The following is a 72089-nucleotide window of genomic DNA, read 5'->3' as shown; positions in this document are numbered from 1 at the left end:
CAAAGGGTTCTTCAGGTGTAAACTGATGCTTTCTATTAATGAGTTGCTGGGTTTCTCAGGAAGTTTATAGAATGAACAATAAAGTGGAAATTTTTATCTTCTTAAGCTAGAGTTTCCTGGATTAGTAAAGCTATGTCAATTAAGAGTTGGAAAGTAAAGTCACATTAATGTAGACAGCAAGCTGTGGGTGTCTAGATGGTTTCCATTCTCACAGATTATGTAGAGCTTTGCAGGTCATGGTAAAGGTTCCGGATTGTGTTTGAGGTATGATGGTATATTCATTAGCTTTTGTTATATAACACATCACCCCAAAACTTAGTAATAAAACCAACAACTGATTTAGCTGACTCTGCAAGTTGGTGACTTAGACTGGGCTCAGCTAGTTGATTCTTCTGTAAGTTTGACTGGGCTAATTGATGCATCTGAAGTGAGCTAGACAGTTTGCTTCTGGGGGTTTGTTGGATGTCAGTTGTGCAACAGAGGTAACTAGGCCCTACATTCCTCATCAACTAATTTGCTGGATCTTGCTCACACAGAGGCTTGGACTTCCAAGAGCAACAAGCTAGGGCAGGTCCTTATGTACAAGCACTTTTCAAGTCATTCATGCATCACATTTTTTATGATTGCATTGGCCAAAGCAAGTCAACTGGCAGAGCAGAGAGTCAGTCTACCCAAGGGTAGGCCCCTACCCAATGACATAGATAGAGAGCAGGTTGAACACATTGGGAGCCATTACTGCAACAATCTACCACAGGAGACTTGTGAGCAGGGGAGTGGCACACGCTGATTTATGGGGCAACTCTAGCTCCGACATGAAGAGACAGTAGTGCCAAGACATGAGGCAGGAAGGCTATCTTCACTGTAGGATTTGATAGGTAAGAGACCAGGGAAGTTTTTCTGAAGAAATAAGAGTTTGACATAGACCTTGAAGACTGGGTAAAGTTGGAATAGGCAGAGGTGTTTGTGGAATACATGAACATCATGAAGCCAAATTCTTCTTTCTCTGGACCTCAGTTTCCTCTTCTACATAATGGGAAACAGGAAACAGTGGAACTAGATGGCCCCTTCCCAACTTTAGGATTTTATGATTATGATACCTGGGACCCTTGTTACAAGAAGTAACTATAAGTAACAAAAATGTTCTTGAAAAACAAAATTATATTAAGACAAAAAGAGAAGCTTAAAAAATCACACAAATAGGCCGGGTGCAGTTGCTCATGCATGTAATCCCAGCACTTTGGGAGGCGGGGGCTGTTAGATCAGGAGGTCAGGAGATGGAGACCATCTTGGCTGACACGGTGAAACCCCGTCTCCACTAAAAATACAAAACAATTAACTGGGTGTGGTGGCATGTGCCTGTAGTCCCAGCTACTTGGGAGGCTGAGGCAGGAGAATTGCTTGAACCAGAGAGGCAGAGGTTGCAGTGAGCCAGGATCGCGCCACTGCACTCCACCCTGGGCAACAGGGTGAGGCTCCATCTCAAAACAAAAAACAAAACAAAACAAAACAAAAAAACCCAAAAATACACAAGTAGATTTTCCTGTGATCCTCAAAGACCCTCCATTGCTCGTGAAATAAAGACCAAAATCTTTCAAAAGACCCGCAAGGTCCTTCTCAACAAAGCCTTTTGCAGATGCCTCTTTTTGAACTACCCTATCCTCTAACCACAGGAGCTGTTTGCTGTCTCTGCAATGTGCCATGCCCTCCATGCCTCTGCGCCACCACCCAGGCTGTTCTCCCTATCTGGAATGCCCTTCCATGGTTTCCTCTTTGGTGCTCTCTCCCATTTATTCTGCAAGGCCTGGTGCATGTACCACCTGCACTGAGACTCTCCCCACACGAGGGGAGAGCCTTCGCTATGCAAAGGGTTCCTCCTCTACGTTCTTTGCATGCCCCACTCGTCAATCTCACCCCAAACTAACTGTGAGCATGCCATAGGCAAGAACAACACTCTTTTAAAACAAAACAAAACAAAAAACATTTATCATCTCAGTTTCTGAGGGCCAAGAACACAAGAGCAACTTAGCCAGGGGGAGCCGGCTCGTGAGTTTGCAGGGAAGCTGCCGGCCAGAGCTGCAGTCTTCTGAAAGTTTCACTGTGCTGGAGAATCCACTCCCAGCCTCACTCAAGTGGCTGCTGACAGGAGGCTTCCTGTCCTCACCACATGGGCCACTCACAACGTGACAGCTTGCTTCCCAGGGCGAGTGATACGTCTGGCACCTGGGCAGGAGTAGCTGGATGCCTGGGCTCAGCTGGGCTTCTGTCTTTCTCTGTATCATCTCAGGGCCTCTCCCTCTCTGTCTGATGCCTCCATGTGGCTTATCCATGTGGTCTCTCAAGCAGCGTAGCTACTTGCTGGTGCAAGGCTGCAGATTGCTGAGCAATTTCTAGTGCCTCCCATCTGGAGGACTTGCCTCTCAGCAGTGCCAGTCACCATTCCATGTAGTTAGCCACTTGTCTGGACTGGCAGAACGGGGCTATTTTATCGTTGCAAGCTCAACATATAGCTCCAGTACTGGCACACACAAAACATCCCTACCCTCCCTGCCCTGAGTGGCAGCTGACTCACAGAAGTGCCCGTCATGTACCACAGCAGTCTCTAACCTTTTTGGCACTAGGGACCAGCTTCGTGGAAGACAATTTTTCCATGCACCTGAGGGAGAAAGATGGTTTTGAGATGATTCAAGTGCATTGCATTTATCATTAGATTCTCATGAGCAGCGCACAACCTAGACCTCTTTCCTGCGCAGTTCACAATAGGGTTCTACTCCCATAAGAATCTAATGTCACCACTGATCTGACAGGAGGCGGAGCTCAGCTTCACTGCTCACCACCACTCACCTCCAGCTGTGCGGCTCACTTGGGGACCCCAATGTACCACACTGTAATAAAGTTTTTATCAATGTCATCTTGATCCAGTTTTGAGGACCTGGCTGGAAGCCAATCAGTTTCCCCTCTTAAACAACTCGTTATGTCCATACCCCAACCACCTCCTTTAACAGGCTTTAGGACAATGTGCACCTGCCCCAATCACCCCTGGTCCAGGTACCGGACAACCAGGCACAGCCGCTATGTCCCAAAGCCCATTGAAAATTACTCACACTAGCCAATTCTGAGCCTAATTACCATGCCTCACGGGTTCCTTTCTGAGGGTAAAGGTACTTGCCCACAGATCCCCTCTCTTTGCCTGCTTCGTGACCGACTCTGGTGCTTTCCCCAGCAGCCCTGCATGGTGAGATGTGTTCCTCCTCGGGAACTGTGAGTAACAAACCCATAAAACTCTCTCTGGTTTTTCTCCTTTGATCTTTGGCCTCTTCACACCTCACCCAAAGTAATATGGTTAAAACACACACGTTGTCTATGTTCTTTGAATGTGTGCATTAGATAGGATAATGATAACTGCTGTCACCAATCAACTGCAATCTCAGTGGCTTGATACAATAGAAAGTTACGTCTTGCTCATGTGCCTAATTGGCAGGAAGCTTTCCTCCACAAGATGTTTCAGGGACCAAAGCTTTCATCTTGTCACTCTGCCACCCCTCAGGACTTTGGAATTCTATTCTGGGTCCTCTGGGGCAGGCTGGGAAGTGTCATGCGTCATTTTTAGTCACATTCTATTGGCCTGAACTCAGTCACATGGCCACACCTAAGTGTCAGGGGGTAAGAAATGTAGTCTAGCTGAGTGTCCAGGAAAAAATGGGAAGAGGTATTATAAGGTTATTAATAAACTCATTAATATGCTATATAATTTAATCTTTATCAATATGTCTTTGAAATATATACTATTATTTATCCATATTTTATAACAAAGAAAACAGGCTCAGAGAAGTTAAGTAATTTTCCCAAAGACACACAGCTTGTAAAGGAAGCTTGGGTTTGACATCAAGTAGTCTGGTCCTCAATTTTACTCACTGAAAAACATTGCTGAAAATCATTGCACCAAAATTTTATTCTCTGTGGTGAGAATCAAACTGAAGCACCAAGCTCAGAGATATGAATTCTATTTACCTTCTAAGCAGGGTCACAACCTCTCACCACTCCAAGAGAAGCAACTCACATATCATCTATATAAATGTTGCTCCCTGGAATTGTGCAGTACACAACCTGTGAGACCTTACACAGCAGCCCTGGTCCTAAGTGCCAGGTAAATTTAACAAACATTTCTTATACATCTGCTATTTGTCAAGCTCCAGGCTAGGTACATTCACCCAAATTATTTCATAGCAGGGCCTCTCTAAATATGTTTGATCAACTGGCTGTGTATCTGCAGAGCTTGTTGTCATGGAATTTTCTGGTCAGCCACATTCTGCCCCAATGGAAAAGGGCCTTGCTCTTTTGAAAACTTGCCATCTCTTTGGAACCAGTCAAATTCCCTTCCGTGCCTGCATCTGTATTCTTGCTTCCACTGCAGGCTGGAACAAAGGCAAATTCACTCCACGTCCCAGTCTCACTGAGCATGCTATGCACAAAAGAAGTTGACAATGCCACTTTGCCACTTTTCCCTCTTCTGTTTGGATAATTGCATTGTCAAGAATTACTTATCATACATTTAACACTTAATACCTATTTATTATGAGTTCATGTAACTGCTATTTAAAGAATAATCTGCGCTAACTCCCTTCTACCCCATTTGATGCCACTCTGATTCTGTAATTGCTGGTTTCTGCGATATTATGCCACAAAACCTGAAAGCATAATTGGTTGTTTCATTCCAGACAATACGTTTTCAAGATACTTAAAGTTTAACTGGCAGCTCTGAAGCCCCAGCAAAGGCAGTCAGGCAAGCTCACTTATGGCAGGATGGTCTTGCAGAGTAATTTATGCAGAAACCATACAGGACTACAGAGGGTGAAACTGTTCCAAAAAAAATGAAAGGGAGGGAGTACATGACTCCTTTGTGCGGATCCTTTGTTTTAAGTTTTCAGCTTCTGGCAGTGCTTTTTGCTGGAGAAAATCAACTCCCAATACAAGAAGAGGATAAAGCAGCCATGTGAAGAATGTGCGTGTCTCTCAGCAAAGAGTGAGTTCTGGAGCACAAGAAAAATTGAGGTTCATGGTGCTTCCCTCGGAGAATAGTGGGGTCCACAAGTTGGCCTCTGCAGCTCTGCCTTCCCCTAGCCTGCCTTTAACTCTCTCAAGTCTCCTTTCTGGAAAGTTCCTTATGCTCATTTGCTCCAAGATTCTTGCTCCTTATTCCCATCAAGTAATGACGATGCTTTTTAAAACTAAGGTCTTGGAGCATCATACATGTGCTACCTTAAAACTTATTCAATGAACTGCCTATCTCCTCCCTCCCCCTCCCTCCCTTTTTCCTTCCCTATTGACTTCTATTCTGTGATTATCCACCAAAGCACTCACAGTCGCCTCGAGGGAGCAGATAGAGTAAAAGAAGACCACAAGAGTGTGATAAGACCTATGGGAGAGGAAGCTGGGTCCCAGCATGAACCTGGCCCCTGGGCCCTGGGCCCACAGAGCTGTGCAGACCAGCTCAGAGACAAGGTTATACCTTGGCTGGCCTCAGTCTAAGGACCTCTCTGACCAGTGCCACATAAGAACACGTGTCCTGCAGGCTGGGGTGGCGTTAGCTGAATCGAACTCTGCCAGGGTTTCGCTCCACTGGACAGGGTTTTGATTTTCTTTGGTGGGGGCAGGGGTGAGAGTTTCATTCTGCTTATCAATTAATCAATAAATCAGAAATTACGTATTAAATGTCTGTGCCAGACCCTGTGACAGATGCTGAGAGGGGCACGAAGGATCTTTACTTACTCTCCTAGAATTCATGTCCTGGATACAGATAAAAAATATGTACACCGTAGTTTTCTCATCTGTAAAATGGTAAATAAAATGGCTTCTTCTTTACAGACGGGTTAAATAAGGGAATGAGTACAAAATGCAAAGCATAATTTGCCTTCTAAATAGAGAAGACACAATCAGTTGTCAGCTCTTCTGTTACTCAGTGGAAAACACAGCTAACCCAAGTGAGGAAAACCACAGGAATTGCCACAGGGCCACAGAGGAGGAGAGAGCCCTGCCTGGGTGTTTGTCAATGCTCCATGCAGGAGATCGAACAGGCCAGCCAGGGGCTGCCCCCAGGGCGAGGCTCAGGGTGAGAGTTTCCAGGCTAGAAGGGCCTCAGGAGGCAGCGAGCTGAGGAAGGGAGAGGAGACTAGGGACCAGGGCCTGGAGCCAGTTTCAGGGCTAGAGAGACTGGGAAAAGGCTGCAACTGGCCTTTCAGGCTACAAAGGATTTGGGAGTATGGGAGAACGAGGTTCAAATGGGGGGCTGGGGCAATTTGGGGGCCACATCTGTAAATATTTAAGCTTAGACTGAGAGTTCCTTTTCCCTGGAGAAGTTGTATGCGATGAGAACAGAATTTTAGGGCCGGGAGCGGTGGCTCACGCCTGTAATCCCAGCACTTTGGGAGGTGGAGGGGGCAGATAACAAGGTCAGGAGATCGAGAACAGAATTTTAAAGGACCTCAACCAAACTGGAGAATTCCCCTGCCCTTTTTTCCAGATCTTTTCAGCTTAGAATAAATGAAGCAGATACACAAAAACAGAAGTTTTCAGTTAAATAATAAAAACTAAGAAATAAAGGGAATGGAAAAGATTTCATCCAGAAGCTTGAAGTGAATAAAGCTGTTGAACATAAACCATAGCTCCGAGTTCCCTGGCAGCCAAGGAGAAGAGGGAAACATACGGGGCCACACAGTTCTCATTGTTTAGTTGTGGGAAGGGCCTAGCTGAGTACTTGAAGATAATAAAGCAAAGAAACAGAGTCCGGGACACTACCAGCCTGGGACTTTCTGGAGTTTTTTGATGAGAGCAAATCATGTGCATTAGGGGTAGAAGAATGAATAAGATCATAAAAAGAGAGAGGCCAGTCTAAGGAACGACATTCCAGAGAAGCAGAGTGAGTGATAAACCAGCCAGCAAAGCAGGCAGAGGGCAGAAAGCTCAAATGGACAAGTGTAGGCACCACTGCAGGGCTGGCCTGCCCTGGATCCCAGCATAAGGGCAGTTGTTGAACCCAGGCGGCATCAGCAGCGGGGAAGAGAGGGGGCGAGCATGGCGACTGGGTCTGGTGAGTGCCCTGCTCTGCATGGTTATCTTCTGGGCCCTGCCATTGGTGATGGGCTGGTTCTTAAGGAGGCAAGACACCTGTGAAAAGAAAGATTCTAGTACAGCAGCAGAAACAGGCTTTTATTGGCCCTGAGCTTTGAGAATTGTTAGGATGGCCTTAAATAAGGAGTACCAAGTGACAAGAGATATGCTCTCTCCCTCATTCATTCATTCACTCATTCATTTATTGAAAGATCATTTGTTATGCACCTATCCACTGGGGCTTAGTCTCGCCATGCAGACAGTTTTCCCAGGAAACATTGATGGCGTTCCCAGAAAGCTGCTGTTTTGCCGTTGTGCTGTGGGGCGATGGAGGAGGTTCAACACACTGCCCCCCACTCACTAAATTCCAGTCGTGTGACAACCCCGAAGAGCCCTGTGATGGGGTAGGTGGTGTCAGGGAGGCATTGCTGCGCCTGCTAAGAACCCCTGGAAGGGGAGGGATGCATAAAGTGTAGCAGAAGCCCAGGCAAGGGGAAGATAACTCCTTTCCAGCCCAAACAGGAAAAGCAGCAGGCAGCCTATAAGCTGGTCCCTGTCAATGAACACTTGGTCCCAAGCAGGGAACACAGGAAGGGGCCTGAGGACAGCAGGAGCAGAGTCAGGCAGGCGTGTCTGGGGAAGAAGGCAAGGGAAGAGCTGCTGGACCCTAATGCTGTGTCTCACACTGGGCAAACTGCTTAGAGTGTGGGAGGCACTTTTGGTTCTTAGACCAGAGAGAGGTGAGATTTGAGGTCTTCTGGAAACCCTAGGAACAAAGTGTCCAAGTTTCTCTTTACAGGCCCACTGCCCCCCACTCTGCTTTCCCAGGCTCGGGGCAATGTCCGGCTCGGAGCTGGCTCCAAATATCTCACCAACTGGGGCAGCCTAAAACAGGGCAAGATGAGGAAGGGGCTTTAACAGAAAGACACAGACTTTCAACCGCATCAGAGTGTAGAACCTAAAGGATTTAGAGATTTATTTCCCCAAATGAAAATAATATATTCAAGAGATAGGAAATCACTATGTCAAAGAGATGCCTGCACTCCCATGTTTGTAACAGCCAAGCTAAGGAATCAACATCAGTGTCCGTTGGTGGATAAGAAAATGTGTACACACACAATGGAATACGATTCAGCTTTGAAAAGGAAGGAAATCCTGTCATTTGTGACAATGTGGATGAACCTGGAGGACATTATGTTAAGAGAAATTAGCCAGGCACAGAAAGACAAATACTTCATGATCTCATTTATATGTGGAATCGAAATGAAAGCCAATCTCACAGAAGCATAGGGAGGATGGTGGTTATACCAGGGGCTGGGGTGGGGTTGGGGACTGGGGAGATATTGGTCAAAGGACAAAAATGTCAGTTAGGCAGGAGGAATAAGTACAAGAGATCTATCGTGCAATATGGTGATGTTGTTAATAACAATATATTGAATGCCTGAAAATAGCTAAGAAAGTAGATTTTTAAGTGTTCTCACCACAAAAAAGTACATGAGGTAATGCATATGTTAAACAGACTGATTTAGCCATTTCACAATGTATGCATCTATCAAATGCTGCTGTACATGGTAAATACATACAATTCTTATTTGTCTATTAAAAATAAATCTAAAAAGCCACGGAGGATTCAGAAAAACGAGAGAAAACCTTCAAACCAGACCATGTTACACATTAATTAGCAGCTCTGAATCTGTGGTTTACATAATAGAAATGATGAGACTTTTGGACTGCCTGATTTGAGACATAAAAAGTATCAGAGGGAAGTTAATCATCTCTCCAGCTCACAAAGGTGTCAACCTTGAAGTACATCAAAAGAAAGAGAAATTGTGATGGAGTGTTTGAGTTTTAGCCTCCTCCTAAAAATGCTTCCCAGCCCTCAGCTGGTGAGCAGGTGAATTTATTACAGCCAGAGCTGTCATTTGCCAAGTACATCTTAATTTGGAGAGATGAGCACAAAATGAACTTTTTGGCAGCCCCCAAAAGTTCAAGTGGCCGTTTTCTCTGGATCTTTCATTTGTGGGTGCGTACCACAGGTAGATGTGTGACTTTCCAGTGCTTTTATGATACGGAGGCAGAGATGTCTTGATAGAGAAGCTGTTTCCAATGCACTTTCCACCCCAGCTGTGCCCTTTCAGGAAGCTGCAACCCCCAATGGACCTTCATCCCCAAAGGAATGGTTACCCTTGAAAACCCTCTTGTCAGCTCCACAATCCACAAAGTTCCAGTCCATCAGTAATGGGTCACTCTGATAGATACTCTTCTATTTAAAACAACTGTTATGTATCTACTACATGCCAGGCCCTGTACTAAAGCCCAGAAAGTGCATTAATTTTATTTACTCCTCAAACAACACTGTAAGTTAAGTATGAATATTGTCTCAGAGATTACAGAGCTATGAATTTACTTGTTACAGCTAGTCAGTAGCGAATCTAAGATGCAAACCCAACTCCCTGACCAGCAAGTCAGAACTCTTGATGGCAGTACGGGGTTGCTCTGAACATATATTTTGAAAATATGTTTCATTTGTATAGATTGGAAAAATTGTCTTAGAAACGCCATTGGCACTAATCGATTAAAATCTATTACACGTTATAAATACACCCTGGACACTGCTTTTCTGTTCTTTGGAAAATGATATATTGCTAAAAGATCTCCCACCTACCTTCTTGCCTCCCCTTTTCCCTTTTCCCTCCATCCCTCCCTCCCTTTCTGCCTCCTTCCTTCTTCCCTTCTTCTTTTCTTCCTTCCTTCATTCTCCTCCTCTTTCTCATTCTCATGATGAAATGACTAAATGTAAACAATGAAAAGTGATGGTTCATTTCATTGAGTGGAGGTGGGTTGATGTCCCTCAGAAAGGTGTGCAAATCCAGGCCTGGCTCACTCCCCTGCAAATGCCCCTGTGACGAAGGTGTTGTGTTTGCCCTGCATCAAACAGCCTTGGCAGCTGGGGCTCCCTGGCCCAGAAACGGGTGATTACATTAAGAGTGTCTTCATTTGTTAATGTGAAAATGCTGCCTTGGGTTCATCTGGAAGCCTGTGATTAGCAGCTGCGCATCCGTATACCATAGGCCCCATAAGTGATAATTAGGGAGAGAATAACTGGTCATGTTATTCATGTTCCACCCGGTCCTGATGTCTCCACAGGTTGTGTTTCTAGTCCAGTTGTTTTGTTCTAGAGCGAGAAGCTGACAGGGGTGGGGTTCAGCTGGTTCTTACGCTGTCTCCCCATTCTGTGCACTTTGACTGATTTGCAGGTTGAAATGGAAAAGGAGGTAGGCCGTCCACAAAGCAATCAGCAGCAGGCACGCCTGAGACTATTACAACGCCAGTGGCACTGTTATTTGGAATTTTCACTTATAAAGGCTAACAGTTTCCCATCTCTGCTCCCTTTATCCCTGCGGAACTGAAGGCTGATCTGTTTGGTGGCAAGCAGTGACCAGCTGGTAGATGATAAGAAAATTATTGTTTATTAATATAGCTGTCAAAATATTGCTAAAAATAGTGAAATTTCTTCTCCTCAGTGTTGTTTCAGAGCTTTTGGTGGCTAGAAGTTGGTAATTAACAGCTGAGATGGGATGAAATGGCATTCCTGCACCATATGTGTCTCTGGGCTGAAGCCGAGAGAGCTGCCTCTGAATGTGGCTAGCTTCCATTTGCTGATGAGGCATTTGTTATTCACTGAGAGGAAAATCTCCTAAATTCAGCCCCACTATGAGATTGTATCATCACACATTATGTGCCTATCTACTACGTGCAGAGCACTAAGCTGTCCCTGGAAGACAGTTGTCTCAGCCTGGCAAGTCTGATGGGGGAAAACAGCAGTGTGGAGTCCTAGAGGTACTCTTCTAAGGGCTTTTCATATATTAACTTGTTAACATATGAAATACCGAATAACTAAAAGCCAAAAGGCTAGGCACTTTGGTCACCCAGCTAGTCAGTTGCAAAGCTGGAATACCGCCTCAGTCTATCTATACAGGCTCCAGAGTCCACGTTCTTCGTCGTGATGGTATACAGGTAATCATAAGACATTCTGCATTCTTTAACAGGGAAACACACACAGGTCTGTGGCTCTGGGGTGACCAGTTTCCTGGAATCTGCAAGTATTCTCCCAGTGCTAGTGGCATATTTTTGATCACACAGCACTATTTTTTTTTTTAAAAAGCATTTCCTTGATTGTATGTTTTTTACTTTACACATTGTATGCTTGTACCACTGTACTAATGTATTTTATAGTTTAAAACACATGCAAAGTAGAAATGAAAAAAGAGAAGATAAAAATTAACTAGAAATGAAATTTTTAAAATGTTTCCCCGGACACCCCCGGGGAAAGTACACTCCCTTCGTTTTTTTTAGTCTACTGCACTAGAAGGCAGGGCATGTGTTCAGGTTAATGCCTCCTGTGTTTCTAGAGTTTCTTGAAGTTCCTAGGACATACCAAGTCTTCAATGAATGTTTGTGAGTGATTGGATGGATGGGTGGATGGGTGGATACATAGATGAATAGACAGATGGATGAATAGATGGATAGATGGGTGGATGGATGGGTCAGTGGATGGATGACTGGATGGATTGATGGATGAATGAATGAATGAATGAATGGGTGGATATATAGATGAATGGATGGATGGGTAGCTGGGTGGATATATAGATGAATCAATGAATAGATAGATGGATAAGTGGGTGGGCGAGTGGATACATGAATAAGTGGGTGGACGGAGTTGAGAAAGACATTCTAGAAGAGATAGCGTTTGCAGTATAGATCAATATTTGGGAAGTAGGAACAGTGGAGAAAGGTGTGTCAGACAGACTAAACAGCTGTGCAGAGGCCTAGGAGCATGTTTCTGAAAGAGCAGAAAGACCCCTGCCTAGGGTGCTATTGCTGTAGGGGTCTGGATTATGGGAGAACTTTGAGTATTACATTCAGCATTTGGCCCTTATGGTGCAGGAGTGGAGGCTGTCTTGGCCTGTGAGCAGGACATAATGGTCGCTCTGTCTACTGGGAGGAACAGATTGGAAAGGGAAGATGGCAGAGCAGGGAGACCAGTAAAAAAGGCATTGCAATGTTTGGATGACACATTTCTCTAAGGGAGAAGGTTTAGAACTTGCTGATTAATTGCAAGATTTGGAGTAGTAAGCAAGAGGCAGGTGTTTACCAGGCCTCTGGCCTGGGTAGATGGGTGGTCTTGTCATTAACTGAGACGGGGAACTTAGAATGTTCTTTTAAGGCCAATAACCATGGTGAACAAATATTGAGTGGTGATTACATGCTGGGCACTTTCCACTTATCATCTCATGTAATCATCTTGAAGATGTACTATTTAATTGTCATTTTATAAAGGAGAAAGCTCAGGATCAGAGCAGATAAGTAACTTGGGCAGATGGCCAGCTCTCATTCTCCATTGAAATAAGCTTATTTTTTAATGGGAGAATATTTTTCAAAGTATTACTTTTTAATAATGCAGGTAATGCATAAATACTTATTCTCCTTATAAAACATAATTCTACATTATAGACAGCATACATTAATATGATCATGACCTTCATCCTACTCTTTTTCTCCACCCTTCAGAGAAATGGACTTTGACAGTTTGGAGCGTATCCTTCCAGGTCTTTTTCTATGAAGTCGCCATGTGCATATACATGGAAGAAGAATAAATTTTTGTGCATTTTCATATAGTACATATTTGTTTACTTACTCAATATTTACCGAGTACCTAAAATATAAATATGCCAGGCATATTTCTAGGACAGGGCTTGGTGAACTTTTGATAAAGGGCAAATAGTAAATATTTTAGAATTTACTGGCTATACATGTTTTCCAGGTGATATACTTTCTTATTTTTAATACAACTCTGTACACACATAAAAACTCAGAGGGCTGGGGCCAGATTTGGCCTATGGGTCTTATCTTGCTGATCCCTGTTCTGGGAGATGGGAATGTACCAGTGAGCAAAATAGATAAAAATCCCTTTTACACAACACTACACCCTCAAAATATCTTCCCCTTATGTCATGTAATTCTGTCTCATTATTCTAAATTGCTGCACAGCCTTTCTTAGCATGGATTGTAATTATTTCTCAAATCTGGCTTTCCTACTCACCATAATACTAGCTCCTTGAGGACAGGGACTATGACAAAGTCATCTTGGTTTTTCAAAAGCTCAGCAGAAGGTTTGGCCCAAAGAAGACTGCATGAATTACTAAGCAAATGAATGCAAATGTTCATAAAATGAAGAAAGATAAACTATGTAGTCAGTGGACTCCTGACTTTTTAGAGCAATTGCATGAAAACCGTTTTCTGGACTACATGAACCACAGGTCCAACTTATGTCTAACCTTCTGAATTTCTTAGGTCAGTTTGTATGTCACCCAGAGTGTGCACAGGGATGTTGGAAGGTCACCTGAGTGGTCAGGAGTGGAGTTATGACCACTAGTTCAGAAGGTGAGGGGCGTTCCACCAATGTTTCTGAAGTTATGTTTCACTGAGTTCTGCTAGATATTATGAATTTGTGTAGCATGAGATACAGAGCACTTTTATAGACATGGGATGCAGGGTGCACATGGAAAGAGAGTGTTTACCAGGAAAGAGTTTATCATCACCGGTTTTTATACATCCCACCTACTTCTTGTGAGAATGTGAGCAAAATGACTTCACGTCTCTGAGCCTCTGTTTCAGTACCTGCAAAATGAAGATTAAAGTTGGTGGCATTTTGAAAACACTGATTAGTTGAGCCTAGAGGCAGGCTGGGCTCCAGGCAGGCACCCACCCACTTCTGGCTCTGTCTCTGTCCAGGACATCCACCTGCCCTGCTGCTAAATCAGGCTTAATTCTTGCCACCATGTTACATCCTTATACTCAGAGAAGAGCATTCCAATCACTTTCCTAGAATTTAGGTTTTTCTGTCTCCCACTGAACCCTGAGAGAAGTTATTATTTTTAAACTGAGAAATTAAAAACAACATGGAAAGCAGTTAGGGCCCTTACACATAATTTGAAGTCAAATCTCATTTTGACTGAGGCCCCACCAATTACCAACTGGATGGACAATTTTCTCATCTTTAAGATGAGGATAAAAATATCCACCTTAAAGGTCTGATTGTTGTGGGGAGGGGTGCAAATTGGATAAGGTCTAGCCTATTATTAAGACTCTATTCAATTGACAAAAATTCCATTCAGACTGCTTAAGTTGGTGAGCTCATGGATTGGGTAATGGGGGAACGGAAGCACACCTTGCTTCAGGCACCATTGCATCCAGAGGTCAAAGACAGGACAGTTGCCATTTGGCTCCTCCATTTGCTGCAATCCAACTTCGTCCTTAGCCAGGATCCTTCACACTGTGTAAGGTGGCCCCAGAGGCCCATGCACCTCCTCGACGGCACTCTCAGGTAAAGAATCATCTCTTTGCTGATAGATCCAGGGTACATCCCACCGGAGACTTTGGTTTTCCTTAGAGACGGACCAACAGACATGGCAGAGGTTCCCAGTTTGCCTTTGCATTAAATCCTTTCCTGTTTCCCTCCCCGACGTTTTGCCACTTTCCCTGTCCCTGAACCTTGCCTAGATGACAAACACCTTGTACAAATAGTTCTAGGAAACATAATTCTGACAGTTAGCGGGATGAGAGTGCACCCACGGACCTAAGCAAGAGGTATCAGAACAGGAACAACCTCCAAACACAACATTTTACAGATTAAAGATGAAAACTGCTACCTGAGCCAGGCTACAAGGATATGTACCCCTCATTTTTTTTTTTTTTTTTTTTTTTACTCTATCAAATTCCAACCACACTTCAACTTGGGTGATCTAATCTTCAGGTATTCCCTGGTATGTTTCAACTGAATGAACCCTTAAACTTTCCTTTCTATTTTTTTTTTTTTTTTTTTTGAGATGGAGCTTTACTCTGTCACCCAGGCTGGAGTGCAATGGTGCGATCTCAGTTCACTGCAACCTCCGCCTCCCGAGTTCAAGAGATTCTCCTGTCTCAGCCTCCCAAGTAGCTGGGATTACAGGTGCCCACCACCACACCCAGCTAATTTTTTGTATTTTTAGTAGAGATGGGGTTTCACCATGTTGGGCAGGCTGGTCTCAAACTCCTGACCTTAGGTGATCTGCCCACCTCAGCCTCCCAAAGTGCTGAGATTACAGGCGTGAGCCACCACGCCCGGCCATAGCCTTAAACTTTCATGTGTATTGCTTAACTTATCGGAAGCCTTACATGGATGCATGTGTTTGTCTGCAAATCAGTTACTGTGACTGGTGTAGACATGCAGGGTGGGGCAGAGGATGGGTCCACCTTGTAGTGGCTGGCTAGGCTGGGCATGCTGAGTCTCAAGAAGGGGACTGGGTTCCCAAAGGAAGGAATGCAGGACAAGGAAATCTATCTCCTACCCTCAGCATTTAGTGAGAGCTTACTAGATGTCATATAGATGTCATTTCCAAACCTGGGTCTGTGCTCTTTCCCAGTGTTTTATCAAAAAGCAGACACCAGAATTTGGGAAGATTGAAGATATTCACTCCCAAAATAACTGCGATAGATAGAGATTTGAACCAGATAAAACTCCAGATGACAACAAAACTGCCCCAATTTGCCAACCTAGGAAGCAAACTCAAATCTAGTTTTTTGCTGATCTGCAAATGAAGATAATATATTGGGAAGTGACCATTATAAAATTGAGAAATTTCATAATTTCAGAGACTTTTGAACTGGAATAAAGTGGACATTTCAAATTACCCTAATTAGCATTAATTATGTTTCTGTTGATTCCAATGGAAGAGTCTTAATAACAGGTTATGGTTTTTCATATTTGGTCCCAACAATCAGAACTTTAAGGTGGATATTTTCATCTCCATTTGAAAGATGAAATAAACTGAATGGTGGGGATGGGGCAAAGTGTGTGACTAAAGTTCTCAGGAATGTTCCTTTATTTAGTTCAGAAAAAAAAAACAAAAAAAGAGTCAAGAGAAATATTAGCAAACTTGATTTGGTGGATCTAAAACCCTGGCTGGGAGCTAAAGTTGAAACTACATTAAATAGTGCTAATAAATCATTTTTAAGTTACTCATTTTAAATAAGCACTCTTCCAACATCTTAAAGAGCAACCAATTTTTTTTAACTTTAAAATCTCATCACATTGCAAATTAGAACAAAAAGTGAAGCAGGCAGAGGCAGCCCTTTCTTGAACTTAAATTAGAAACCAGACAAACATGGATTTAAGTCTCAATTGCATCATTTTGTCAATTGCATAACTTACAGCTGGGGGATCTGGGCAGTCATGCTGGTAGAAGTTCCTCAAGGCATCACGGATGCCTGTTATGCAATGTGGACATTGGGAATTCCTTTGCTATCTCTTTTGCCTACAGGCACGGTTGGTACAGGATAAAATCACAGAAGCCCCAGACATGGTCTACTCGGGTGAACAGTTTTGTAACCCACTGCAAAGGTCAGACCCAGGGTACTTGAGACCTGGAGCAATCGGTGTCCCAGTTTGAGGGCCAGGGTTGAAATAACTGCCTCCTCCTTCTGCCAGTCTGGAGAATGATGGTCTCATCATAAAGAGAACAGAAGTGCAAACGGTGCCATTTTCCCTCTTCCTTATCCCATCAGTGAGAGTAGCCTGGAAGTTATAGTGGCAAGCCTAAAGACCAGTGAAGCTTTGTTTTTCTAAGTGAAAAATCATAAAACACAGAGAAAAGGGCATAAAATTGAAATGTGCACTGAACAAGTAGTTATTAAGCAAGAAACTTATTAAATAACACATAATGAACACTCAGATTAAAAGAAAAAAATTAGAAGACAGAACATGTATGTTTTCTTCCCAATCACCATCTCCTCCTTCTCTTCTACAAACACCCAAGATCTCAACATTTATGGTAATAATTTTCTTGCTTTTTAAAAAATTGTTTTATAACTTAAGAACACATTCAAAAATAAAATAGTTTACATTTCCCTGAGTTTAAACTTTATATAAATAGAATCATCCTGTATGTATTCTTTCGTATCTTGCTTTCTTTTCTCAGCTGTTTGTAGGATGCATGTATGTTGTTGAAAGTGCTTGTAGCCATTTTTAAAAGTTGTTTCATAAACTCCAGTGCATAAATCTACCATGGAATATATTTATCCATTCCACTGTTCATGGGCATTTGAGTTGTTTCAAGTGTACATACATTGCAATTACAAGTAATGCTGCTGTAAATATTCCTGTATATTATCCTGGGATATGCAACCTGCATTTCTTCAGGGTACATACCTAGGAATGGAATTCCTGGGTTCCAGGGTTCCTGCTTCCTCAACTTTACGAGATAATGCATACTGTTTTTTAAAGTGATTGTCTCAACTTTACACTACCAACAGATAACTGTTAAACTGTTTAATTTTTGCAAATCTCACAGGAGTCTTGGATTTAATTTGCATTTCTCTGATTAATGGTGAGGTTAAACACACTTTCCCACATTTTTGGCCATTTGGATTTTCTCTTTTACGAAGTGCTTGTTCAAATCTCTTGCCCATTTCCTTGATTGGGCATTCTGGCTTTTTCTTATGGACTCCTGTGGTTCTTCACACATTCAGGTTACCTGTTCTTTGTTAGTCATCTGTGTTGTATCTATTTTCTATCACTCTATTGTTTTCCTTTTCACTCTTTTAAAGAAATTTAGTGAATTCAAATAGTCGGGAGTCTTTAGCTTAATGGAGTTTAGTTTCTCTGTTTCTGTTTATGATTAGTTGGTGATAGATTTCTTAACCAGAAACCAAATCATTGTCATGATTTGATCATGATAATGATCATGATTATTCTCTTTTACAGGCTTCATGGTTTCGCCTTCATCCCATTATAAGTGAAATCAATGGGTTAAAATTCATTTTGGTTCACAATGCAAATTTTTCTTCTTTCTTTCTTTCTTTTATCTAATTGTCCTAATACTATATATGCTGTTCAAATCTTCTGTAACTTTATTTCATTTTTGTGTGTTGTCCTGTCATTACATAAAGAGGGCCAAGTCTGGGCAACATAGTGAGACTTTGTCTCTACAAAAAATTTACTAAAATTAGCCGGGTATGGGGGGTAGCACATGCCTGTAGTCACAGCCACGCAGGAGGCTGAGGTGAAAGGATCGCTTGAGACTGGGAGATTGAGGCTGCAGTGAGCTATGCTAATGCTACTGCACTTCAGCCTGGGGAAGAGTGAGACCCTGTATTTTTTTTTTTTTTTTTTTAAAGGCCTGTTAAAATCTCCCCGTGTGGCTACAGTTATGTCTATTTTACTTTTTAGGTCTATAAATATTTGCTTTATATATTTTAAGGCTGTGTTACTATGTGTTTACAAATTTTAAAATTGGTATATCTTCTTGAGAAATTGATGAATCTTTGATCAGTATTAAACGACTTCCTTCTTTAGTGATGTGTTTTGCTTTAAAGTCTACTTAGCTTATAATAAAAACCTACAGCAGATTTCCTTTGGTTAGTATGCATGATTTATGAACCCATTTGCTTTCAACCTTCCTACGTCCTTTATTTTAGAAGTACAGTTGAGCCTCATTATTTGTAGATTCCATATTTGCAAATTAACTTGCTTGCTAAAACTTATTTGTAACCTCAACATCAATGCATGTGGCACTGTCATGGCCATTTGTGGGCATGTTCAAAGCAGCTAAAAATTTGAGTCACTTGACGTGCACGCTCCTAGCTGAAGTCCAATAAGGCGATACTCTTGGCCTTCTTGTTTCTGGCAGTTTCACACAGACATAACCAGAGGATGGAGAAATGGAGATGGTAGGGGCTAGGGACAGTAGAGTGCAAGTTCTGGCTCTGGGGCCAGTTGGATTAGGTTTTAATCCCAATTCTGGCACCTGTTAGTGGGGCAGCCTCAGGCAAGCCACACATTTCTGAACCTTGTTTTCTCTTTTGTGAAAAGTAAAATAGGTTCTATCAGGATGAATTTTGAAGATTTAAAATGATGATTTACATGAGATGATATAAATAGATACAATTTCCCCTGGAAGCAGTGGTTCAGTATTGGCTAATTCAGGGCTCATGAAGACTTTCTGCAACAACTGTGAATAATGAGAATTGACTATGTGTAGCTCATAAATAATATAGAGATAGATTTTGTGGGTTTTAAAGAAAAGATATGTATTTAAATTAACAATCTTTTGTCTTTTGTCTGAATGATTTAGTCTATTTACCTTTAATAGAATTAATGCTATATCATAATTCATTGGTTTTGAGAAGCCCATCACTTTGACCTCTTGACATCTCTGAAGTTAGCATGCACTCACTGTTGGCCAAATGGTGCTATGATGTAGCTGTTGTGAAAAGAAAATAAATCTTGGGGCTCCCAAATCACTAAGATAAAGGGAAAAGTCTAGTTGGGAGCTGCTTAGGGCAAACTTGTCTCCCATTCTTTCAAAGTCACCCCTCTGCTCACTGAGATAAATGCACGTCTGATTGCCTCCTTTGGAGAGGCTCATCAGCAACATGAAGGAATGCAACCATTTGTCTCTTATCTACCTATGACCTGGAAGCTCCCTCTTTGCTTTGGGTTGTCCTGCCTTTGCTTCGAGTTGTCCCACCTTTCCAGACTGAACCAAAGTTCATCTTGTATATGTTGATTGATGTCTCATGACTCCCTAAAATGTATAAAATGGATAAAACCAAACTCTGCTCTGACCACCTTGGGCACATGTCAGGACCTCCTGAGGCTGTGTCATACCTCCAAGGTATGCATCCTCAACCTTGGCAAAATAAACTTTCTAAATTAACTGAGACCTGTCTCAGATATTCGGGGTTCACACTGTCATTGCCTGAGCATGTATATTAACATCTACAGAGTGGTAGTTAGCAGCTTTGAAGAAAATCTCTGTGACAAAGTACAGCCCTCTTTATAAAATTCTGTGTCATCCAAGCTCTTAGTGATGCAGAATTTGTTATTGTGTGGATAAACACAGACATCTACAAGTCTAAGGCAGAAAAAAGAAAATATTTAGAAAAGGTAGATTCCAAATGTGAAAGTTTTAGAAATGTCGTAACCCATTGATTTCCCTTGTGATGTTCTTCTTCTGTCTGCACAAGAGTGGTGCATGGTTTTTAAAAATCTGAAAAAGTTATTTCATTATTATAGAAGAAAAATTCCAAGAGTTAAGAAAGTAACAATTTTAATGCTAGTGCATTGTTCTTTATTAAAGATGGATAAAATTATAATGCTTCTTAGAATTAATTCCTCTTAGAGTCTGTGAAATGCAGCTCCGTGGATGTCTTACACTCTCTTACTTTGGAATTTCTATTTCCCTCTTGTTCTCTTTGTGTATGTCTTTCTTTTTAACTTTATTTTTGGGTCTCTCTATAAGTTTGGAAGTAATACACTATTTTTAATCTTTGGTGTTTACTTGAAAAAATACTACATATATAATTAACTTATCCAAGTAGAAATTAATCAAAACCTTTACTCTTTCCCTAATTAATACGAAAACCTTAGCATTAACTCTAATTATCCACCTCCTGATGTAACTGCTATTGTAGTTTGATATTTTAATTCTAACTTTTAAATGTCAACACCCTTAGACATTTTTACAACTATTTTATGTAATTGTTGTTAATTTTCATTTGCCCATATATATAACACTTTTCTTGTTCTTCAGTTCTTTCTTGCATCTTAGACCTTCCATCTGGGGTCACTTTATTTCTACCTGAATAGTGAATCCTTTGGAATTGTCTTCACTGAAGTTCTAATGGTAACCAATTCACAGTTTCTGTCTTTTTCTCTATATTTTTATATTTTCTGACCTTAGAATTCCAAACTGGCAATTATTTTCTTCCAGCACATTTAAAATATGATTTTTTGTTTCTATTTTTGCTGTTGAGATGTCTTCTGTAAGTATATCTATTTCTCCTTTAAAAATCATTTGGCTGCTTTTAAATTTTCTATTTTGACTCTTTGGAAAATGTTCAGGTGTAGATTCCTTTTAATATATTTTGCCTAGGATTTGTTGGGTTTCTCAAATCTGTGCACAGTTGAATTTTATCAGTTATAGGCAATTCCCAGACATTATTTCTTTATGTATTGTTTCTGTTTCTCTTCTTCTGGATCTCTGAATAAATGTACGCTAGAACTTCTCAATGTATTATACTTACTTATTACCCTCTGTTCTGTATTATCTATTTTTATTTTCTATGCTGATTTCCAGATAATTCACTCTCTAATTTTTCTTTGCTGTGTCCAATCTGCTGCCAAAATGCCCAGTATTAATTTCCAGTTACTATATTTTTTACTTGTAGAAGCTATATATATATTTTTACATCTGCTATGTCATTTTTATTGCTTTTTGTTCCCTTCAGTTATTTTTAAGTTTGCCATCTATTTCATTAACCTTTATAAGCATAGTTGCTTTAAAATATAAAGTTTGTGCAGGTCTGTTTCCACTGTCTCTTAGTTCTCAATCATAGATTTTGTCTCCTTGTATGCCTGGTTGCCTTTCATGGTTTGTTGCTCTTGCCCTTGAACAATTAATTGTAGAGAGTTCCTGTGACGTAGGAGGGACTTACCCCTCCATCTCCAGAGGTCTTTGGCCCTCGCTTCTTCTTCTAGGTCCTTGAAGCACTACCAGTAAGGGCCACCTCATGCCAAGTTTGCAGCTTTAAGGTTCTTAGGCCCACCCAGGTTACGCCTTCCTAGGATACAAATTTATTAGCGAGTTGGTCGACAACCACAGTTTCTCAGGATTTCTCCCCTTTTATTTCCTTTCCTCCTGCTTTGTTCAGTGCCAAAGTGGTTTTCTCTGAGTTCTGCCTCAGTGAAGAACTATGAGTTTAGATCTGGTTTTCTTTATCTGAGGATAGACTTTTGGGGGTGTATTTCAATGTGGGTGTCCTCTAAGTATTCTCACTTTTGTCCTTGGTTTCTGACTCTTGCCCTTCACAGTCACTTTACAGAATTTTAAGTGTGTAGAAAAGACACATGAGTTGGGTGCTTTTAAATTCCCCTACTTGTCTTGTTACACTTAGCCAGCAAGAAGAGACAACCTCGTTGCCTCTTCAGCTCATCAATACTGTAAAGGAAGTGTGTGTTTTTTTTTTAGACATTATGCAATATTTTTCATGGTTTTCAGTGGGAGGGTAGATCCAAATAATTTAGCTTGACATTACTGGAAACCAGAAGGCACATTTGGGATTTCTAAGATAAACATTTCAAAATGAAAAACAAGAGCAGATTGTCATATGGAAATTTCTGGCCCAGCACACCACATAGTGCAGATATTCCACATCCCCTCCAGAAAAGAAGACATCTTATCTTACAGGACTATGTTGAGGATTAAATTAGGTAACAGGGTGAAATTGCTAAGGAAGTGCCGGTGCTCAAGAAAAGTTTAAAACTGAAATCTAAGACTGAGAGAACTTGGTTTTTCTAGTGTTAATGCTGGAGGCAATCACTATGGGGTTTAGAGATGACTTGCCACATGGCTGAGCGGATCATTAGAAACACCCAACCCCTTGGCCTTTGGGGGATTTCAATCAGAAAGGATCAGGGTGGGCGTTCTGAGCTATCCCAGAATGGCAGGCCCAGAGGAAAAGTCAAGCTGAAGTGCTTAGGGGATTAAAATAAATAAAATGCTTCACTAGAGATTAGGATTCAAGTATCAGTTTGATTTAATGATTCCAGAAGGTTAATGCACATCCCAGGCAGGCAGCCAGTTGCCCTCAGCTGGTTTGGAGCCAGCAGGATTATGGTGAGAGGTGATGGTGTCTCTTCCACAATTCTGGTTGATTTGAGAAACAGAAAGAAGCTGGGATGGATGGAGAGCAGTGAGCAAAGAGGAGTGTGGAGGAGACGAGGCCAGACAGGTGGGCGGAATCTAGATCACAGAGGGGACTTGAGAGGATACAGAAGGGAATTTAAATTCATTTCCAAGTATAATGGGAAACTGTTGAAATCTTTTAATCAACTAAGGAATGCTTGTAGCAGTTTAATTTATGATAACAAAAACAACAAAAAAGCAAACAAGCCAAACATCCATCAACAGGTAATGAGATAAACAAACTGTGATAGAATGAATACCACTCAGCAGTGGAAAGCGATGAACTATCAACAGACACAGCCACGTGGCTGAATCTCAGAAACACTGCCGAGCAAGTCAAGCACAAAGAAGCACATGCTGTATGTCTCCAGTGCAAGATAATCTGTACTGACATGGAGCAGATCAGTGGCTGCCTGGGGCTGCAGGGCAATGGGGACTGAACTGCAAAGGGGCACGGGGAACTTTCTGAGGGGAGGGAAATGCTCTCTAGCTTGATTATGGGGATGAACACATGGGGTCTATGTATTTGTCAGTTTGTACACTTGAAGGGCAAGCATTTTATTGGATGCAAAGCTACCTTAGTAAAGTTGATTTTTAAAAATCTCTAGCAAATAAATGTAAATTACATTCATTATATTCTGAACCACCGTAAGAGTTCAAGGTTAAGGAGAAAATGGATGCACAGATATTCATGTCACAGGACCTTTCAATTATTAAATTCTAATGGAACTTTGAGCCTCTTGGTTTCTAAAGCAAAAAGGGACATACATGTGGCCTCGTGTTTCTCACTCTCTTTAGAATACCATTGTCCAGGAGAGCTCAGTGGAATGGATGTTCCCACCCTCACTTAAACATGGGATGCTATGCTTTAGGGAGGTGGTAAACATCCTGCTTAAGGTGACCATTGTGACTGAGGAGAGGTAAACCTTAAACCCAGTCTGTGAGATACCCCAGTTCATCCCCTCTTTACACTGTTCCAGGGGCTGGGCAGTGAGAGGTGGATGAAAGCTCCAGTTCCAACAAACAGGTTTCACAAGACTGCTGTCCTCCCCAGGAGTCAAGGGGCTTTAGATTGAATTAGGAGGTCCTATCACCGACATCAAGCGATCTGATGGGGTGACTTCTTACGCTAACCAGGTTTCTCAAACTCAGCACTATTGACATTTTGAACTGGAAATTTTTTGCTGTAGGGAGGTTATCCTTTGCATTGTAGGAAGTTTTGCAACATGCCTGGCCCCTACCTACTATTAATAGATACCAGTAAAACACCAACCCCATTTGTGAGAACTAAATTTGTCTCCAGACACTGCCAAATGTCCCAGGGGTGGAAGGGGAATTGTCCCCGGTTGAGAACCACCACCTTAAACCTTTCCATGGTTCTTCATTGTCCACAGGATGTAGTCTATGCTCTTTAGCATGGCTTAGAAGCCCTGTGCAATCTGCTCCACCCCCTCCAGTCTCCCTCACCTCACACTCGCCACTTCCCTCTTCACATCACACAGTGTGCATCAAGAACAATCCATTGGCCAATTGCTCCTTCTCTAAACACCATCCTCTTTCTTGCTGCATGCCTTGTTCACTCTGTGCCTTCCTCAATAGAATGCAGTCTTCTTTCCACTATCTTTTCCCAGCTAACTTCTTCTTAATACTCAAAATTCAACACAAGAATGATTTATTTTGATGGTTTCTTAAAATGATATACCTTTTGCACTATTCTAACAATGAGCAAGTACTTTATTGGTTTGCACAATAACAATCAAAAGTTGCTTTACTTTTTTTCCTTTTTTTCTTTTCTTTCTTTCTTTTTTTTTTTTTTTTTACAGAGTCTTACTCTGTCATCCAGGCTGGAGTGCAATCTCGGCTCACTGCAATCTCCGCCTCTCAAGTTCAAGCAATTCTCCTGCCTCAGCCTCCCAAGTAGCTGGGACTACAAGTGCACACCACCACGCCCAGCTAATTTTTTGTATTTTAGTAGAGACAGGGTTTCACCATCTTGGCCAGGATGGTCTCGATCTCCTGACCTCGTGATCTGCCAGCCTCAGTCTCCCAGAGTGCTGGGATTACAGGTGTGAGCCAAATTCTTTTTGGTTTTTTCTTTAAATTTTTTTTTTGAGACAGAGTCTCACTCTGTCACCCAGGCTGGAGTGCAGTTGTGCAATCTTGGCTCACTGCAAGCTCCGCCTCCTGGGTTCACACCATTCTCCTGCCTCAGCTTCCCGAGTAGCTGGAACTACAGGCGCCCGCCACTGCGCCTGGCTAATCTTTTTGTATTTTTAGTAGAGATGGGGTTTCACTGTGTTAGCCAGGATGGTCTCGATCTCCTGACCTCATGATCTGCCTGCCTCAGCCTCCCAAAGTGCTGGTATTACAGGCATGAGCCACCATGCCTGGCCAAATTTTTATTTTTTTAAAGTTCTGGGGTACAGGATGTGCAGGTTACATGTGCAGGATGTGCAGATTTGTTGCATAGGTTCATCAATGACAGACTGGATAAAGAAAACGTGGTAAATATACACCATGGAATACTATGCAGCCATAAAAAGGAACGAGATCATGTCCTTTGCGGGGACATGGATAAAGCTGGAAGCTGTTATCTTCAGCAAACTAACACAGGAACAGAAAAGTTGTTTTTCTTTAAAGCTTGTCCCGAGCTGGGCAAATTCTCCTCTGACTCCCCCATAGAATTTTCTTTTTTTTCTCTTTTATTTTACTGGTTACACTGTGATTAACTGTTTATCTATTGGCCTCTATTAGCCAGTGAGCTTTTTGGCATGGGGGTGCTGATGCAATTGCCTATGCATACTAGGGCTCAGCAAAGACCCTGGCCCAGAGAGAGTCTCAGGAAAGCCCTGGGACATGGACGTACCTGTGGGACAATCACATGCAAGAAAGCCTTGGGCCAGGTTGACATCTGTGCTGCAGATGGGGTGGAGGCACTGCCTTAGCAGGTGAACACTCTGTCCAGATGCAGGGGGCTGGGGCTGGTCAGCTCTCTGGGTTTCTTCCTTCCCCTGCTCCAAAGGGACATTGGACAGCTTCACTTGAGCCAGGGCACAAGAGAATTTTACTAATAAATCGTGTTATAGTCTGAATGAATCACTAGTAAAGCATGGGTTGGAATGAAGACAAGATTTATTATCTTACTGCCGTACACAGCTAATGGATTTTAACTTTAACTTCCTGTACAACCAATGGAAAAAATGCCCTTAGCTTGAGAGGTGGAAGTGGATGCATAGGACAAAGGACAGCCAGGGGCCATACTTGACAGAGGGTGAGTTGGAGGGGATACCCTCCATCATCCTGAGAAAATGCTTCAGAAGCCCTGGGGACTCCAAACACTCTTACTGGTGACCCAGGGTAAGATACCCCTGAGAACACAAGAGGAAGAGACCAGCAGGTCCCTGGAGAGCTGCCCGGGGTTGATTCTGCTGTGGGATTGTACTTTACTGTATTACCAATGTGTACCCCAACCCCCAATGCTGGTTACCTGTTATCTTCCTTCTCGTCCTTTTCTGGATAGTCCTAGGGAAGGGCTCCCCACTGGGGCCCTACTGGCTTTTGGGGAATGATGAGTTTTTGGTATGGGGGACTGTCCTACACACTGCAAGATGTTAAACACCCTGGCCTCTGGTCTCTAAAAGCTAACTAAAATGGTTTGGCTGTGTCCCCACCCAAGTTTCATCTTGAGTTCCCACATGTGGTGGGAGGGAGCCAGTGAGAGGTAACTGAATCATGGGGGCAAGTCTTTCCCGTGTTGTTCTGGTGATAGTGAATAAGTCTCACAAGATCTGATGGTTTTATAAAGAGGAGTTCCCCTGCACAAGCTCTCTCTTTGCCTGCTGCCATCCATGTAAGATGCGACTTGTTCCTCCTTGCCTTCCGCCATGATTGTAAGGCTTCCCCAGTCACGTGGAACTGTAAGTCCAATTAAACCTTTTTCTTTTGTAAATTGCCCAGTCTCGGGTATCTTTGTCAGCAGCGTGAGAATAGACTAATACGCTAACAATACCCCATCCCTGTCATTGTGACAACCCCAATGTCTCCTCCTACTCTGTGTCCAAATGCCACCTGAGGAAGCTGAGTGCATCTAAACTAGGGCCTCTTAAGCTACCTGCCTAAGGGAAGGACCGTTGCAGCTGAGCATGGGAGAACAAAAAGGTCCTTTATTTGATATTTTTGGTTGCAAGAACCTCTCCTTTAAGCTCTCAAAGTTCAAGCACTCAATAACTGGGATTACTTTTAAATATAGACCAGCGTCAGCCAAATGGACCCAAATCCACAGGCCAAATCTGGCCCACAACCTGTTTTATTAACACACAGCCACACTCATTATTCCTGTGTTTTCTACGGCTACTTTCATGCCATGTTGGCAGAGTTGAGTAGCCACAACAATAGAGATCAGATGGCCCACAGAACTGAAAACATTCACTACCTGGCCCCTTAGAGAAAAAAGTTTGTTGACTTCTTTCATAGACAGTAGTTTTGAAAAATTATGTGCCTGCCCAGACCTGAAAGATTCTCCCACTCAAGAAGGAGGGATCAGAGGAGAAACAAGAAAACCCCGACATCAGTGTGTCCCTGAGAAGGGGCTCTATGCTGTTTCTCCACTTCACAACCCACGTGTGGTCCATAGAAGGAATGGAGGCGATAGACTCTAAAAGGGTGGTCAACAGCAGAGGGAAATTGACTCTCATTTCTTGGGTGAAGCCTGAGACACTGCATGCCCCACAGAGTTCTCAATTGGTCAACATTACATGGGGGATAGGAACTCTGTATTAGAAATAACTTTGGAATGCATCTAGGGAAATTGGTCTGAATCAGTCTCAGAGAGCTCCCACTTGCCCCAGTGTGGTGAAGGGAGCAGCTGAATGATTCTCCTTGTGGCTTACGGTAGCATGGAGATAGGGTATATTCACTGGGCAGATTCGTCAAGATTCATGTAGAATGGCAAGATTCCTCTAGAATGCCATAAGATATGAGATTTGGCCAGAGGCCTGGGGGGTTGATGGTCAGGATGAGGAAAGCACTGATGGTTCCTGGTGCTAAAAACCATCTGGGAATGTGAACATCTCAGTGGATACACACTTGAGGAGAGGAAGGCATCAAGGACCAGATTTCCCTTCCTACAACGCCGAGCACCGTGAAGCAGCATCCCCTGCCCCAGGATAGATGTAATGCCAGAGATGGGGGTGTGGACCTTACTGATCTCACGGACTGAGTTTTAGTTTCTACCTTCTGGTGGAATAAATGCATGAATCAAACTTCAGTTAAAAATTGATTTCACTGTACATCTAAATTTGTAGATTGAAAGTCATACCTGCAAAAACTTATTACCCACATTTCCTTTGCACTGTCCTGTGTTAAGCACTGTGGAGGGCCTGAAACATGACACCAGTAGAGCCCCTGCCCTCCAGGAGTTCTCAGCACAGGCATGGAGCAAGCCATATCTGATCTCACTATTATACAGAGTGACAACTTGCTCATGTGTGTTTCTATGTGTGGTTGAGAAGAGGGGATGGGAGATAAAACTGAAAGGATGTATGAGGCAGGGCTTCAGATGCCAGGAGAACCATTGGAAGATTTTAAGCAAAAGGTTATATGTACACGCTTGTGTTTCAGACAGGGCCCTGTGGAGCATGAGGAGGCTGAGATGTGGGCAGGAAGAACAGTGACTCGTGCAACAGTTTTGGGGAAAGTGGGAAGGTCAGCTCAAGGAAGGGGCAGTGGGTATAGAGAGGAGGAACTGATATAAGGAAAATGTGTAAGAAATTGGGAGAATGAGGCCTAGTGGCTTATTGCCTGGGAGAGGAGGATTTCCAGGTCAAATTTTGAAAGGTGCTCCCACCACTCCTCTGGATTTTTTGTAACTACACTTTCAATGTCTTCAAAATATTATTTATGATGCAAGCTTCATATTGTGAGCTCGTTGCAAGGCTCAGGAAAAGCAGCATATTAGAGGGTACTTGGATAAGCTTTGGTATAAATAAGCTTTGGTTGAATCAATAGGAGATTGGTCATCTTTGCCCAGCACTTCATATTTCACGAAGAACTTTTACATGAATGATCTGTGAGTTAGGGATCACAAATCTCCCCATTGGAAAATGAAGAAAATAAGCCATGATGAGACCAGGTGACAGCTCATCAATTTGGTGAGAATTGTGGTTCTTCTGAAACATTTGCTGTTATTGTCTTTTTTTTTTTTTTTTTTCTTTTGAGACAGTCTCGTTCTGTCACTCAGGCTGGAGTGCAGTGGCATGATCTCGGCTCACTGCAACCTCCGCCTCCTGGGTTCAAGTGATTCTCCTGCTGCAGCCTCTCAAGTAGCTGGGATTACAGCTGCGTGCCACCATGCCCAGCCCCTAATTTTGTATTTTTAGTAGAGTCAAGGTTTCTCCATGTTGGTGTCAAACTCGTGACCTCAAGTGATCCACCTGCCTCGGCCTCCCAAAGTGCTGAGATTACATGCATGAGCCACCATGAATGGCCTGCTTTTACTCTTTCTTTGTCTTCCAATCTGGGTTTCTCCTTTGACAAGCTGAAGATTTCATTATTAATGACAGCAAGAGGAAAAGGGGAGAAAGGAAGAGAAGAAAGAAAGAAAGGGAGGAGGTAAGAAGAGATGCCTACCATTCTGCCTACTGAATTCGGGGATGATCTCTGTTCTGCTCTGCTTACCTTCTGAGACAGGCGAAAGATCTGAAAAGGTAGGAACATGGACTCTGGAGTCTGAAAAACCTGAGTTTGAACTCCATGTCCACCACTCATTTAGATCTCTGACTTCAGACTTAACCTCTTTGTGCCTCAGTTTCCTCACCTGTCAACTGGGGATAATGTTAGAATGACTACAAAGATTAAATGCTATAATGCATGTGAAATGCTGGACATTCTATGATTTAGATGTTCATGCCTTTCAAATCCCATGTTGAAATGTGATATCCAGTGTTGGAGATGGGGTCGGATGGGAAGTGTTTCGGTAGTAGGGGTGGATCCCTCATGAATGGATTAGTGCTTTCCCTCAGGATGAGTGAGTTTTCACTCTGTTAGTTCCCGTGAGAGCAGGTTGTTAAAAGAGCCTGACACTTCTCCCCTCTCTATGGCATTGGCTCTTCTCTTGCCATGTGATTTCTGCATACTCCAACTCCCCTTCACCTTCCACCATGATGAAGCAGCCTGAGGCTTTCACCAGAAGCAGATGAACTATCTTCAACCATCCAGCCATCCGAATCATGAGCCAAACAACCCTTTTTTAAAATAAATTACCCAGCCCTGCAAAGACCAGGGACAAGGCTGTCCCAGGCAGAAAGGCCAACTAGGCAGAGATATCATGCGGCAGTATCAATGCAAGAGTGTGTGAGGAACAGAAGGGAGGGCAGTGTGACCAGCATGGTAAGTCCTGGGGAGCTGGCCTCAGTCATGGTCAGAGGGAGAGAGGGGTAGGGGCCAGCTGACATAGGGCTGGACACACAATAAGGAATATGGAGATGAAGCTCAGACTAGCAAGGTGGCAGTGAATGTGGAGGGAACTGGATACATCAGGGGCATGTTTTACAGACAGGATTGATGGGGCATGCTGATGGATTCAACGTGGAGCGTGAAGAAAGTGGAATAAAAGTTAATACATGGATAGAACAGATTTTCAAACTGATACATAATTATACATGTTTATGGGATATTTTGATACATGCACACAGTGTGTAATGATCAAAACATCCATCACCTCAAGATTTTATTTTTTTCTTTGTGTGGAGAGCATTCAAAATCTTCTCTTTTTGCTCTTTTGAAATATGCAATAAATTATTGACAGCCATAGTGACCACACTGTGTAATAGAACACAAGAACTTATTCCTCCTATCTGTCTTTTGGCACCCATTAACAAACCTCTCTTCATCACCCCCACCCTACCCTTCTCAGTTTCTGGTAACCACTATTTCATTATCTAGTTCTATGAGATCAACTTCTTTAGCTCCCAAATATGAATGAGAACATGCAGTATTTATCTTTCTGTGCCTGGCTTTTTTTACTTAACATAATGTCCTCCAGGCTTATCCGTATTGCTGCAATGACAGGATTCCATTCTTTTTATGGCCGAATGACATTCCATGTGTAAATACATACACAATAGAATATTGTTTTATCCCACTAACACTTTGACTTTTGACATGAGCAGTTAGGTATATGGTGGAAGGCTGGGGGAAAGGTAGTTTGAGACTGTGTTAAATTTTAATTTTCCACTGGACATTATTATGGTGATGACCAACAGGTGGGCTGCAGTTCTACAGAGAGGCCAGAGCTGGAACTAGAGAACTCTGAGTCCTTGGTACCAGGTAGCATTTAAAGGTATGGAGATGAATGAAATAACTAGAAACAGCGTGTGCTCGGTGGCTGGGTCCAGAAGAGATTCCCGAGGCACTCCACATAATCTTTGAGGGACTGGAAGGGGAGAAGTAGCCAGCAACGAGACCGAGAAGGAGCAGCCAGGGAGGTAGGAGGACATGTGATTGGTATGAGAAACTGTCCTACACACTGCAAGATGTTAAACACCCTGGCCGTGTCAGAAGAAAGCATTCATGATAAGTGTGCTCATGTGTGTTAGGAAGTGGGAAAGAGAAAACAGGTGGGAAAATGCTTTGTAACACACAGATACTATAGCTTCAAATCACACAAAAGCGAGAGATTAGGCCAAAACCTCAAACTCAAGTCCTCAGGCCAATGTGCCCAGCTAGAGGAAGGCCAGGGGTGCAGCACTACCAGGTGCTTTACTACTTGTGATCCTTCTGCAAGGCAGATATGCTTATTAGCCCATTTTACAGATGGGAACTATTTGGTCCAAAGAGGCAAAGCAACCTGCCTCACTTGTAAATGTTGGATTTTCTTGGGGCTTGGTCCTGAGTTCTTTGAACTTTCTACGTAATTGCCCTAGAAAACCTCACTCAGTTCCAAGGCTTAGAATAACATGTTAAGCTGATAACTCCCAGAGTTGGATCTTCAATCCGAACCTCTCCCCTGAGCTATTGACCATTTCTGACTGCTCACTCGCTGTCTCTACCAGGCTGCCTCCCACATATATGTCCTAAACGGAACTCCAGAGCCCCTCCCCCAGCTCCTGTCTTTCCAACCTGTTTTTCCTCTAGCCTTCTCCCTCATAGGAAATAGCACTAAATTCACCCAGTTGTGTCATTTTAGATATCTTCCTAGCCCCCAGAATGCATCCATCACTGATGCCCATTTCTTCTGCCTCCTAAAACTCTCTTGAATACACTCCCACCTCTCCATCTTTACTGCCACCCCTACTTCATCTAAACTACCATTCCTCTCTCCTGGGGGACCACAGGAGCCTCCTAAGTGGCCTCCCAGATTTCACTCTTGTTTCCCTCCAGTCCACCAGCAGCTAGAGAGATCTTTAGGAAAACAAAGTAAAATGGATCAAGTCATTCCTCTGCCTAAAATACCCTCCAATTCATTGTTAAGACAAAAGACCGAAGTCCTTTCTCAGCCCACCCGGCCCATGTCCTGCCTTGTCCTACTGGCCTTGCCACCTTCATCTTGTGCCAGCTGACCATCCCCTTCCCTGGCACTCTCCTCCAGGTACCTGTTTTCATTTCTTGGCCATACCAAGCTCTTCTTGCTTCTAGGCCTGTGCCCTGTGCACCCCCTATAGCAGGCTCCACATCCTTTGGGTCTGCCTTTAAACCTCTTCTGAGAGGCCAGGCGCGGTGGCTCAAGCCTGTAATCCCAGCACTTTGGGAGGCCGAGACGGGTGGATCACGAGGTCAGGAGATCGAGACCATCCTGGCTAACCAGGTGAAACCCCGTCTCTACTAAAAATATAACAAAAAAATCTAGCCGGGCGAGGTGGCGGGCCCCTGTAGTCCCAGCTACTTGGGAGGCTGAGGCAGGAGAATGGCATAAACCCGGGAGGCGGAGCTTGCAGTGAGCTGAGATCCGGCCACTGCACTCCAGCCTGGACGACAGAGCGAGACTCCGTCTCAAAAACAAAAAAACAAAAAAACAAAAAAAACCTCTTCTGAGGAACACTTCTTTGCCACCCTCCCCAGGGAAAATCCCTTCCTGTTAACTTACCTTATACTCTCATTCTTTTCTGCACTGGCACCATTACATCTTTCTAACCCATAATTGTACATGTTTCTTTGCCAACTTAATAATTAGCAACCTCCCCTACTGCCAGACCATCAGCCCCATGATAACAGAGTTTGATTTTGTCAGTGCCATTCATCGTTGTATCCCTGACACCTTGCATTGTGCCCAGCACATAGTAGGTGCTCAATAGCAGTTACTGTATGTTGAATGAAGGCCATGGAGCCAGCCGGATGAGGATGATTAGGATGTGGCTAAATGACTTCTTGAACCATTGCCCTGTTCTGATTCACACTGGGTAGCTGCCTTGAAAAGAAACACTGTAGCATTTATAAATAGCTCTTTGAGCTTGTGTATCCTGCCATGGGGCTAGAGTTTCCCCCCAGCATTGCCTGTCTATTCAGTCCCCTCACAGAAGGCCTGTGTTTGGGGTTCTGAGATCTGGAATGCCTTCTGGCATTTTCTGCTCAGTGAGCCCATCCATTCCCATTTGCTTCAGAGGTGCTGAAGATGTACATTGCAAAAGGCCTTCTTGCAAATTGCTGAGGAAGGGCATGTTCTGGGCCAGGGATTTCTCTGGCTGCCCCTGCAGGAGGCGGAGGGTGAGCTCCAAAGGGGTTGCTTTGGCTGTACAGTTTGGCATTGCTCTGGCTGGCTGGGGATGGCAGAATAGGGGAGCCAGGGCAGCTGTCAGGCCTGGCTCTGGGGATGGCAAGAATGGATGGGCAGAAAAAAGCCTGGACTCCAGGGCACAGCACACAGAGCCTGAATGCAGACCCAGCCTCCATGTAGCTTATGGCCTAGCAGTAGAGACCCAGCAGGGCTGACTGTGAGTTGTGGGCAGCGTTGGCCAGATGGCATGTCCACTGCCTGGAGAGGTGGCCATACGTAACTGGTTGTCCTGGAGCATTGGGCAACCCCAGGAGACTGGCGAGAGTTAAACTTGCACCACAGTCCCAGACGACAGTTTAAGAATGTGAAGGAGACATTCTGAGATATCATAAAGATCTTGAGTTTTGGAGTCAGAAAGGCCCAGGCCAGAGTCTTGATTCCTCTCCTTACCAGATGTATGAGATGAGACAAGCCATGTCACCTCTCTGAGCCTTGGTTTTCTCAGCTATGAAATGGGACATGTCCCTAACTACAGAGGGTGTAATAATCACTGGAGACTATGCATAAAAAGCAAGCCCCCAGAGTAGAGTCTGGCAGTTAGAAGGTTCTCAGTCATTGGTAGTTACTTAGATAGCAGGGTTGTAGACTGAAACTCAGGAAAACTGGAGATGATCAGAGCAAGGACTTTAGAGATATCAGAGGTGATGGGTTTTCCTGGGATCACCTTGAATGCACCAGGTCCCAGACTTATCAGTAGCACCTTGGCTGGGAGGGAGAGAGGGCACCTTAAATGCCCTTGGTACGCAGTTGAGTCCCAAGACTGTTCTCTTCTCTGGATTATACATATATATATAATACATGGTATTAGGGGGAGAATGGCCAGGAAAGATGCTGACATGGGCCTGGGTCTGAAATCGGGGCCAGGATCATCTGTGAAGAGTGATAGGGGCCCAATACTTGGAGGGTCCCATTTACCTTTATATTATTTATTCGTTCAAGAAATTTGGCTTCTATATGCTGAGCTCTTTATTCAGAGCTACTGTAGAGGAGCTTACTCTCATTTATCCTTTCATTTGTGTGTTTATGTAGAGAAATTTTCTATATGTCTACTCTGTAGTGGGCCCATAGTGGAGGCTGGAAACACAGGGGCAAATAAGGCACCACCTCAGCTCTTGGGGAGCTCATGGTCTAGTAGGGGAGCAGATGGGTGTGGAAGGGAAGCTGTAGGGTAATGGCCAAGAGCACACTCTTCAGATACACTGTCCTGGGCTTGCCTAGCCACTTCTGCAATGTGCAGTCATGTGTCTTGTAACCTGGGCTGTCACCTCATCTCACTACTCCCGGTTTCCTCATGGGGTTGGTGTGAGAATTGAGCACAATATTTAAGCAGTGCCTAAGCAATATTAAGCTCTCAGTAAACGTAAGAAGTGGTGATGATGATGGTGATGATATTGTGGTGGTGGTGATGATGATGCTGGTGGTGGTGGTGGTGATTGTAATGATGATAGTGGTGATGAGTATAATGATGGTGGTGGTGGTAGTGATGGTGATGATAATGATTGATAATGATGGTGGTAATGATGGTGATGATGGTGGTGGTGATGGTGTTGGTAAAGATGATAGTGATGAGGATGATGATAACAATGGTGGTAGTAATGGTGGTGGTGATGGTGATGGTAATGATGATGATGGTAGTGGTGATGGTGATGATTATGGTGATGATAGTGTGGTGATGATGATGATGGTGGTGGTGATGGTGATTATAATGATGATAGTGGTGATGAGTATAATGATGGTTGTGGTGATGGTGATGATGGTGATGATAATGATTGATAATGATGGTGGTAATGATGGTGATGATAATGATGGTGGTGGTGATGGTGTTGGTGAGGATGATAGTGATAATGATGATAACGATGGTGGTAGCAATGGTGGTGGTGATGGTGATGATAATGATGGTAGTGGTGATAGTGATGGTAATGATGATGGTGATGATGATAACGATGGTAGTGGTGATGGTGATGATGATGGGGTGGTGATGGTGATCATGATGGACAAAGGAAGACAAAGTTGAAAACTCTCAGGATAAAGCTATTAGGGAAGGCATTCTAGAGAAGACATTTTAGTCTCATCCTTCATAGAGGATTAATAAGGAATCACCAACTGGATAGGGTAGGAAACGGCAGTACCAGCAAAGAGAACAGCATGTACAAAGGTATGGGAACACGACATGGTTGTAATGACTGGCTGGAGAAGATAACTAACTCAATCGTTGCTTACTTTCACTGCAGAAAGGGAGGAATGAACTTTAAATTGAGCCCCTTCCGACTGAATCTCACTCACTGAGTCCCTCGCAAAGGGATAGATTTCTGGGAGATTTGCTCTCACATAGCTTGAAGCTCACCTTGGACCAGGAACTTGGACTAGCCTCCAGAAAATGTTTATGTTGGAATATTTGGAGACTGCACAAGATTTGCAGATATTTTCATAATCTCTTTCACGGTTTACACAGCGTGCCACCTGCCTCTATCTCCTGAAAAGGAAAGACAGATTTTTAAAGAAAATGGGTTGAAATGAGGAAAGGGAAGTCACACAGACTATTTGGTTGGCAAAGGCCTGCTACTAACATAATGGAAATTGAGGCCATGCTGAACTGGGATAATAAGTTCTATGTGTATATATGACCTGCTTTGTAGCCTCCTGAGCACTTCCATGTTTGTTATCTTTTATAAGCCTCACAAAAGTCCTGTTAGGAGGGGCTGTTTTCCTCATATTATAAATTGTGTAACAGAAGCTCAGAGAGACCATAGGACCTATTCAAAGGCACACAACTAATACAAGACAAAGTGGTAAGCAGCAGATTAATCACTGAGGGTGACAAAAATTCAGCCTTGCAAAATTCTGGCTTTAAACCAAGTTCACTGATTCTTTAGGTTTTAATAAGTTGCTTTGCTGAAAGTTTATAAAAGCTCCCTCTCCTTGTACATGGAAGGAACACTGTAATCAACCTATTCTCTTGTGCCACACAAGGTAAGTTCAGGGCAATCAGGCCCCACATTTCTCTTTTGTGGATGCCTCATGTGTATATAACTCCATCTTCCTTAACTCCATCTTCCAAACCCCATCTGCTGGCTGGATGTTATCAGGGAGGCCTTGAAGCCACAAGGTGGCAGGAGACATGGGATAGATGCACCCTGGGGTCCTGTTTCACCACATGGAAGAGAATGGCTGGATCTGCATCAGACTGAGATTTTGCACATGAAGAATAATTGTCCCAGGTGATATACACAATGGGAAGTGCAGGCAGGTCTTGAACCTCAAGCAACCTGGCCCCAAAGCCTGTGTTCAGGCCACTCTGTTAAACTGCTCTCCTTCAGGTCATGACCTGTGTCAGGCATACAAGAACAAAACCAAATGCATCAGTCATGCTCCCAGATATCTGTGGGGGCTCAGGGACCCCTTTGAGGCCAAAAAACATTATAAAGACGGTAAAAAAATCTATAATGTAGTGTGCATGACAGGTGGTGATCAGAGGGGCAGGAAGAAAATTGCTGAAGGGCTGTGAAGGACATTGAATGCCTTGCTGGAAGTTTGTACTTTCATCTGAAGACAAAGAGGACACCCTGAGGGTTTCTAAATAGGACAGAACTGGAAAAATAGTATATGGGGAACTTCAAAGAAAAGAGCAGTTAGCTGATTGACAGCCTGTTCAGATTTGGAGCAAGGGAGAAGGGCCTGGAAGCCAATGGGTAACTGGGGATCAAGGGTTGAAAATATCTTGTTAATACTAAAAGTGAGGGCCAGAGCTGAGATTAAAGCATATTTCAGGGGTGTGTGGTGCGATCTGCATCTTGCTCTTCCCTTGAACACTGCACCCTCTGCCCGCCATGTGTGGATTTGATAGGGTACCTCAAAGCAGAAGCCGGAAATCCTTTGAAGCAGCAGAGAAGAAAAGAGAAATGGGAGGGAATTTAATTGCTAACAAAATTTTTTATTTTATGATCTGAAGTCCTTTGAGGGAAGAAAGAATTAAAAGTAAGGCCGTTGGGTTCCTTTATCTTTATAAATATTTCTACAAAACTTTGCCTCTTGTGAGCATTAGATTGATCCAGTCCCAGAGAAAGGTTTTGACGGACACTGTCAACGTGCTGGTTATGGTAGCTGCACGTCAGGAGTTGGGCTCCTCAAGGGGACAGCCCAGGTGCCTGTGGGCTCCCATGATGGCCAGCACTTTGCGTCTGTGAGAACAGAAGAATGAGCTGCTGTCTTATTCCCAGAGAGCTCAAACAGGGGGCCTTGGCTGTCCTGGGTGGTGTGCTTCCCTGCACTTGGCAACACCATAGAAACAAGAAGGAATCAGCGTCATGGTTGAAGAAGGCAGCTAGAGGATAGATTGAGACATGTGGGAACAAGCAACACACACAAACAGGGAGACTTGTTAGCAACAGGCATCAACCACCTGCCAGAAAGGTTGGGCAGAGGCTAACGAAGCACCGAGTGAAATGGGCTCACTCAGAGGATCAGGATGAGTCCTGTGGGCCAGTGAGAGCTTCAGAGGCCCATCTTAAAGGGCACAGGGTAGGTGGCTATAGCAGCCAAGTACCACTGTGTGAAAAAACATTCCCAAATGCCATGGCTTAATATGATAGTATTTATTTTGTCTTACGTTCCTGTAGGTGGGCTAGAGGTGAGCTAATCTAGGCTGGGCTTGGCTGCGGTGACTCTGTTCCAAATGCCTTTCAGCCTCCTGGGACTAGCAGACTAACCCGGGCACGTCCTTCTCGTGGCAATGGCAGAGATGCATGAGGACATGCCCCAGTGCACAAACAGACTTCATGGCCCTGATTGTGTCATTTCTACTAACAATCTATTGGCCAGAGTCAATATCACATGGCCAAGCCCTATGTTAAAGGGCCTTCCCCTTGGGTGAAAGACTGCAGAGTCACATGGCAGAGAGGGTATGAATAAGGGAGCAATGATGAGCCAGAGCCAATCCACCACAGTGGCCTCAGGTAGGTCCTGCAGGTCTAGACACCGGATAGACTTCTGATAAAAGGGCAACTGATACCCATTGTTGGCTTTTTTGTTCGTTTGTCTTCGTACTGATCTGCCTTGGTCATTTCACCAATCCTTAATGAAAATGCCTGTTTTCTTGTTATTTGACAATGAGCCTCCCCTAAAGTTTACTTCTGTGCTTTTTTTTTCAAATGTCAGTGTCATTTATAACGTATATGTGCTACAATGGAGTCCACTAAGGATGAAGAAAGTTAGCACCGGGCCCTTTAGCTAAAAGACGTAGAGGTCATCTTCATCGGTGTCCCTCATGCTACCTCCAGTGAGTGCTGCCCTCACCAGGTCCTCCCAAGTGTGCCATTCATTCATGTGTGTGTTCATTCATTCACCCCTTTGTTCTGCAACCATTTTCAGGGCAGCTTCTCTGTTACAGGCACTGCTCTAGAGGTTGAAAGATATGACAGGCCGGGCGCAGTGGCTCAAGCCTGTAATCCCAGCACTTTGGGAGGCCGAGACGGGTGGATCACGAGGTCAGGAGATCGAGACCATCCTGGCTAACCAGGTGAAACCCCGTCTCTACTAAAAATACAAAAAACTAGCCGGGCGAGGTGGCGGGCGCCTGTAGTCCCAGCTACTCCAGAGGCTGAGTCAGGAGAATGGCGTGAACCCGGGAGGCGGAGCTTGCAGTGAGCTGAGATCCGGCCACTGCACTCCAGCCCGGGCGACAGAGCGAGACTCCGTCTCAAAAAAAAAAAAAGAAAGATATGACAGAGAACAAGGTGCAGTTCCTGCTCTCATGCAATACACATTCTCATTGAGGGAGACATAAAATAAATAAAAATAAATACACAGTGATCTTAGATTTTTATATGTACTATGAATAAAAAAAATAGCAGGGAGTGATGATAGAGTATGCATCCATAGGCATTGACAACTTGAGGCTGCTTTGGATGAGGGTCAGGGCCAGGCTCTGCAAGGAGATGTGTGAACTGAAGTCTGAAGGAAGCAAAACGGGCCTGCTGTGAGCAGAGCCTGGGGAAGAGTATCCCAGGCAAAATAACTAGTGAGGGGGAGATGGATCTGAGGCACCGGCGGGGTCAGATCATGTAGGCTTTTATGGACCATGACAAGCAGACTGGACCATGACAAGGAGCCTGGATATTCTTCTAGGCACACTGAGGTGCCTTCTAGAAAGCCTTAAGTAAAGTTGCAGCATGACCTGATACACATTTTAAAAGGCAATGACTATTGGGTTAAAAAATGAATTGAATGGTGGCTTGAATGTAATTCAAGGAGACCAGCTAAGACACTGTTCTAGTAATCCAAGTGTATTTGTTAAAGGAACTCTAAAATTTCAGTGACTTAAAACAAAAGTGGTGATGGGAGGTCTGCTCTGTGCAGTTATTTAGGGCCCAGGCTGATGGAGCCTCTGTTATCTCCAACTTCTTGCTTTCAAGGCACCATGATAGTCAACTTCCCAGCCATAACTAACTTTGGTGGACAGTTAACTACCTCTGCTGAAAGCTTTCTTTCTGATGACCAAATATTCATACTCACCCTTCTTCCTACACAGAGTACACTGCCCTCTCTTACAAGAATACCAGGATTCCAATGTGGTACATTGTGGAGCCTTTGCCATCAGGGCTAGGCATGGCTCTTTTTGATCTATTGGCTAATGGTTCACAAGTTAATTTATCTTCCTTCTCCCTCTACACTCAACAAATATCAGCAGAGGAGGTATGGGGTCAGACACAGCTGTCACCGGTCCACAGTGATGATGAAATCCTGCTGATCAGACGTTTTGAGGTCACTCTGCTCCATCAACGGTGGCAGTTCCGTGTTTAAAGTCTGAAGCTGTTGGCTGCAGATAATTCCATTGTCCATTGTTCTCTGTGTTCCCTTCTTTTGCCTTCTAGGAGGTTCTTCCTTGCCCATTATCCTCCTTGGACATATCTGAAACAGGTGTTGGTAAGAAAGCATTTCTTGGAGACCATGCACCTTTTCAATCTACTTCCTGTATGTGCACTCAGGAGGGTCCAAGCAAGGGTTTTAAGGATCAAATACTCAAAGTTTGCTTGTTATTTGTTTATTTATACATTTTTTGGTCTAGTCTTTTGGTATCTTCAGTAGTAGAATTCCCTCAACAACACAGTAGACTTCTAATCCGTTTACTTCCAATCAGTTCCATCTTCCAGTAGCTATACCCAAAATATTTTTCTAGGTGTAATGATCTATTCTAATTTATTTCATTGTTTCTTTGCCTTCCTTCTTCCCTCTTTTAACTTAATAGCAGCTCCTGAGGTCTTCAAGCTTGGGCAGTGTATTAGTCAGCTGGAACTGCCGTAACAGACTGGGTGGCTTGAATGACCAAAAAAAAAAATGTATTTTCAAACAGTTCTAGAAGGTGGATCTCTAAGATAAAGGTGTTTGCAAGATGAGTTTCTTCTGAGGTTTCTCTTCTGGGCTTGTTGATGGCCACCTCCTCGTGCTTTGTCCTCACATGGCCTTTCTTTTGTATGTGTAGGGCCCTCGCATCCTTTTTTCTTCTTATGAGGATACCAGTCCTATTGGATTGGGGTCGTAGCTCTATGACATTATTTAATCTTAATTACCTCTTTAAATAACCCTATCTTCCTACACAATCATTATGGGAGTTAAGGCTTCCATATGTAAATTTTGGGGGACACAACTAAGTTCATAACAGGTGGAGGGACTACATCCTTAATTTTGTCTCTGCCCTCAGTTTGCCTATAGAGAAAGAAGTGGACGAGATCATTGATTTCCAACTTTTTAACACAGACCTCTTTTACAGGAGACAGATGATGCAATCACAGACATAAAAGGAGGACTAGGGAGTACAGTGCCAAGTCAAGAGAAGCAACAACTTTCAGAGGGAGATGGGGCCCACAGAGTAAAATGCTCCCAAGCTCTCCTTGGGGTCCTGTTGGGAGACAGAGCTGGCTTAGGATGGAAGGGGGATGTCAGGGCATCACTGAGTGAGTTGAGCTGAGGACCAAGTCTCGTGACTCTTGAGTCTCTGGGAGTGTTTTCTTGCAATTGCTGTGGGGTCCCTGGTGCTGAGGAGTTGATTTTAGCTGTATGCTCAGAGTGCTGATGAGGGTCAGTGTAGCCTGGCTAGGTTTATGTCATGGCCTGAGATCTCATTTCAAATACAGCCTCTACAGCCTCTATATTCATGGAAAGCAAAGAACTGGGGAGACTTGGGGGAAGTGTGCAACTTTAGAGAACCAGATATAAGGGGAAGATTCTTCTTAACATGTCTCTGATCCAACAGTGTGAAAACACATTTCAGGAATAGAGATGGGGCATCCAGGACCTAATATTTTATTGTATTTTCTTTTCCAATTACCTTGGATGGCAGGTGTGGCAGAAATGGCTAACTAACCACTCGAGATCTGTGCTTCCCCTTCACGGTGTAGGGTTATTGCTGGGAAGTGACTGCCCAGTCATTGACTACCATTCCTGCTCTCTTGAATCTGGAGAGGAGCATCTGCTAGTTCTGATCAGAGTGATATATGAGTAGACATGAAGTATGTCATCGTTTGGTCAAAGTGGCAAAGTGTCTGATGTGCTTTCATCACAAACTCTCTTTCCCATTGGTGAAAACCTTGAATTCCAAGTGCTGAGATGGTAGTTTCACAAGAAGAAGAGGAAAATACTTAGAGGGGAAATCCCAACCAGAACTATCTGTTTTGGACTTGAATTTTAAAAAGTTTTTAAAAATAAAATAAGTAAGAACCTTTATTGCGTGTAGCCACCAGGTTTGGGGATTATTTGTTATAACAGCTAATATTGCTTACCCTGACAAATATAAGAAGGGATGCTGCTTTTCCATTTTGGTAATGGTATAAGTTTTCTTCAAAATAAGTTTATTTAAATAAGAAAATGAGTATATTTAGAGAGGAATGTTAAATCAACAATAGTGTAATTGTACACAAATATGAAAAAAAATTTTCTTAAATGATCAAATTTGGGAAGCACTGGCCTGTAGCAAGCACAGATGTTCTCATGTTCACTTTGAAGAAATGGAAGAGAATTCCAGACTAGAGAATCTTAAGAGGGAAAGAGTAATCAGTGTGTGCAATACCATTAAGTGTTTCTTGGGGTGAAAATGCCAACGGTGCTAGACTGGGGAATGTTTCAGCACAATGGGTAAAATTAATCTTAGCATGAAGCAATGTGATCCCATGGCTTATCGAAGTCATATTTCAATAGTCCATGGGGTAGATGTGACCCCCAGAAGTGTTTCATTGGGCCTGCACAATGATTTTTTTAAATGAGCAATTATTCACTAATGTGGAGATTTTACATTAAGGTCAGAATTCCTAGTTTCTCTTGAAAAATCAAAATATCTAGCCAACACTGGGCTAGCATTTCCCGCAGCCTCCTTACCCCCACACATACACCCAGCAGGCTTCAGTTGGAGCTCAGTAGTGAAGTCTCCTCCAGACAGAGCATTTCTCCACAGTCCCCACCACTCCTTATTGCCTGTCTCCCTGACCCTGAGGCCAAGTGGCTAAGTGACAGCGACCACGCATCACTTACACCGATGCTTTGCTTTGAGAAGAGGACTATTTATCTGTTCCTATGCCTCTATCGAAAGAGAAAAACAAACTGGTAAGCAAAAGGGCCATGTGTTTCAAGAAAAATTGGAGAAAACTTTTTTTTGGCAGAAGTTAAAAATATTTTTCTCAGTTTAATATGTAAACACAGAGAATTTGTATTAAAAGAAAACAACTGAAAACACCATTAAAACAAGAAATAGTTATAACCAGCCTATGGCAAAGGTGTGTGATGAAGTGCTTAATGAACTGAAAAGTAAAATCACTGCAAGGTCCGTTTGAGAGTGCTCATTAAATAGGCAATAATGAAGTGAAAGTAAATAGATATATTCGATCTGCATCACTCATTTTGGTAAAGTACACAGTCCTCTTAGACTTTTGAGTTTGTGGCCATTGGCCATTAGCAAGCACAGTAGACCTTTGGAAGCTCTAGGGAAACGGAATACATTCAGAGAACAAGGCGAAGAGTTGAGGACTATAATGACACTGCCCCATGGAATATTACTCCTGCCTTCTTCCCCCATCGTTCCTTCGCTTGCCCCCTTTCCACTCCTCCTCTCCTTCCTAGTGTCCCCCATCAACTCCAGGAGTCTGAAAGCCCCCTGTTATCCCTCACTCCAGCTTTGTGCTGCTTCTGTTGCTCAGAATGGGCAAAGCCATCTTCTTTCTGTTGCCTGTGGCCAGCTCAGCAGACAGGGCTGCTGAGCCTTGATCAAAGGTACAGCCCTCCAGGGACCACGTGTGCAAAGACAAAACAGGAAATCCCTTCTGGATCTTCCCCTAGTTAAATGTGGAGATGTAGAGCACATAGGCTTATAAGAAGAGAAGAAATTTTCAATTTAAATTAAAAGAGGAGGGCAGGAAGAAATACGAATGCAGTGTAAGCCTCAGAATGTAGTCATGACACCAAGTGCTCAAATAGGCCAAGAACCCTGATAATGCCTAATGTAAATCATAAACATTATTTATCTAATATATAAGATAAAATAATGGGAAGATCTGTATGTAGGGTCAAAGCAGACTCAGCTTCAAATCCTGGTACCACTATCTACTCCCCATCAACCTTCTGCAAGTTGCTTCCTGTCTATGAGTGTAAGTTTTCTCATCTGTAAAATGGATGTAAAATTCCTTACCCTATAAAGGGTTGAGTCGTAATGATATCCCATGCACAGGGCCTGGCACAGCAAAACGTGATAACAGCAAAATGTAGGAAAACCATACTACATGAGAAACATTAAACCTCTACTGAACAGCTGTATTCGCTTGTCTGGCATGGACACCATACATTTTCATTGCAGTATTGTGGAAATAACGAAGTATTTAGAGCCTGACTGATCTGAATCTGCCATTCTTAAGGGCCCAGGTTCTGGTTAATAATAAGAAAGGCTACATTTTCCCAGGCATCTTGCTATCAGCATGAGATTTTGCAAAGCACTTTATAGACATCATCTAATTTAAACACCCCCATGCAGTTGGCATTATTATTCCTGTTTTACAGGTGAAGAAACTTAGGCTAACAAAGGTTATATAACTTGCTCAAGGTCCAGTGGTCTTTGCTTTAAACCACTGCTACAGCTCCCTCTTGAAGGCTGGCCCTTCAGGCAGTTTACCCCTTTCCTGAACTCCTGGCCCACTGCCCCGCCAACTCTGTCCCATCTCTCTTCTCTCTAACGGGCCCCCAGCCCTACTAGATGGTCATGCATCTGTCACTATGATCCCAGTCTCTTACTGGGCCTCCATGACCCATCAGAATTGCTATCCACTCCCCATCTTCAGGGTGTTTTCTGTCTGGAGTTTGCTTCTCTCTCTCCCTGCAGATGAGCTTATCATGGGGCACCCAATGCCTGGTACAGAGCCTAGTATCTAATCAGTGCCCAGTACACCCAAGCCTTCTTTTCCTCTGACCCTGCTACCTTAACGTGGGGAATATTCTTCATTCTTATCTCAATAGGTATGCCTTTAGCAAAGGACTCAAACAGACATCTCTCCAAAGAAGATATACGAATGACCAAAAAGCATAGGAAAATATGCTTACCATCACTAACCATTAGAGAAATGCAAATCAAAACCTCAATGAGATACCACCTCACACCCATTAATATAGCTACTATCAAAGAGGCAGACAATAACGGGTGTTGGCCAGGACGTGGAGAAATGGGAACCTTTGTGATTGCTGGTGGCAATGTAAACTGGTGCAACTGCGGTGGACAACAATTTCGTGGTTCCTCAAACAACTGAAAAATAGAGTGACCATGTGATCCAGAAATCCACTTCTGGGTACAAGTCAAAAAGGAGTGAAAGCAAGGTCTTGAAGAGATATTTGTGTATCCATGTTCATTGAAGCATTATTCACAGTAGCTAAAAGATGAAAGCAACTCAAGTGTCCGTTGACAGATGAATGGATAAGCAAAATGTGACACATACATATGGAACATCTAGGAATATTATTCACATGGATAATACGTATGAAGGTAACACACGTGTGAATATTATTCAGCCTTGAAAAGGAAGGGAATTCTGACACAGGAGACAACATGGATGAGCCTCAAGGACATTTGCTAAGTGAAATAAGCCAGTCACAAAAGGACGAACACTATGTTTCCACTTATGGGCAGTACCTAAAGTCATTAAAAATCATTCTGACAGAAAGTTAGAATGGAGGTTACCAGGGGAGGAAAGGATGGGGAGTTAGTGTTTAATAAGTACAGAGTGTCCATTTTGCAAGATTGAAAGAGTTCTGGAGATGGATGGTGATGATGGTTGCGCAATAATGTGAACTATGCACTTCAAATGGTTACAATGGTGAATTTTATGGTATGTGTTGTTTATTTATTTATTTATTTATTTATTTATTTTTTGAGACGAAATCTTGCTCTGTTGCCCAGGCTGGAGTGCAATGGTGTGATCTCGGCTCACTGCAACCTCCACCTCCCAGGTTCAAGTGATTCTCCTGCCTCAGCCTCCTGAATAGCTGGGATTAAAGGCACGTGCTACCACACCCGGCTACTTTTTTGTATTTTTTAATAGAGATGGGCTTTCACCATGTTGGTCATGCTGGTCTCAAACTCCTGACTTCATGATCTACCTGCCTTGGCCTCCCAAGTGCTGGGATTACAGGTAGGAGCCACCGTGCCTGGCCTGTTATGTGTGTTTTACCACGCTAAAAAAAAAAAGAAAGAAAGAAAGAAAGAAAATGGGGGAATAGTATGCCTTTGGGACCTACAAGCCTTTATTATTTGTTCTCTTTTCAGAGCTTTAGCTTATTTAGCACATGATTTTGACAATTAAAGGTTACACTTAATCTATCTTGTATGCAAAGTCTTGCATCCCCTGAAGGCTGAGGAAGGAACAAATGCCATCATATGATCATGTCATTACATAACACTTCATGCAACACCCAGGAGGAAATGGCTCCAGGAGAAAGATAAAAATACTTTCTGAGATTAAAAAAAACAAAAAAAACCTCTGCTGCTGCTTCCTTTTTCTCCATTACTTCAAATCCAGACAGGAAAAAGTGAGCAATTAAAAAAAATCTGGTGTTATTTAAAGTGAATTTGGATAACGACCAAGCAGTTCCAACATTAATAGTATGGCATGCAAGTCGGCGTGTTGGACTCTGTCACCCAATTGCCTACTATCCCAAATGACTTCCCCACAGAGTCTAGACTTTGTGTTTAGGCGTGTGAAGGTTGTTTTTAGTTTTCTCTGTTTTTTTTTTTTTGCCAAAAAGATTAAAAACCAGCTGGACTCAGACACTGTCTTTCACCTTCCTTCTCCACTGTGCAAATAGACATAGATGACACACAAAGTTAGGCAAAGTGGATTTGGGGAACTTCAGAGAGGGTCCCGTTACGTGTGCACATGGACACACACATGTGGGTAGGCGGGTAGCTACGTGTGTATAACAGATAAACAGAGAGAAAGATTGAAAGATGAGAGATCGACACACCAAGAGCTAAAGTTACATTCCAGCCTTAGGAGGAGCTTCGGAGCCTGGATACCCTTGGAAGGTCTAAATGCTTCCTGGCTTGGCTTTTGCATGGCTCGCTCTAATATGCTTTCATCACAGGCTGTTATGCTGACAGATCCAAAATGACTGAAAAAGGCCCACTTTTGTGGAACGTGCTCTAAGCAGACAATGGCTATCCTTGCTTCTTCTGAGGGGTGTGCATGCACCTAAGTGACACTACTGGTATAGAGTCAGAAGGACAGAAGCATGAGTGAAACACAATTCCACCATCAAGAGGTTAAACACCTAGTGGAACAGAAGACAGGCACATCAACAGGTTACTGTATTTCAGGAGTTTCTAACCCAGCTCCCACAGGGACTGGGCAGGTTGGTGTGAGTAGCCAAAAGGTACTCAGTGGGGCCACCTGCATATCAGAGTCCATGAGCCCCTCTGGAAGTGCAGCCAGAAGCTCAGCGCTGCCCGACGGTTGCTATGCAATAAAATAGTCCAGGGTGGCTGGATCTTCCAATTGTTAAAGAACAACCCAAATGTGCTTTGGTGCCTGTATAAAATTTCCGAATACTGATATTTTGCCAACTAATTTAAAAAGTTATTTTTAGAATTGGGATCTTGCTCTGTTGCCCATGCCGGAATGCAGTGGTTCAATCATAGCTCACTACAGCCTTGAACTCCAACTCCTGGGCTCAAGCAATTCTCCAGGCCTCAGCCTCCTGAGTAGCTCAGACTGCATGAGCACACCACCATGCCCGGCTAATTTTTTAATTTTTTGCAGGGACAGGGTCTTGCTTTGTTGCTCAGGCTGGTCTCGAATTTCTGGCCTCAAGCCATCCTTGGCCTCCTAAAAGTGCTGAGATTATAGGTATGAATCACCATACCAAGCTACCAGGCCCCCCCCCAAAAAAATCAGCGTGTGTGGTCCAAATGTAATACAAAGGAGGACTGGGTTCAACTAGTGATGCCAGTAGTAATCTCTGATATCACAAAGTATTAGAAACAATACAAGAGTATAGAGGAGAGGGAGGGAGAGAGAGAGAGAGAGCGAGAGAGAGACAAAGACTAATTCCACAAGATGGGGGAGGGGTTAGGGAGAAGAACTGCAAATGTGCAGTTTTGTTACCAAGCATAAAAGTAATGGGGGCCGGGCGCGGTGGCTCAAGCCTGTAATCCCAGCACTTTGGGAGGCCGAGACGGGCGGATCACGAGGTCAGGAGATCAAGACCATCCTGCCTAACACGGTGAAACCCCGTCTCTACTAAAAATACAAAAAAACTAGCCGGGCGAGGTGGCGGGCGCCTGTAGTCCCAGCTACTCGGGAGGCTGAGGCAGGAGAATGGCGTAAACCCGGGAGGCGGAGCTTGCAGTGAGCTGAGATCCGGCCACTGCACTCCAGCCCGGACGACAGAGCGAGACTCCGCCTCAAAAAAAAAAAAAAAAAAAAAATAGTAATGGGGAAGGCATTTCTGGCAATAGGAACAGCACGTAGCAAAGTACAGTGGAGTGTGCACAGCGTGCGACTGTCACAGGACAGGGCCTGCACCCTTCCAGCTACTGCAATGCATTCCTTTCTGTCTTCCACCCAGCAAACAGGTTTTCTGTCATTTGTAAGCTGCTGATGCTCATGAGTGCTCCACATGAGAGACCATATGGGCAGACTGGGAAGATCTGAGGTTAGGCCTTCTGTGAAGTCTCAGAGCCTTGGTGCAAATCTAGGGAGAGACCTCCACAGCAGGAGGGTGGCAGGATGGATGCAGGGGAGAAGGCATTCCCAGGCTTTTCCCTGGCTGCAGCCCGGACAGGGACAGACGGATGTGTCTACTTATCGAAGGTGGATCTCATCTGCCCTATCACTGGCTGTCGGGACCACAAATACCCAGACATCTGGGAAAAAGTCAGGGGCACAGAAGGGCAGCCTGGAGAAGGTGTGTATTTTCAGGAAGCATCTACCACATGTGGCCAAGTGGAATCCCCTCCCCACTTCACCTGGCCACATGTTAAAGGCAGGCTGGGTCCCAGGCAATGATATGTCTGTTTTTGCAGTGAGAGTCACAGAAATCCTGTATTTAAAAGGTGTCGCTGCATGGGTGTATTTGTAACTCATCGGTGGATCAGTTATAATTTGCTGGCCCGCTGGTAATTACTGAGATAATCCCCACAGAACTTAGTGGTAGGATTCCATCTTGAATACTAACAGCCCTATAGAACTGTGTCCCTTCCAAAGTTAGCCGAGAAAATGAACCACACCTTCCCCCCCCTCACCACTTTTCCCTAATGCACAGTTTTCCTCATTGGATTCCATCATTCAACATTCATCAAGAGCCAGGCACTGGGCCCTGTTCTGGAAATACAGATATAAATAAACTATGATCCCTTCTTTCAAAGATACCCCGTTCCACTTGATCTGCTTGCCGCATGTAAGCAGGACTTTAGAGATTTGACTTTGTTGAGAAATTAATGACTGGAATGGGCTTTCGGCCTCCTCTCTCATCTTATAGGTGTGTGGAGCCCTCAAAAATCTCAATGCCAGAATGCAGAGAAATGGGAACCCTCGTGCACTGCAGGTGAGAATGTGAAATGGTTCAGCCACTGTGGCAAACAGGACGGCAGTCCCGCAAGTAATTTAAAGTAGAAGTATCATACAATCCAGAAATTCTACTTCTGGGTGTAGACCCAGAAGAATTGAAAGCGGAGTCTTGAAGACACGCAAATATATTCATACTCATAGCAGCATTATTCACAATAGCCAAAAGGCGGGAACAATCCAGGCGGCCACTGATGGATGAATGAGTGAGTGAAATGTGGCATCTCCATGTAATGGAATGCGAGTCAGCCCTAAAATGGAAGGAAATTCTGGCTGTGTGTGGTGGCCACCTGTAATCCCAGCACTTTGGGAGGCCAGCAGGTGGATTGCTTGAGTCTAGGAGTTCAAGACCAACCTAGGCAACATGGCAAAACCCTGTCTCTACAAAACCTTTTTAAAAACATTAGCCTGCTGTGGTGGCATGTGCCTACAGTCTCAGCTACTTGAGGGGCTGAGGCAGGAGAATCACCTGAGCCCAGGAGGTCGAGGCTGCGGTGAGCCAAGATCAGGCCACTGCACTCCAACCTGTTTCCAAAATAATGTGATTTCACTTATATGAGGTAACTTGACTAGTCAATTCATAGAGACCAAAAGTAGAATAGTGATTGCTGGGGACTTAGGGGTGGGGAATGGGGAGGTATTGTTTACTGGGTACAGTTTTAGTTTTGCAAGATGAAAAGAGTTCTGGAGAGTGGGTGCACAAAAACGTGAAGATACTTAACACCACTGAACGATGCACTTGAAAATGGTGAAGAAGGCAAATTTTACATTATGTATATTGTGTCATAATTAAAAAAAAAACACAAACCTACACACCAGATATGCTGTTACTGCATGCCACTGCTCTGCCTAACTTCCTACAGGTCCAAGCAAACCTTTGGGTGCAGAGGGTAAGGCACTTTACAACCTGACTTAACATCCCGTAGTGGCCTCTATTGCCTCCCCTCCCATACTGTCCAGCCACACTGACCACACTGGAAAAAACAGCTACACTGGCTTGTTGAATAAATGAACTTTTCTATGTATCAGAGATGGGTTAAGATCTTACACAGGAACATGAGGGCTAAGTCATAGAGAAAGACAGATGTCTTTCTATTAGTTTTTCTAATTGTTGTGTAATAGTGAGAAACCATCTGTGCTATATTCTTAGAAATATATATATATTTTTTCTCTTTCTGTCTTAGAAATATATATATATTCTTAGAAATATATATATATATTCTATATTCTTAGAATATTCTTAGAAACAGGGACTGTTTCAGCCACGTAGGACTCAAACAAAAACACCAATGTAATCAACATTTATGTAGCTTTCTAGCATGTTTCTTTGACTTTTCCCATCTCACCTCCACTAGAAGAATGAGAATTAGAAATTATCTCCATTTTATAGATGAAAATACTAAGGCTTCTGATATGGTTTGGCTGTGTCCCCACCCAATTCTCATCTTGAATTGTAGCTCCCATAATTCCCACATGTCATGGGAGGGAGCTGGTGGGAGGTAATTGAATCATGGGGGTGGATCTCTCCTGTGCTGTTCTTGTGATAGTGAGTAAGTCTCATGAGATCTGATGGTTTTATAAAGGGGAGTTCCCCTACACAAGCTCTCTTGCCTGCCACCATGTAAGACGTGACTTTTCTCCTCATTCATCTTCCACCATGATTGTGAGGCATCCCCAACCATGTGAAACTGTGAGTCAATTAAACTTCTTTCCTCTATAAATTACCCAGTCTCGGTGATGTCTTTATTAACAGTGTGAGAACAGATTAATAGAGCTTATCTGAGAGAAAGGATTATCCCCAGGTCACACAGCTAATAAAGGCAGAAGCAGGGCTGGAACCCTTTTTCTGGATCCTAATCCAATGCTCTTTCCTCTTTATCAGCAATTCTCAAACTGGAGAATATCTTAGCATCATCTGGAGGGCTTGTCAGGCAAGAATTGGTGAGCCCCATTCCAGAATCTCTGATTCAGTAGGTCTGGGGTGAAGCGAGGAAATTTGCTTTTCTATCAAGCTCCCAGGGATACCTGGAGCCAGGGATACCTGCTGGGTCCGGGGGCCACACATTGAGCACTACATCAAAGCTGCCTCATCTTCTAGACAACGGACACTGCCAGGTGACCGTCCTTGCCGTGTAGAGGACACACTACCATCAGGGATAGCCATAGTGGTCACAGTCGAGGCTTTAGAGGGAGTCCATATAGACTACTTTTCCTTCTCAAGTTTGGAACCAATTGAGAAATAAAGCACAGGAGGCAGAGATAAACATTTACCCACTTTGTTACTCAAAAAGCTGATTAAAAAGTAAGGCTTTAGATGGGTGGTCTCCATAGGTTTTCTAAAAACGTTGCCTCTGAATTGAAACGTAATCACCAAAATTGTTGGTCTTTAGTCTTGCTGGGGCAGAGCTCTAAACTGGTAAGCTCACCACACAGTGGGGAGCAGATAAGAATGGGCCATTTCTAGGGAGCAGGTAGATTCAAAACACAGAACTCAGAGGTTACCCATTCTTTACTCCTTGACAAAGACAGCCACTGATATTCAGGAGCTGGCCTGGCACTCACAGCTGGACCTTGGTGTTCTATTCATTGTAAAAACAGTTTCTTCCAACATCACCATCAGACAAGGGCACTCTGTGACCATGATTGAGCAAGACAAACTCAAGAACACTTTGAAATTATGTCTGAACACAGACAAAAGTAAGAACATTGTCTAAACCACAAAATCCCAATTATCTCCTCCTTCCTGCTAGCATGACTACTGACAGCCGCTCACTCTAGCCTGCCTTCCTTAGAGATGAGATTTATTGAGATGCCCAATCATAGACTTACCTCCGCTTTCTGACAGCATCCAACCTGGAGCAAAGCCTGGTTTCCTTAAAGGCTCCTCAAAATGACCTTAACTTACCCTGATCCTTTAATAAGTCTTCCTTAACCCTCTCCTACTGAGACACCCCATGGTATACATTCTCCCTTGCCCAATGAGTAATAAACGCAAGGTGTTTAACTACAGGGGTATTCTTGGTGGCCTCTGACTTCAGAACTCTGACATCCAAAACTCACCAATCGAGGTGGAGTGGGAGGAAGGAAGAAGAGATATGAGTGTGTTTCTCCCATACTTTTTCTTCCAGTCTATGGAGACTTGAGGAGAGAGGAATAAGTTTCACCGCCATCAACAGTTACCTGGCAGACCTGACTAATGCTGAAGTCTTTCCATCCTTCCTGCCAGCTGGTCCCCCTCTGCTTGAACCTCATGTGATGGGCAATTCCCAGCTTCCTCTTTCAGTTCCTTAGCTCTTCGGGTAGACGTGCCTGCTTGAGGTCCCTACACGGTCCTGTTACTGCAGTGCATCCCATCTCCTGGGATAATCAAATTAAACGCTACTACAGAAAAGGTTCTAATAAATGAAGGCGCTGACCAAACATAGCAATGACAAAAACAACCACCACCAGGATAACTTATTCACCCAGAGGAAGAAGTGAGTGAGGGACAGGAGAAGATGGAGGACCATCACAATGCTGAAATCACAATGTTGATGGTTTCGACCATCTGCATTGCTGGTCTCCACAATGATGGAAGTCAAATGGGGAAACCTGGACTGTAATGTGAGTGTTTGTAGAAGGGACCTTCGTCACAGCTGCCATCGACAGACTCCTGCCTATGTGGCAGATATCAAGTAGGCACTTTACCCACCAAGCCTCATTTAACCCCCAGAAAATCTCCTTTACAAATGGAAGTGTTTTCACTACTGTTTTGCTTCTAAAAAGAGTGGTACTTAGGGATGCTAAAGATTTGCTTGGGTCATTCTGCCACCAAAGACCATGTGTCAAACCACTGCAACATTCCTGGAAATACTCACTTTTAAATGCTCTGGCTAACTACCTAATCACTATTTTTTTAAAAGAACATTTTATTATGTTAACCAAACCTCTACTCTGCAATTAACTCTAATTGCACAAGCAATTAAATTGGGAGTAAGATTATTTTGCAGTTTGAAGCTATTTATGCTGACATTAGATTTTCCTCTATCTAATTAATTCTTATTTCTTTGTTCTAATTGTTATTTAATTAACAGACTTTCTAATTCGACCGACATGTTTTTTAAGTACCAGTTTATCCCCATGCTCACACATCTGAGCCCACCACATCTGCTTTGATGGAATTTCCCAGAGGAGGGAAAGAAAAAGAATTGGTCAATTTCTGTTGAATTACTTGAAAACAAGGCTTGGCTTGATTAATTTGTTGTTGGAAGGTAGGGAGGAAATAATTTCAACACATGGGGTTTGTTCATATAATCTATAGTATAGTAAGCACTCTATCTGATTAATGACCTAGTATAAAATCCAGGGTGATGAACAGTGTCACTCAAGGTCCTAGAACTTCTTTAGTGTTAGAGTGTATCTGGCTGGGGGGATGGTCTGAAGACCTACAGGCTGCATTAATTTGTTTGTGGCTGAAGTCATTTCAATTTAATATGAATCTGTCTGATGATAAACGACTTTATCATCAGTGGTTGACTCATACCAATCAGAAGCTCTAATTGGATGTTGATGAAGTAATAGAGCCAGGTACTGATTAAAGAGCTGAAGTTTAGATGGTCATAGGCTATGAACAGAGAAAACTGTAATAAAGATTCCTTGGGTGTAATAAGTGTGGGAATCAGTGACTTAATCATAGGTCAACATTCTTCAGAAATGGACTTTACAAATGTCATCTCATTCGGCTCTTTATTTTATCTCTTTAAACTTTTGTGTAACTCCCCTGAGACTTATCCCCTCTATACCTATGACCAGGGCTTTTGGACCCTCCCTCATAAATCCTTCTTTGGGCCCAGCTACAGTTGCCAGATATTGCAAATATTGCATGGGAAATACTTATACTAAACATCGTTTTATATCCAAAATTTAAGTTTAACTATACAGCCTGTATTTTTACTTGGTAAATATGGCTAATGGTTTTGGAATTCTACTCTGTTGAAAAGGTTGTCCCTTCCCAAAACACCTTTACAGGTGACCTTGCTGTTATTTACTTATTTATTACTATTATTTTTGAGATGGAGTTTCACTCTTGTTGCCCAGGCTAGAGTGCAATGGTGCCATCCCAGCTCACTGCAACCTCTGCTTCCTGGGTTCAAGCAATTTTCCTGCCTCAGCCTCTCGAGCAGCTGGGGTTACAAGCATGCAACACCATGCTCAACTAATTTTGTATTTTTAGTAAAGACCAGGTTTATCCATGTTGATCAGGCTGGTCTCGAACTCCTGACCTCAGGTGATCCACTCGCCTTGGCTTCCCAAAGTGTTGAGATTACAGGTGTGAGCAACCGTGCCCAGCCGACCTTGCTGTTATGTTTTAAGAAATTAAAGTTAAGTAAGAATGTATGAAGCACTTTAAACAGAGGTTTTCATGCATTCCAAATATAAGGACTCCTTTATTATATGTAAATTCTGTAGACTCTTGCATGGTAGCTGTTTCAGTGGAGAATAAATGTAATGAGAAAATTTTTTTTGTGTATTTAGGAAAACATTTTATGATAGGTTTGTCTTAAAATGCCAATAAATAGTAAGTCACTACAATAAACACTACAATAGTGTGAAGAAACAAAACAAACAGCAAAATAGGCTCAGATATAACAAAGATTTTGGAATTATCAGACAAGGAATTTAAAATAATTATGATCAATATGCTAAAGATTCTAATGGAAAAAGGTAGACAACATGAAAGAACAGAAGGGTAATGTAAGCAGATAAATTGGAACTCTGATAATCAGAAGAACATGTTAGAAATCAGAAACACTGTAACAAAAACAAAGAATGTCTTTAATGTCTCATCAGTAGACTTGACATGGCTGAGGAAAGCATTAGTGAGCTTAATGATAGTTCAACAGGAACTTCAACAGAAATACTGAAATGCAAAGAGAAAAATAAATGACAGTGACACATTGGAATATCCAAGAACCATGGGACCATTTCAACAGGTGCCACATACACACAACTGGAATACCAGTAGGGGAAGAAAGAATGGAGCAAAAGAAATAATGGAACTAATAATGACTGAGAAGTTTTCAAAATGAGTGACAGACACCAATGCACATATCCAGGAAACTCAGGGAACAGCAAGCAGGATAAATACCAACAGATCTACACCTGTACATATGACATTGAAACTTCAAAAAACCCAAAGACAAGAGAAAATATTGAAAGAAGCAGAGCAAAAAGACACCTTACCTATAGAGAACCAAGGATATGAATTACAGTGGATTTCTTATCAGAAAACATGCAAGCAAGAAAAGAATGAAATGAAATAAAGTGTTTGAAGAAAAAGCTCACCAACCTGGGACTATACAGTCAGTGAAATTATCCTTCAAAAGAGAAGGAGAAATAAAGACTTTCTGACGCAAAAACTGAGGGAATTATTTACCAGCAGACCTGCCCTCTAAGAAATGTTAAAAGAAGTTCTTCAGGGAGAAGAAAAAATTATATAGTCCAGAAACTCAGATCTACGTAAAGAAAGAAAGAGTGTAAAAAAAGAAAGAAAGAAAGAAAGAAAGAAATTGAGGCAAAGTAAAATATTTTATTTTTCTTATTTGTACTTGATATAAAATTATATGTAATTGGGTGGTTACAGCAAATAGATAAGTGACATGAATAACAGCAATGCCATAAGGGATGGGAAGGAGAACCTGGGAGTTCCCTGATATCACGGACCCATGCTACACATCTTCGTGCGGTATAGTATTACTTGAGAGTTGTCTTAGATTCATTTAAAATTTATATTGCAAATTTTAGGCCAACCACTAAGAATTTTAAAATGAAGAATAGTTGGCATACTAAGAGGGGAAATAAAATGGAATCATATAAACATTGGTGGAAAGTAAAGAGAACATAGATGTTGGTGGTCTTTGAGAAGTAAGCCTGTGCCCATTGCTTTGCCCAGCCCCAAAATGAATTCTAGGGAAGGAAGATGATAGAAATCCCAAAATAACCTGCAGCAGAGGATCATGGCCCTGTCGCTCTCCTGTCTTCTCCAACTTCCTCAGTAAAATTCATGGAAATGGCAACATATTTGGAGCAGAAGCTACTGCATGGCAGCAGGAGATTCCTCCCAGGCTTCCATAGTAACTACGGTGGCATGGGCCACAACAGAATGGGCCCTGTGTCCCCTTAGAGGGTCATGGAAGTGGCTCAGACAGATCCAGTAGACATGACAAGATCTTGAAGTCACAAGGAAAGTCACAGATGTGACTGGCAAGGGCCTATCACTGAAGGTCCATGACCGTGTGGGAACCAAATCTTCTCAGTAGAGGTAGGCATGGGAGGTTGACAATGCATCAAAATATCTTACATCCTGCTCAGAGCTTCCTGGCAGCCAAGAAGAAGAGAGAATTCTATTTTTACAAGAGGCACAGTGTGTGACAATAAAGGCTGAGAGCTTAGGGGAGAACTACTCATGGAGTTATTGGGTGGGTTGTTGGCTGTAGGGGTTGTTGCTGCCCAGTAGCAGTAGGTGGGTACTTGCCTTCCTTCTGAGAAGGACCATCAAACTTCATAGCACAGCATGCAGGGTCCTAGTGACCTAGTCCCCACCTGTCTGTCTGAACTTGTCTTCCCTCACTCAGGATTTCAGTCACCAAGAATGGCTTAGCCTTGGAGGCTTTGTACCCTTACTTCTCTCTGTCTGACAAGCTCTTCCCCTAGATCTTGTCCTTCAGGTCTCACATCCAAGGTCAAATCTTCCACGAGGCTTTTGCTGACCTCCTACTTGGCATCTCCCCAACATCTTCTCACTCTGGCTTTGCCTTATTTTCTTTGTAACATTTATTAAAATCTGAAATTGCCTATGGATTGATTGATTGATGTCTGTCTCCTCCACTAGAACAGAAGCTCCCGGAGACCTTTGCTGTCTCATTTTCTTTTGCATGTTGATGGCACCATGTTGGAGTGAAGTTTGCAGCTGCAACTTGAAAACAGGAGCTGGGACACAGCAGATTTCTTCTGCATAATAATGCAGACAAGAATTTACAGTTCCCAAGAATCTTGGGTAAGGGAAGAGAAGGGGCCTACCCATATTTTTCTTCTACTTACAGGCAATAGTCTCCCTCTACGACCAGAGAGAAATTTGTCCATTGGGTTCTCTTACAGTATATTTATACGGTAAAGGGATTTTCTGACAACAACAACAAAAAAGTATCTTTCAGTGAGTCCTGACATCTGCAGGCAGGACTCTGACAGTGACTGATCCAGGAGGACAAGTCCCCCAAGTGGCCCCCGCACTTCTGCAGAAATGCCATTTTCCCTGAGTTCCTTCCTCTGACTATAGTGTAAACATCGTAAAATATTGAAAACCTTCTTGAGTCGTGCTCAGTGCGCTCATTCTAAAGCCTCGGCCAAGTTTCAGGCTGGATGAATCGCCCTGAATGCAGCTATATTTAGGCTTCTGCATGCTAATGTTTCTATGTGTTGCTGAGCCCCAAGGAGCAATTCCAAAGCGCTTCGCCCGGGTCCCGGTCTCCATGGAAACAGCTCTCCCGCTTTGCGCGCCAGCCGCAGGAGTAAGGAGCAGTGCCAGGGCCGCATCCTCTCTGCAGCTGACACAGAATCTGAATTTTGCTGTGTCAAACAGGCCCACCCGCTCGCTCGCTGGCTCCAATCGTGGGGAGAGAGGCCAGTGTGACTTGGGATAAGTCAGGGCTGAGCAAGCTTCATAAACATCTCACCCCACTCTCTCAGTTTTGGCACCTTTGTCTTCTAGCTCCACATCCTTAATTACTATGCTTTGTAAAGTTGGGATAATTAGAAGCAGAGAAATGAATATCAGATAAAGCTATCCAGTGGGGCGGGGGAGGGAAAGAAGAGACACAAAGTTAACTGTGGCCTCCTCTAGGGAGGATGGCGGGTCCAGGGCAAGAGCCAGGAAACATTCACTTTTTTTCTGTATTCTTTGAAGTTTTTTCAACAGTGATCCTCTGATTCTATAATTTAGTAAAGCAAAAAGGATTTATTTGTAATGAACACACCCTGTGTGATGATCCATTCATTTCAACTCAATTATCTGGAATCTTGAAGAAGTCATGGTAGCCCATGGGCAGAATTAAAGCAGAGTTTCAAAACCAACAACAAAAACATCGTTTGTTTCCAGAGCCTCACTCCTCCTCCCTTTGCCACAACCTCAAGTCTAGTCGTACCACACTTATTTTTAAGGTTAGATTTTCTTTTCATTAAAGTGTAATTGTGCATTGCTTAAAAATGTCAAATACACCACAAGGGTTATGGTATAAAAAGTGGAATAACTTAAAATGAAAAAAAAAATTTCATTTAATTGCTCTACCCTCTTTACTCCAAATCTCTGCTTCCCAGGGGAGAGATTTTTTCAATTATGTTAGCTTTTTTGTTCTGGCACTTAACTCCATGTTTTTAAGAAATACATTTCTATTGCTACTTCTTTCTTTTTTTATTTTTTTTTTTGAGACACGATCTCCCATCTCGGCCTCCCAAGTAACTGGGATTACAGGTTCGAGCCAGCTAAAATATTAGCTCAGCTAATTTTTGTATTTTTGGTAGAGAAGTGGTTTCACCATGTTGACCAGGCTGGTCTTGAACTCCTGAACTCAAATGATTCATCTGCCTCGGCCTCCCAAAGTGCTGAGATTACAGGTGTGAGCAACCGTTCCCGGCCAAATTTCTATTGCTATTTCTTAAAGTTCAGGTTTTCGATATTGTTCATGGACTTGCTCCAGTGAAAGATGATGAAGATTTAGCTCTCCTCACATATGCTTCCTCTCCACCTACCTTCCCAATAGATTATATCGTAATTTTTGTTACAGTAAATATTCTATTCACATTATTATGATCATATAAATATCCACAGCTGAGCCTTGAATGATTGTATTTCTTTTTCTTTGTCTACTTGGTTCCTCTGAAATTGTCTCACTTTTTTATATGTTTAATTAATTATAAAGTCTACTATAAATTTGTTTATAAACTCTCTGACAGAGATATACGTCTCCTTTTCTATTGAGATGGAGTCTCGCTTTGTTGCCCAGGCTGGAGTGCAGTGGCTTTTTGTATTTTTAGTAGAGACGAGGTTTTACCACATTGGTCAGGCTGGACGTGAATTCCTGACCTCCGGTGATTCGCCCACCTTGGCCTCCCAAAGTGCTGGGATTACAGGCGTGAGCCACCGTGCCCAGCTCACATCTCCTTTTAATGCATTCAGATGCATCAAGGATCTTATTGGCTCCATCTATTGAAGAGGCCCCTCCTCCTGCTCCTACCTGTACAGATTGCTGTCCTGCTGCATGGTTGTGTGAACGCTGTCAGATTCAAAACAAAGTCACTTGTGTCAAACTCTGGAAAAATGGAGCTGGGAAAGGCCATGAAGAGAGGGCTCTCACACACCATTGGCCTAAAAATTGGAAACATCACAAGCAATTTTTCCAAATCGCAGTTTACTACATGAGTTACACAAGGACTGCTAGCAGGACAAGGACAGCTAGCTGCTTATGCAAGAATTCTTGCCTGACACTTTGTCTCACAAACCCAATCCAAAACTTCTAGGACCTAATTGTAACTCCAAGATTATAAAACCTGCCTAGCAAGTGCTGGTACTCACTAATCAGAACTCACCAGCTCTTGTAAGACACAGCCAACACCAATGAACTTTCTTTCAAACAACTTGCATAACCTCCTCTTTCCCTAAAGAAGCTCTAAACTTTTCCTTTGTTCTCTGGACATACTAAAGGCCACTCTGTTCTGTATGTATGTCCCAAATTGCAATCTCACTTCTTGTATATAATCCCCAATTAAAACTTTTTTACTTAGAGGTTCATCTTTCTATACTATTGTGCTGATGTAATCTGGTGTCAAAAGTGGTGCCCAAAGCAGACTCACCATTGGAGAGATCAGAGGGCCCAAAGCTATGGTGTGTGGTACCCACACTTGGACCCCTTGAGTCCCCCATGTTGCCCTTTTTTTTTTTTTTTTTTTTTGTCTCGGTAAGTCTCTTTCAGATTGAGTCTCCCCTTCTCTTTTTTTTTGGTTTAGTTCTTGGGTTTCAACTGAGATTTGGTTTAGGAGGGACTTTCTCCCTCGTGTTCATGAGGCCTCCTGTTTATGAGGGATTTTCCCTCCTGTTAAAGAAGGCCTTGTTTTCCTTTTCGGTGAACACGTCCTTTACTCTCTGGTTCATTTCGCACAGTTGGTTATTTCGGCTTTTGCATGTTCAGACTTGCGCCAACTCACCTAAGTCAATTTATTTATAATATGGGCTCTCAGAGTTCAAAGGCATGCCAACATGGTCCCCCTTCTGGGGCTCCAGCTGACAATACGTTCAAGCTTTATGAAGATCACTTGAACTCCCCAAGCTTATTTATCTTAGCACTAGATTAGAAGACCACAGTTATGAGATCAAGCAATTTCAGTGAAACATATACCTTCATGGATATCTTAAGGCATCAAAATGCTTTCAGGACTCAAATATTGCCTTACTGCAAAACACCGCCTCAAAGCCAGCTGAGACTCCTCTCCAGAGCCTCCCTTCCTATGCCTCCTTTCCCAAAACTCCTCAGATACTCTGGTATATTGACTACGTAAGTAAAGACAATTGAAAAACAGCAGGTACAAAAATAAAATCATTTTGACCTTGGTGCTATTTCTTAAAAGCAGAAGATGACATTTCCAGGTAAAAGACACCCTCCCTATACTAGAAGGAAAGGCAACACTCTTATCTCCAAGGATGAGAAGCTGACATTGAGAGAATACTGTACAGACCCTTTTAGAATAATTACTATCTTTTAAGATTTCTCTCATAGTTTAGTCACATTTTCACAGTTAACTATTCTTTGTCCAATCCAGTATGTTGGTAAGTGACTCTGACTGCTTCTTTGCAGTCTTCATTTCCTTATGAGGGCTTTCATGGCACATAAAACTTGTATTTTGTTTATTTTTTCTCTTGCTTAATCTATCCTATGTTAATTTAATTGTCAGACCTAGACAGGACCCTAAAAGGCTGAGACTACCTCACTTTCTCCAGGGCTCACCAACGGGATCCTAAAAGACCTTAAAAGAACCAGCTATCTACGTATGCATGCACGTATGTATGTATGTATTTTGGCCTATAATTTGTATGCCTTTTTTACACCAAAAGGCAAATTACAAGCTTGTTTTTCTTACAAGTAAATTGCAAGGCTGCTTACACAGCATTTGGTCTATTACCTTCATAAGATTTCCTCTCAAGACAAACAAAAAAATCTTAAGTTTAACCTTGTTCCATTTTTTGAGAAATGCTATATGGATCCAATCTGTCTTCTTATAAATTAATGAACTTATATCACCGTGTTTTACTTATGAATAAATTTTTTAAGTGCAAACTGTAAAGTCTTGCCATAAGGTCTTTGTGTATGTTAGATGTATATGATTTTTCTATAAAAATAAATAAAGGAGATCCGTTGGCTTAAAGGGAAAAATAAGTGTTTAAATCAAGTAATTTATCAAAAAAGTAATTAACCAAAAAACTTTTGAAGTTTATGTGACTTCAATTTAATAAAGTAATATTTTTGGTTTAATGAAAAGCAAGCATATCTTCAAGTGTCACCATTAAAAGTAGAGACACACAACTTTATTTCTATTAGATGTTTAAGATCATGAAAGTGTGAGTGTGACCTAGAAACAAGTACAATAAGTCCTCACTTCATGTTGTCAGTAAGTTCTTGGAAACTGTGATTTTAAGCAAAGTGACATATAATAAAACCAACTTTATTTTCTCACCAACATTATAGCGAAATGATGTCAAACAAAGAACTGTTATTTAAGGAGCTGCTATTCATCCTTGCACTTAAAGTGGATGTTTCCAAGAACGTATGGATGATGTAAAGTTAGGACTTATTGTATGCAAATTATAATGCAATGTCATGTCCATTGCTTTCCGGATATCAAGTACATCAATAAACAAAAACACATATATTTAACTTACAGGGCTTCTTTGATGGGAAATAACTTAAAAATGATTAATAGGGCTGTAGTCCCAGCGCTTTGGGAGGCCAAGGTGGGAGGATCACTTAAGGCCTGGACTTAGAGACCAGCCTGAGCAACATAGCAAGTCCCCATCTCTATAAGAGACTTAAAAATTAGCTGGGCATAGTAACACACACCTGCACTCCTAGCTACTCGGGGCTATTGCTTGAGCCCAGGAGTTCGATGTTATTGTGAGCTATAATCATACTACTCCACTCCAGCCTGAGTGACAGAGCAAGATCCTGTCTCTAGAAAGAACAACAACAAAACATTGTTTCCAATAGTAATCTTGGTATGATTTTTATAAATAAATCATGTGAATGTAAATACGATAACATTTATAAAAATGTCCTTTAATTTACAATATTAAAATTATGTTAAATTAAATAATAGGTATTTATAAAACATGTGAGTCATTTCTAAATAAGCTGAATATTGAAATTAATTGCTAAACATAGATTCACATTTATTTACTTGTGGCTTCTTAAATTTTATAGGGAGATAGAATTTTTTTAGATATTTTAATAGAAATACCCTATTTCATATAAAAACTATTCTATGAAAAAATGTGTTTTTAAAGCCATGCATTCCTCTCCTGAAAGTACTGATTTTTAAATGTACATTATTTTTCTGGAATATGGGGTTTACTCATAATTTTGGATGCACATTCGTCCAGTGTCCGACTGAATTCAAGTACCTTTTCATCACATTTGATTTTGGAGTTATCTAAGCAAGTTTTTCCCACAAAGAGAAACAATTACACTATGAAAGGTTTTATGTTTTAAAAATGTCCTAAAACAAAAAGTACACACAAAGAATCTGTGTCTTATCAAGATATTTTCTCATGTTGTGTGTTATCTTAGGTGTTTTGTTGCTTGGGAAAATAGTCATCTCCAATAAAGGTCAATTTTTTTCTCAAGTATGTAACTATTTGTATTTGTCTTCGAAGTCTTTTAATTATCAGTCTGATTAAATGACTATTATTTCTCAATGACATGTGATTCTATTTTAATTAAATGTTTTAAGCCTTTAAATATATGTGACTAACTTCCTCCAAATCAAATTTTAATTGAAGTCTTTTGACCTAAAATTGACTTTAGAAATTTCCAGTAGGGCTCTTGGAAAGCATCAAAACGTACAGCTCTTATCATAAAAAGAGATCAAACTGTGACAATCCTGGCCTCAGCTGTGTCTGGAATCCCAGAATCCATTCATCATCTGGTTCACCATCTCCGGGGAATAAAATCCCAGTCTTTTGCAAGGATGAGAAAGTGTTATAACTTTGGTAACAATGAGGTGTCCAAGTCCAACTCAGACGTCAAGCTTAACTTCTCAAGCTTTTAACCAAATCTTTTCCTTGAAGCCTCATCTGCACCCCGTACTTTCAGACAAAGTCCTTCTGGGGTCTTTGGTATGACTCACACTGCTTTTAGGCCTTCTCCACTATTACTTTAGGGTTTAAATTTCTTTTCTACCAGGTCAGTAATCTCTTAACTTTTTGCCTTCAAATTTCCAAAGTTTATTGCACTTGTCTCCTCTCATAATCTCTTAGTCCTTGTAAATTTTTGTATTTTTAAATCCTTCATTCACATTCATGTGGCATTACAGGAGAAAGTGGAAATAAAAATAAGTTTAAATTCCAGTTTAATCAGAAGTCCTTGTAGTGACATTTTCTGTATACCCTGAACACACTATATATGTATGTATGTGTGTATGTATGTATGTATTTATTTTTAATTTTAATTTAATTTAATTTAATTTAAGATGGAGTCTAGCTCTGTCACCCAGGCTAGAGTACAGTGGTGTGATCTTGGCTCACTGCAAGCTCTGCCTCCTGGGTTCACACCATTCTCCTGCCCCAGCCTCCCAAGTAGCTGGGACTACAGGCACCTGCCACCATGCCCAGGTAATTTTTTTTTTTAATTTTTATTTTTAGTAGGGACGGGGTTTCACCATGGTAGCCAGGATGGTCTTGATCTCCTGACCTTGTGATCCGCCTGCCTTGGCTTCCCAAAGTGCTGGGATTACAGGCGTGAGCCACCGCGCTTAGCCCACACTATGTATTTAAAAGTCTCTTTGCTGCTCACCTGTCTGGAATATACCAACCCCTGTTGGTTACCCAGCAAGCTGACCCTGTGCATGTATGAAGACCCATTTCATCTCATACATCTCATGTGGCATCTCAGCTCGCAGAGTTGCTGTGTGCGCTTCTGGGCTCCCCATGGCACTTTGTTCGTGCCATTAGATTAGCGTTGCATATGTAACAAAAGGAAATATGGGAAGATATGTTATTTGCTGGTATCATTTCTCATTGTCATTTCCTTTCTTGTTTTCATAATTGAGTTTTATATCTTGATTTATTTCTGGATTAGCAAGATTCTAACAAGTGTTTTTCTTTTTCTGGAAGAGTATGTTGGTAATATATTTTCTGAGTTTTTTGCTTTGCTGAGAATCTCTTTTCCTTTCCTTTCATGAGTGCTGTTCAAGCTGAGGCATGAGCCTGGGGTGAGGCAGAGGAATTAGCCTTTGGTGAGGAGGAAGAAAAGGTCATATTCATGGGCAAGAATGTCTTCACTTTTGTTCTTGTGGCTCAGTGTTAGTTGGGGTATCTACTTCCTTACCAACCACCTTCTCTAACTGTAACGTCTTTGCCTGTTGCAGGTGCCAAGGGGGAACTGGGATTGGGAGCAGCATCCCTGTTACATGGCATCTTTTAGCCTTTGGACTTTCCTGGAGGAGCAGAGGGATGAAGGTTGCCCATTGCCAACCTCCCCACAGTGCAGTGGGTTTGAAATATTTCTCCACACCACCTGTCCCTAAACATCCTGTAGCATATGAAGCAAGTTGGCTTTAGTTCCAATCCTACTCCCTGGAATGTAATCCAGAAGTCACCTCCCATTATTTTAGTCAGGCGTCATTCCATGTACCCCTGCTGAGCTGCTCATCAAGGTAACCACTGTCTCAAACTCTATCCAATTTGAGTAGGAGTCAAAGTATGCTCTTTAAGAATAATAAACTTTAAAATTATTACATAATTCCCCCTATTATTGTATTCCTTTGTTAATTTTGGTGGGGACTTGGAAGGAGCGGACAATTCAGTTCATGGATCTTTAAGATTGCCTTCTTGGTCAGTGGAAAGTGGCTCTCATCTTTTCATTCCCAGTGTTTATCAGGTGGGCTTCATAAATATGTAAACCAGACACTTGCTGACTTATGGCACCAACCCCTCATACCTACTTTAAAATTATATAATCTACTACATTTAGGCTCTGGGTGTTCACCCATGGAGGGCAGCTTTAATGTTATGATTGTTGTCTCACATATTAGTTTTCTACTGAACAGTCACAGACTCTGTCTCTGTTTTATGCATACTTTGGTTCAGAATCCAAATGCTGGAGTGATGTCCATATGAAGTGATGGCTTGTTGGTGGGTGGAGGCCACTGCCTCTCTAGGTCTGTCCCATTCCATTTTAGTGGCAGATAATGTGATGTGATCCAAGCAGAAGCCTGGACTGGATCTTTCACAGTTGGTTAGGATGGGCTGAGAGAAATGCAGGCTCTCTTCTCCCTCTCAGGGATGTGTGAGCCATGTAATTTTGAAAGCTAGAGCTTTTGAGGCCAGACTCTTCCCCTTCTCTCACCACAGTTTCTAGATGGCCAAGCACTACCTCATGGGAGCTCTAAGAGGGTCAGTTGGCAATATCTAAAGGATATGCATTGAGTGCTTTTTTGCAATTAGGAGCTTGGTTGAGGTAACTGGTTACTTTTTTGGGAGTGGAAATTATAGGTAATGTATATCATTACCAGCATCATCTTAATAGCTACTATGGGTTACACACAAGCATGGTCTCATTCAATTTATATAGTCATCGTGTAAGGTGGTGGTATTACCCGATTTTATAAATGAGAAAACTGAAGCAGCAGTTTCTTAGCCACATAGGTTTCCAGTAAAGAGTTACTGAGTGAATAAATGAATAAATGAAGAAAGTGGCCTGCCCAAGATCATACAGCAAGTAAGACAGAGTGGGAAAGGTTGCAGCAGATAGACTTTTTCTTTAGTCAGGAATCTCTTCCATATGTGCCTTCCATGCATCTGAAGCATTTCTTGAATGTCAGTGTATCCCATTTACATGGTTTGGCTCTGTGTCCCCACCCAAATCTCATGTTGAATTGCAATCCTTAATATTGGGTCAGGGACCTGGTGGGAGCTGATTGGATCATGGGGGTGGTTTCCCTCCTTGCTGTTCTCGTGATAGTGGGTGTGTTCTCATGAGATCTGGTTATTTAAGTGTGTAGCACTTTCTGCTTTGCTCTCTCTCTCCCGCTCCATCACAGTAAGATGTGTTTACTTCCCCTTCTGATTGCAAGTTTCCTGAGGCCTCCCAGTCATGCTTCCTGTACAGCCTCAAGAACTGTGAGTCAATTAAACCTCTTTTCATAAATTACTCAGTCTCAGATCATTCTTTATAGCAGTGTGGGAACAGACTAATACACCCAAGAATCCATCTCCTCAACCTTAGCACCTCCCTAGGCCAATGCCTTCCTAAAGGAGGTATTGTAGTTTATATACAAAACTGTCAGTATTGTTCATTAATTAATTTATTGGTAACTTAGTCATTAATTCAGCCATACTAGGTCCGTGCTAAGCAAAAGCAAGAGACCTAGAGTTAACTAAGATACAATTTCTGGTTTTGAATGAAACCCATCCTCTGGGAAGACAGATATATCAACAGGCAAGGAAAACAGTGTGATAAATTCCTTGGCAGCTCAGTGCACAGTGGAGTGACCAACCATCCTGGCTTTCCTGGGACAGCCCCAATGTCAGCACTGAAACTCCCACATCCCGGAAAACTTTTGGGCAAACCAGCGTGGGTTTACCTACCTGCCATGCAGAGTAAAATCAGAATTTGTTCAGAAAAGATTGACTCAAATGTAAGAAAATAATAAAAACACAACTAACAGGCGTACTTTGCAGTTTATCAAGCCTTTTCATTTCCATCAACCCATTTTTAAAGTTCATCACAGTCCTAGTGTTAGACTTTTGCAGTGTCTCGTGATAACTGAGGATCAAAGTTGTGAATAAATGCCATGTGTGCTTTACCTAGGAAGAAAAAGAAAATCATTAAATAAAAAGATGGCAGCAGGCGTGTGTGTTTGGGGTGGTGGGATGGAGACTCCCAACTCCGGGAGCAGGAGGCAGACAAGTGGGGCAGCAGTGTGTCCTCTCCTGGACCAATCAATCCATGTGGTATGATAAGAAGGCATGGGCTCCACATGCACACACAAGCACGTCCCACCAAGACCTTTCCCAGCTATGCTTGACCTGGAGCAAGTCATTATGTCTAAACTTTGGGTTTTTCAGTTATGCAAGGGGGTTAAGGATCCCCATGAATTCCGCCAAGATTAAGTAGCATGAACAATATAAAGTACTCAGTACCAGGGTTTGCTTTTGATAGGAACCAGAGAGATATTGGTTCCCTTTCATATTTCTGGGTTTTTTTTCTGTTGCAAGCAGAAGAAATCCAATTTAAATTAAATAAACAATGAAAAGGAATTCATTGGTTTATAACTAGATGCTTCACAATTCAGCACAGCTGCATGGAGAAAGGGTGTATTTGTGTCTTCAGGGTTAGCTCTTACACATTTTATCTGTTTCTCCATCTATCCGTCTTACTCTCTGCCTCTGTCTTTGTCTCTCTCTATGTCTCTTTGTCTCTCTTTCTGTCTCTCTCTCTCTCTCTATCTTTCAAAATTTGCCAGAAATCAAAAAGAAGTCACTAATGTTCAGGAAACCCTGACAAGTAGAGCCAGGGAAGGTCATAAAGAGAGGGTTTTCCTGCTTGTATGCCTAATAACAAAAACTCCCAAAAGATAGCAAAAATTACAACCTGGCACAAGGACCGTCACAACCATAGACAAAAAGTGCTTCTTCCAGGGCATCTGCCTAGATACCACCTGCTTCACATCAAACTGGTATCACCCTTGTTACTGATCTCTGTAGCCAAGCATAATTATTTCAAAACAATTATGCAAGCCTTTCCACTTTTTTCTCTAATACAATATAGTTGTCCTTTACCTCCTTGAACATGCACACAATCTACTTTGGCAAGCATATTTCTATTGCAATGCCTTATTCCCAAATAAATACATTTTCTTTTAGATAGCCTCTCTCTGTTATATGGGTTGACATATATGGTATCAGAAGGGGATCTTAAAAACATTACTATCAAAAGGAATCAGTGATGCCTGGAGCCACTGCGTAGCACTCACTTGAGCCCTCTTGATATATACATATATACATATATATATATATATATATATTTTTTTTTTTTTTTGAGATGGAGTCTTGCTCTGTCACCCAGACTGGAGTGCAGAGACATGATCTCAGCTCACTGTAACCTCTGCCTCCCAGGTTCAAGCAATTCTTCTTGCCTCAGCCTCCCGGGTAGCTGGGATTACAGGCGCCCACCATCATGCCTGGCTGATTTTTGTATTTTTAGTAGAGATGGGGTTTCACCATGTTGGCCAGGCTGGTCTTGAACTCCTGACTTCAGGGGATCCACCCGCCTCAGCCTCCCAAAGTGCTGGGATTACAGGCATGAGCCATCACGCCTGGCCTCACTTGAGCCTTTTGAGCTATTTCCACAGTTTGTCTTTTCTGCCCTAATGAATCTTCTCTCAGGTTGAGCCTCCCTGTTTTTGGTAGAGACTTTTTGAAACTTGGGATCTGATTACAATGAGGCCACCTTAATAAAGAATTGTACATCCCTCTTGGGATAATATAAGACTTTTTGTCTTTTCTGATGAGTCCTTTCTGGTATAAAGACAAGTGTCTTTCTGGATTGAACACTCTAGGTTTCTATAGAGTTTACATTTTGTCTATGAGGCATGTCTTTTATGATTTGCTTGCCTAGTTTAATATTTTGTTTGATTCACATGTCTAGGTTATAGTGTGTGTGTATGTGTGAGTGTGTGTGAACACTCTGATCTTAGCTTCTCTTGATTTGGTTTGACTCTTTTCCTTGCTTGTTATGGAAATCTTGCAAGAGCAAAAATAGCCTTTCAGGATGATGGGTGCAGAATGACTAATCAAAACCCATTAGGGAAGTTGCTACTATCTAACACTGCTCTAAAGTCCTGACATCCTCTGACAGGATTTATAGGATTTTCTTTGCTCTTGAGAGATTAATGAGAAATGAAATGGAATTCTCAAACATTAAGGCATGCCAGGTTTTCTGAAGTCCACCCAGCTACATATTATGGCCCACTCTTGCACACATTTTTAAACAAATTATATCAAGAAAACTTCAGAGCCCAAATGGTCATTATTTGAAAAACCTGAAACTATAGAGGCAACATGTAGCATCTTCTATGCTTTCTGTCTCTCTAATTTTTCTTCCTACTTTGAATCTGTTGACTGTTTTTACTGGTTTTGAGACAAAACTCACTGGTTATGGCATTCAAGCCCATATTTAAAAAAAATTAAAGGGCTTTCTAATTAATAGCTTTACAAATTAAAACAGCTTAATGGTAACCAATTACCTAGACACCTTTTAGAAATATAAATTTGGGTTTGCCTAACAATTGCATATCATTAGAAACACTTAATTAAAAATTAATAATCTAAAAAAGAACTAGATAAAGTTATAAAAGTTAGGCTTTTTGATCATACAGGTTAAAATCTTGAGCTTGCAGCAATAATATAAGAGATCTCTGTCCAACATAAAAATTTTGTTTTCTCTGCCATGCTGAGGCCAAGAAGGAAAAGTCAAAGAAAAATAAGAAACATCTAAAATTCTTCTCCACCCTTATTTTCCAATCAAGCAAACCAGACTGGCAAGCAAACGGTAGATTTGTTACTAATTCAGAGTTACTTGGAGGTTTTGTTTTGCTTATATAATTCAGCCAGTTCCAGCTAAAATATAAACGGGACCCTAAACTCATTTGAAACTGAAAAACAAAAACAAAAATCGTTAAAAGAGTTTTTAAAACATGAAACTGCCATAAAAACCACCTTATCCAAAATTTGTATCCATAGGCCTTTATTAGATGACATATTAGCCAAATAAAGTTTAGTTATGTGAATAGGTTCCAATGTTTTCAAAAATATAATTTGTGTCCAAGTGTTTTTCATAAACTGGTGAGCTTATATTACTATTTCATGACTAAAATTATACAATGAAAAGTATAAGATCGATCTTTATTTGTGTGTGTATATATACATGTGTTTAGATGTGTTTACACATATCTACATGTAATATGCTATATGTTTTATCTATTTGATAAAATCCAGTGCAATTGGCCAGAAATCCATTAAGAGATTATACTTAGGTAAATGAGTGCTTCTATAAAATATATAGTAATTAACCCAAATGCTTTTTGCTTCACATGACTTAAGTAAACTTTTCTTCTTTTTTCTTTTCTTTTGCTTTCTTTTTTTCTTTTTTTTCTTTTTTTTTTTTTGAGACAGAGTTTCGTTCTTGTTGCCCAGACTAGCGTGCAACAGCGTGATCTCAGCTCACCGCAACCTCCACCTCCTGGGTTGAAGCGATTCTCCTGCCTCAGCCTCCCAAGTAGTTGGCATTACAAGCATGTGCCACCATGCCTGGCTAATTTTGTATTTTTAGTAGAGACGGGTTTTCTCTATGTTGGTCAGGCTGGTCTCAAACTCCGACCTCAGGTGATCTGCCCGCCTCGGCCTCCTAAAGTGCTGGGATTACAGATGTGAGCCACCGTGCCCAGCCTTAAATAAACTTTTAATAAATAAATAAATAAAAATTATTGGTAAAATATAAATAAAAATGCCTTCATAATTATAAGCATACTTTTTTTGTCTGTGTTTACTGGTCATACAGTTTTATATTTCTCTGCTGGATAATTTAAGGTATCAGGGTCTGACACAAGATTTATTAAACTATAAACTCAGCCTAAAACAAAACAATATTTACTTGTGTAATATTTTTGATAAATAAGAATAATTTAATATTGTTGGTTTAATGAAAACAGTTGTATCTTCTGAATTATCAAAAAAAACCCATGTATTCAAAGTTCTTAGTTAGATGAACACTTGATATTCACAGGCTATAAAAATCATTAACAGGGCAGGGACCAGTGGCTCATGCCTGTAATCCCAGCACTTTGGGAGGCTGAGATGGGTGGATCACGAGGTCAGAAGTTCAAGACCAGCCTGGCCAACATGGTGAAACTCCATCTCTACTAAAAATAAATAAATTAGCTGGGCATGGTGGCACATGCCTGTAGTCCCAGCTACTGGGGAGGTTGAGGCAGGAGAATTGCTTGAACACGGGAGGCAGAGGTTGCAGTGAGCCGAGATTGCGC

The sequence above is a fragment of the Trachypithecus francoisi genome, unplaced genomic scaffold, assembly GCF_009764315.1.
Source record: "Trachypithecus francoisi isolate TF-2019V2 unplaced genomic scaffold, Tfra_2.0 Lachesis_group2, whole genome shotgun sequence".
In the NCBI taxonomy this organism is placed as follows: Eukaryota; Metazoa; Chordata; class Mammalia; order Primates; family Cercopithecidae; genus Trachypithecus; species Trachypithecus francoisi.
The sequence above is the reverse complement of the archived record's forward strand: the minus strand, read 5'-3'. Positions refer to the sequence as shown.